At 31.8% G+C, this 72,089-nt stretch overlaps 1 protein-coding gene across 1 annotated transcript; it reads left to right on the top strand.

Moving 5' to 3' along the window:
- The first annotated feature begins 3,906 nt into the window (after positions 1-3,906).
- On the top strand, positions 3,907-40,034 carry LOC127719853 (lysophospholipid acyltransferase 5-like). Its single transcript, XM_052226185.1, has 13 exons — positions 3,907-4,013; positions 11,823-11,930; positions 13,907-14,013; positions 16,757-16,882; positions 22,849-22,956; positions 25,894-25,967; positions 27,246-27,354; positions 28,859-28,945; positions 31,679-31,845; positions 32,249-32,396; positions 34,019-34,177; positions 35,494-35,609; positions 36,754-40,034. Exons 1-13 carry the CDS (start codon positions 3,923-3,925, stop codon positions 36,782-36,784), a joined length of 1,431 nt encoding a protein of 476 aa, XP_052082145.1. The 5' UTR covers positions 3,907-3,922; the 3' UTR covers positions 36,785-40,034.
- Positions 40,035-72,089: the final 32,055 nt, after the last annotated feature.

Below are 72,089 nucleotides of genomic sequence, written 5' to 3' on the forward strand. Positions count from 1 at the left end.
TACCTTTAATATCACTAGTATTGCTGCATCATCAATCGATCTGGTTTTACTTCTTAGACATTTTCAAAATATGAATTCTTATTGAAAATAACATGAAAAATAATAATGTTTACTGATTGTACCACATTTTAGTATTTAATCTATTACTTGATATGTTTTTGTATTTGTTTTACATGTAGATATCCAAATCTAAAACGATGCGCAACAACGAAGTTTTATGTATACGTGTATAGTCATCGAAAGCTGTTGTCTTCTAGTGCGATGAACCATATATCGTCTAACATAACTAAACTATTATCGTAACATGGGATAATTACATGGAACTGAAGGCATTTATTTTGCACAACTGAGTTCTTATGTTTCAAAGACATTATTATGTGTGCGTCAGTATTTTTAAGTAATCATTATAAGCCTATATGTTTTTAAATTTAAATCCAGTTAAACTTTCCAACTGTTGTAACTCAATAATGATTGATATTTATTTATCACTGAGATTACTCTTAAATTAATCAACATAACACTACTAACGGGGACAATATAAACTCTCATCTCATGGTTGTACATAATTAATATCTATTTATTAAAGATCCATTTTGTTATATCTTGTGATCCGTTTATTTGGCAATCGCCAATGGCAGTCAACAGGGTTTAAGAACATCCGTACGGCCTTCAACAATGAGAAAAACCCATACCGCATAGTCAGCTATAAAAGGCCCCGAAATGACAAATGTAAAACAATTCAAACTGTTCCCTTGTGAAAAAAGCACGTTAAGAATCTGTGAATTACAGGCTAGTGAATTACAGGCTCGTAACTTAGGACAGGCACATACATAATGTGGCGGGGTTAAACATGTTAGCGGGAGCCTAACCCTCCCCTAGACTGGGAAAGTGGTGTAACAGTACAACATAAGAAGAAACTATAAAAATCAGTTGAAAAAGGCTTAACTCATCAGATGGATACAAACAGAAATACAGAGTCGACGTGGCAGGGCACTTATATATCCCCACAACAAAAAAACACAAAGTACAGATCTGAGAGTACTCTAAATAATGTGATATGTTGAAGTTGAGGCTGCTGTGTACTGAATCGACAAACTGAACCTGATTCTTAACGTGATTTTTTCACAAGGGAACAGTCCACAGGTAGACAGGTTAGCCTACGTGGACACATTATTCTGACTCCGAGTCGACCAGTCTATGCTCTTTCTCCTAAATGCCGCGTGCCTAGCGGAGAAACAGCAAAGACGTATTTCCAAGTCTTTGGTTTGACCCGACCGGGGTTCGAACCAAAAACTTCCCGGACGCACTCGAGGGGAGCACGCTACAAAAAGACCATGAGGTGGTCAAAGAAAAAATGAATTAGAATCAATTTTGTAAACCATGCGTTACCATTTATTTTGTTACGACCTAAAATGATCTTGATATCAACTAAAAAATTGAAATATTTTGAAAGTTCGTTTTGATGACACCCCTAAAAAATTTCTGGATCCGCCTCTGTTGATCCTTACAAGCATTTAAAAAAAACAAAATAAAGAAAGGGGTAGTATTTTACTTCTATTTACTCGAAGTTATTTTAATTTACTTATGTTATCAAACATTTCTTCTATAAAAGGATATAATAAGCAAGCTGTGTATTGGACTCTGTGTATTGTGTATATCATACGCTAATAGATATAAACAAGTCTAAATTGAAAACAACGTTCAAACCTATGATTGCGTTGGATAAAAACCGCAATATTTTATACGTGTGCATGCAAAACAATTTCTTGGTAGAGGGGTCTAAATACAGCACAAACAATATTTTCCTAAAGACCAAAAAAGTGAAAAAGTATATTTTAACAAAACGCATTTGACTAACAGGTCGAATATCTGATGTTTAGCAGGCACTTAATTCCACTGAAAACATCGGATTTGTTCATTATCTGAAAGTAAGAGTCGTTTTGTGCGCGCCACTATTTGATTGACATATTTAATTCATGAAAAGGACCGTTAAGTTTCATTGGTCAGCATTTAACCTTTGACGTGTGTATAACAAATCCTATCTATAGCTACGCTTTTCGTGCATTAACTACGTTAATTAGTAAAAGGCGTGTCGTATTTATAGCTTATTCAAAAATCATAGTTTCATTCTATTCACACAGAGCGCTTTTTCCATATATTATCCATACACTCTGAAAATTTTCGTAAACCTGTAGCTTAATTGTCGGTATTCCTATGGGAACGAACTGTGCGCCTCTCCTTGCCGACCTCTCCTTGCCGTTCATATGAGTGGGAGTTCCTTCCGACACTTATCAAAAACAAGAAGATCAAAGAAGCGAAATCATTTAATTTTACATTCAGATATATTGATGATGTTCTTTCCATTAACAATCCAACTTTTCAGATTGGGTTCAATTAATATATTCTCCAGAACTAAAAATTAAAGAAACAACAGACACGGCTTCCTCAGCCTCATTTTTAGACTTATACCTCGAATTTGACATAAGTGGTCATCTCAGTACCAGAATCTATGACAAACGACACGATTTTAATTTTGAAATTATAAATTTTCCCCAACTTAGCAGCAATATACCAACTTCACCTGCATATGGAATATACATTTCCCAACTCATTCGGTATCCAAGAGCTTGCAGCTGCTACTCAGACTTTATCAAACGTCACCAGTGTCTGAGCAGAAAGCTGATGAACCAGGATTATGTCAAAGAACGTCTTGTCCTTTTTCTAAAAAAAATAGTTCATCGGAAGATACCAAGACCTTGTTGATAAATATTCTGTATCAACTCCACAAATAATACATGATAGTCTTGAAGTATAGATTCTAAGTTCTGGCGTGGTTTATCATCTTAACTATGTGTTTTGATGTTCTTTTATTTGTCTTTGTATACTTTTAATCTTTACTGTTAGGTCCATTTTTGGTAATATACATTTTTACCAATTATGTCGGTTTGTTTTGCTCACTGTTGTCAATATAATGGAATTCTATGCGACTGTCATAAAAGTGAGAGGTTAAGCTAGCTATAAAACCAGGTTTAATCCACCAGTTTCTACATTAGGAAATGCCTGCACCAAGTCATGAATATGATAGTTGTTTTCCATTCGTTTGATGTGTCACAAGTTGAGTTTTTGATTTTTCCATTTGATAAAGGGCTTTCCGTTTTAAATTTTCCTTGGAGTTCGATATTTTTGTTATTTCACTTTTTAAATGAATCTACGTGTCCAATACGTTTTATTGAATTTTGAAAATATCATGATGAACACTACATTTTGGAAAAACCTGACAAAAAATCCATCGATTTTAATTTGACAAGTTCCCTCCACCTAAAGTTGTAATTGTAGTTCCGGCCAACTTGAAACATGCTGGATAATTTTTCATTTTAGTTGTCAAGGGCGACAGATTGTATTTTCCCATTGATTTTTTTTTATAGATTCAAGAATTTAAGTTACTGATTATGAAAAAAAATAAAATGAGGTTTTATTCTTTAAAACTGAAAACTGTGACTACTTCATATTCAGTTTCAGCTGAAAACAAACATTTCCTATATACATATATATATAAATATATAAATAGCATATACTGTTAAAAGGAAAATATTACGAGGAATAACCATATATCTATATATATGGGCTTAGGAAAGATTAGTATGTTAACTTTCTGCGACTCTTTTCACAAAAAATCTTAAGAGTAAAAATACTCGTAAGTCATACACATTTCAGTATAACTTACGATTAATTTTAATCGTAAGATTTTTTGTGAAAAGAGTCGCTGATTCTTAAAAGATCTTGAAAAAGTGTATTCAATCCCGGATCTGTCACGTTTCCGCTTTCTGCATAAGTTTTAACATTAGTATTTGTACTGGTAATAAAGTACATTGAGCGATAAGAATAAAAGGTAACGAATTCGTGAAACCAGTCAAAATTCAGCATGGCGGTCGTCGAAAAGTTCATCCAGGATGTAGCAGACAATTTAGGGGCTTCAGAAATGGCCATACGGTTTCTGTTATCGTTGTTTGCAGGTAACATTCAAAACAATATTATGAAAGTTTTGTTTTACAAAGTTTACTTTGTAATGTCATAATTACTATTTAAGATAAGATAAGATATCTAAGGTAAATTTTTGGACTGGAGACTTTGTAACAGCCTGACACTTGCGTAATAAGTACTCTTAGCTGCTTAGGTCAACATGCCCTTGACACTTGTTGGAATTTTAAATGGATAATTTAAAATAAGAATTCTTCGTCCTAAATGATGTATTTGTCCCAAGCCACTGATCAGAGGTGAAGAGTTCAATTATCAATATCAGTCTAGTAATCCACCATCTTCCACAAAGGTTCATTTTTCTAGGTGTTTTTGATACAAGACAGATGTTACTAGTAAAAAAGTAGTCTGAGATTGCTCTAGCATCTTTACCACTTTTTATGGGCTTGTTTGGTCCTTTGGACATCAGAGCAAGGCCCATTTACAGTAAGGGCAGAGTCATATTTCTTTAGATGTCCTAATCCATCAAGATTTTAGACTGGTCCAATAGTTGTCAGAGTGTAATTAACACATGCTGTGATATTACCAGTGTAATACATGTACCTGCTGGAGGGTTGTAAATCAATCTGAAGTTGATTGCAGAGTTCACGAAAACTTATTTTGACCCGTCGGTCATGGGACCGACAAAGCATGATTATTTGTCAGTCCTACAAAATTTTAGCCAGTCCTACAAAATCTGTCAATTTTATCCTGAAATAAAATTAATAACATATTTTATCGAAAAATAACTTTATTAATATTAGTTTTATTCTTCGCACCCACAGGCAAATTAACAATGAAGGACCAGTTCAAGTCTTCTGATTGTTCTTATTTAAAGTCATCTTCGAATTCACTATCCATTTCATCATCTGAATCACTTTCTCAGCTGTTACAGTATTTGTTTGCTCCATTGTAGGGTTCAATCGCCGATTGTTTGCCAGGGATGGCTCTATGAACAAATTTAGTAGGCCACGTGTAGATCGCCGCTTTGGTTTGTTTATAATAAATCCGTAAACCAGTACCAGAAATTGGCAGTGGGTACATCTGATAACAGATGTAAACACTTATTGGAAACAGTTGCGGCTCATCTAATAACCGATGTAAAACAGTGCTGAAATATGCACTACAATGGCCATTTTTACATCAGTCATCAGGACCAGCACTAGCCTTCAAAATACTGGTCCAAACCTCATTTTGACCAACAGGACCGACCATTTTCGCGAACTCTTTGATTGATAAATTCTAATCTCAATTGAACAGATATTTTACCATTTACAGAGGATACATTGTAGATACAACGTACATAGGGGGTTTCGTTGGAGGGGTCTGATCCCTGAATCCTGTATCCCTCTTGTTGTTTTGTCAGAATCCCATATCCCGTTTATCATTGCAATAATAGCGCTTGTTATTTCAAGTGTCCAGCCCCGACTTCATTTCCCTTTTTCACACAAAATAATTTGACTTTCACGTGTCACGCTTACAAAAAATTGGCTATTCCCGTGTCACACTTAGACCTCAATGAGACCCACTACATATCGTTTACAGAAAACCTAATGGAAGAATTCAAAAATAGCAAAACATTCAACAAATGACCGAACGACACATTAATTCACGAATGCACTTAGAGCATGAATTAATTATCAGTGTTGTTCGGACACCAGTTGAATCTTACATTTATATTTTCAATACTTGAATTCTATGATTTGTTATTCTTTTTTTTTATATTTTCACTGTCAACTCTTTAATGGAAATAGAGTGGAAAATTCAAGGAGCTATATGGTTTTCTAACACTCATTGTTGTATGATGTCATGGAAGTGAATTATCGACTTTTGATTAATGGGAAATCACAGTATTTCAGTTGAACCAATATAATTAATTGTGTTAATGAAGAGATTAACACTTAATTATAAAATGCACTGTATTTCCCAAATTAAAAAGTTGATAAAATTCTTATTGTAAATTCTTAATAAACAATGATTTACAATGATTTATGAGTACAAAATAATGTTTCATCCCAGGCAAGGGAACTCATCAGGTGGCTTTTGCACTGACTATAGCATTGCAATCATTACATTTTGCACTGGTTTTGTTGTTGTCTCATATTGAATAGAAGTTCTAAATAGGGTATTTAGGTTTCAGTTAGGTGCTTTGGGTCAAGGTGGTTGTACTATGTGTATGTAAATATTGATTAGGTAAAGGTAAAATTTATACTACACAATATATTTTTTGGTTTAAACCATAAATTACAGAAGCCATAAGACATGTAAGAGTAAAGGTCCTTCATACCTTCCATTTCCTGCATGAAGATGATTTTTGTTTCACAGTTAATAGACAGGAAATATTTTATTGTTTAAGTGAGTCTTCAAATATCACTTTTATTACTTTCAACCCATGTTTTGTCATCATTTATTGGGGGCTGTTGTTTTAGTAATTAATTTTTCACACCTAGCAATGCCAGGTGATAGGTAATAAGGGTTTACTCCTGGTTTGCCCACTTTTAATTACACCAATTATTTATTAGTAAAGAAAACAAAAAAGACAAAAGGTTTAATGAGCATACAATTATATAGTCTGTTCCAACTTATGTATATAGTTTATCAGTGTTTCCTATATATATTCAGGTATGTTTATTTTGTAATTCCATTTTCATAAATGTATAGATAAATTATAAATATCATATATTTTTTTCTCTCAATAATTTAACTTACATTGTAAACAATGACACTAGCCTGTTTTAAAAGTAATATAAAGTATATTTAAAAAAAACTAAACAAATTTCATGCATAGGGTTTTGTGGCCGCTGAAGGCCCGAAGAAGCTATAGAAGAAAAATGTATGCAAAATCATGCATTCTGCGCATTTCCCAGAACCTTTCTTGATCAAAAATGCAAGTTCTGTTTTAATTATTTTTTGACAATATTTTGGTCTCAAGGCAAAATATATAGTTTCAGTGTAAGACTTTTAGTCATCAAAAGACCAATATGTAGGATAAAGCAAAAACAAGTAGTTCACATATAGTTTTATGGATGTGGCTGCTATTTTTTTTTAGATAAAAAATCCTTAAAAAAAATAAAAGTTAGGTTAATTTTTTTTTACAAAATTACAAATAGAACATGTAGAAAGCAACACTAAGAGAATAAAGTAAATGTTCCTAAGACAATATACCTAAGTTAAATGAAACCCATTTTCAGACATTTAATTCAAGTAAATTAATATATATACATTATATTATTTAAAGATTTGGGAAATTTTTCCCTAAAAAGAATGAAAAAGACGAATTTTGGAAGAATCTGGTGCCATCTCATACTTTAGAATAGCATTTATAAAATGGCTTAAAAGACCTGCCATTTTCAATACATTTTAAGTCAGTTTATTTATTTTCAAACTACTACAGGACAAACCATTATTTTTTTCTTATTATCAAGGCTGAGTTATTTATTTTCAAACCCCCCCCTACAATATCCAACGGTCGTCACCTAATATATGAATCAAGTTTATAAATGCATTGCATAAGGAAATAAATAGAGCACTATGGTAAAATAACAATCTGTTTTTTTTAAAGAAGAAAATGCTAGCTTGGATGCAGATTACTGTTCAAGTTATTTCATTTGTAAAGCTTGGCTACTGAACAGTTGCATTTTTATTCTATTTGTTAGAATTTATTGTCAAATTCAATACATTTTCCTGATAAAAACTATATTAAAACTTTTGAACATTTTCATTGATTTAATAGCAGAATATATAGTATTTGATGAATTTTTACAGGTAAAATAAAAGGTAAAAAATATGACTATAATTCAGAAATAAACTATAATTGTTAAAACAACAATCCACCCTATGTTTACATATGCATGTAATTAAAAGTGGGCAAACCAGGATGACACCGGTAATAAGACACCTATAACTTAATTTACCTGTAAAAATTATGCATTTTCAATAAAAATATCTTGATTGAAAAATGTCGTTTTTATTAATTTGTCAATTCTTTATATATATCTAAAATATGCAATATCATAACTTATATAAGAACTAAATTAGTAGACCTTGTATAAGTGTTGAAAATGAATAAAACATATCAAGTTCATTCATTTATTTCAGCTGAAACATGCTAAAAGATAAATGTTTGAATATATCTTACTTTGTATCAAGTTTTTACTTCAATAAATAGTAAAAACCACCATGAAAATTTCAATTGACCAGTATTTGCCAGTATTGACCACTTAAGGAGTATTGTCCAGGGCAGTACATGTAAATACCAGTAAATACAGCCAGTAAATACCAGGGTCGGTATTTACCGCCCAACCTTGGTGTATAACAATAAATATATTCTTAAAAAAGTTGAGCATGTTAAGGCTATATTTTCATTGAAGCCAGGAAGTGGAATTGAATCGTATACATTTGTAGGATTGTAGGTATGCTATATTTACATTGTAGCCTGGAGGTGGAATTGAATCTTATAGGATTGTGAGTATGCTATATTTGGTAAACGGACAGAAAGTCACAGGACAAAAAGTCACAGGACATAAAGTCACAAATTTGATAGGACAAAAAGTCACAGGACAAAAAGTCACAAATAATTTGTTGACAATTTTTGTCTAGCCTGCGACTTTTGTCGCAGAAAGCTCGACATAAGGATAGTGATCCGGCGGCGGCGGCGTAAGCTAACTTCTCATTTAAAAGCTTTATATTTTAGAAGGTGGAAGATCTTGATGCTTGATACTTTGTATATGGATGCCTCAAGTTACGAAGTTTCCGTCAGTTACATGTCCAATGTCCCTGACCTCATTTTCATGGTTCAGTGACTACTTGAAAAAAAAGTGAAGATTTTTTGTAATGTTAAATTCTCTCTTATTATAAGTAATGGGTTAACTATATTTGGTATGTGCGTAACTAACAAGGTCCTCATGCCTGTCAGATAGTTTTCATTTGACCTCGACCTCATTTCATGGATCAGTGAACAAGGTTAATTTTTGGTGGTCAAGTCCATATCTCAGATACTATAAGCAATAGGTCTCGTATATTTGGTGTATGGAAGGACCGTAAGGTGTACATGTCCAGCTGGCAGGTGTCATCTTACCTTGACCTCATTTTCATGGTTCAGTGGTTATAGTTAAGTTTTTGTGTTTTGGTCTGTTTTTCTTATACTGTATGCAATAGGTCTACTATATTAGGTGTATGGACTGATTGTAAGGTGTACATGTCTAGCTGGCAGGTGTCATCTGACCTTGACCTCATTTTCATGGTCCAGTGGTTATAGTTAAGTTTTTGTGTTTTGGTCTGTTTTTCTTATACTGTATGCAATAGGTCTACTATATTTGGTGTATGGAATGATTGTAAGGTGTACATGTCTAGCTGGCAGGTGTCATCTGACCTTGACCTCATTTTCATGGTTCAGGTGTCAAAGTTAAGTTTTTGAGTTTTGGTCTTTTTTTCTAATACTGTATGCAATAGGTCTACTATATTTGGTGTATGGAATGATTGTAAGGTGTACATGTCTAGCTGGCAGGTGTCATCTGACCTTGACTTCATTTTCATGGTTCAGTGGTCAAAGTTAAGTTTTTGAGTTTTGGTCTTTTTTTCTAATACTATATGCAATAGTTCAACTATATTCATGATATTTGGTGTATGGAAATATTTTATGATCCAAATGTCAGTCACGCAGATTTTATGTGACCTTGACCTCATTTTCAAGGTTCATTGCTCAGTGTTCAGTTTTTGTGTTTTGGTCTGTTTTTTCTTAAACTATAAGCTAGCAATAGGTCAACTATATTTGTTGTATGGAAGAATTGTTAGCTGTACATGCCTGCCTAGTATGGTTCATCTGACCTTGACCTCATTTTCATGGTTCATTGGTCAATGTTTAGTTTACTTGGTTAATGTTAAGTTTATGTGACAGTTGTAAAAAAGCTTTATATTTAGGACTATCAACATAATATCAATGATTAGTAAAGAAGGCGAGACATTTCAGTGTGTGCACTCTTGTTTTAATATATAAGAGAAAAATCTTGAAATATTTTCTTTTTATTACATATGTTTATTTTTAAGTTTAGGAAATTGTTCATAGGCCTTGATAAATCAAAATTTATTAGATTTTAATCATGCAAAGGATATATTTCTTGGCACAATGAAGCCATTTAAGTACCAAGCCACTTTGACATTTTGTTTTCATAACAATTATTAAATCATTATTGATATTTATTGAATAAATTTTAATTACAAGGTTGCTTTATATATAATACTTCCAAGAAAAAACAAAAAAAATATTTTTAAAATTAGTGTATTCTTGTTCGAAGAAAAATAATCTCAAAACTGAATTGTGACTTTTTGTCCTGTGACTTTTTGTCCTGTGACTTTCTGTCCTACATTCCTATATTTACATTGTAGCCAGGAAGTGGAATTGAATCTTATAGGATTGTAAGTATGCTATATTTACATTGTAGCCTGGAGGTGGAATTGAATCTTTTAGGATTGTAAGTATGCTATATTTACGTTGTAGCCAGGAAGTGGAATTGAATCGTATAGGATTGTAAGTATGCTATATTTACATTGTAGCCAGGAAGTGGAATTGAATCTTATAGGGTTGTAAGTATGCTATATTTACATTGTAGCCTGGAGGTGGAATTGAATCGTATAGGATTGTAAGTATGCTATATTTACGTTGTAGCCAGGAAGTGGAATTGAATCTTATAGGATTGTAAGTATGCTATATTTACGTTGTAGCCAGGAAGTGGAATTGAATCGTATAGGATTGTAAGTATGCTATATTTACATTGAAGCCAGGAAGTGGAATTGAATCGTATAGGATTGTAAGTATGCTATATTTACGTTGTAGCCAGGAAGTGGAATTGAATCTTATAGGATTGTAAGTATGCTCTATTAACATTGTAGCCAGGAAGTGGAATTGAATCTTATAGGATTGTAAGTATGCTATATTAACATTGTAGCCAGGAAGTGGAATTGAATCTTATAGGATTGTAAGTATGCTATACTTTATCACTTTGCTGACTTGACTGGTTCTTTAACAGCAGTTGGAAAAAAAATCGGACCAGTTGAACAGTTTGATTTAATGAACATGATGAAACAAATTGCAATTTGTTCAGAATTTTTAATGAACTGCAATAGGTGGACATCAAAGAAATTGTCAAACTTTTCTCCAGTGCTTTACTGAACAGAAGGACTTCGTATTTAGTCAGCAGGTTGGCAGTGGTAAGTTGAAATGTGGGAGAGCTTTTCTGATCTTTCAGACAACTACAATGTATTTTATTACCTGGCTTTCATGTGTTTTGGTCATGTTGGTTGGAGTGAACTCTTGATGAAGGTACATTTCTGGAGTTTGTTATTTTCATCTATATCCTGTTTTCTGATGCTTTGAAATATTAGTGTGGGTATGCTTAGCTTGACAAGTTGTCATTGACAACACATGTATTCTTGTTATTTTGGAAAAATTCCTGCAAACTATTGTAGACCATGTAATTATTTTCATGAATGAACAAACAAACAAAAATGCTGCAAAATTTTGTTGAGTTTCTTTCAAAATTAAGTTATATGTTTTCTGGTATTTTTATATGACATGAACTGATAAATGTATATATATGCATTGTTTTACATTTGTCAATTCGGGGCCTTTTATAGCTGACTATGCAGTATGGGTTTTACTCATTGTTGAAGGCCGTACAGTGACCTATAGTTGTTAATTTCTGTGTCATTTGATCTCTTGTGGAGAGTTGTCTCATTGGCAATCATTCCACATCTTCTTATTTTTATATGTCATAGTACAAAATGTATATGTATGTTTATATTTTTTTCAGGTTATCCACTAGCTTTCCTGTATAGAAGTTTTATATTTGGTAGATCACCTAACATACAACATATATATTTTACTATCTGTGGACTTTCTCTTTGTTACTTTAACTATGGTATGTATTTAACATGTATAAAAATATGTTAAGTTTGAAAAAGAAAAAAATCAAATTAATTTTCTGTCATTTCATATGTTGCAAAATCCAAGCATTCGGTTTTTTCGAGGTTTGGTCCTTCGATTGGTAATGTTGGGCAGTTAAATCTTCCCTGTGTTCGTATTCTTTTTCATGGTCTTGTGCAATGAATTTAGATGTTTTAAAAGTGTAAAACTTTCATATAAAGACAGACACACACAAAATATATCCAATATACAGTATTCCATTTCAGAAAGTAGTAAGATGCGTTCTAAGTTCCATAAATTAATAACAAAGTACTAAACAATAACACTTCATATACATCAATGAGTCAGCAATTTAATAACATAGAAATAAAAAAAAAATAGCATGAATCTCTTCATACAGGGATCAACATGGACTGACAAGTGTCTAATATTACATATCATTATTCTCCTGACTCTACATACAGGCTTCAACATGGTCTGACAAGTGTCTAATATTACATATCATTATTCTCCTGACTCAACATACAGGCTTCAACATGGACTGACAAGTGTCTAATATTACATATCATTATTCTCCTGACTCTACATACAGGGATCAATATGGTCTGACAAGTGTCTAATATTACATATCATTATTCTCCTGACTCTACATACAGGCTTCAACATGGTCTGACAAGTGTCTAATATTACATATCATTATTATCCTGACTCTACATACAGGGATCAATATGGTCTGACAAGTGTCTAATATTACATATCATTAGTCTCCAGACTCTACATACAGTCTTCAACATGAACTGACAAGTGTCTAATATTCCATATCATTATTCTCCTGACTCTACATACAGGCTTCAACATGGACTGACAAGTGTCCAATATTACATATTTTTATTCTCCTGACTTTACATACAGGGATCAACATGGACTGACAAGTGTCCAATATTACATATCATTATTCTCCTGACTCTACATACAGGCTTCAACATGAACTGACAAGTGTCCAATATTACATATCATTATTCTCCTGACTCGACATACAGGCTTCAACATGAATGACAAGTGTCCAATATTACATATCATTATTCTCCTGACTCTGCATACAGGGATCAACATGGACTGACAAGTGTCCAATATTACATATCATTATTCTCCTGTCTCTACATACAGGGATCAACATGGACTGACAAGTGTCCAATATTACATATCATTATTCTCCTGACTCTACATACAGGCTTCAACATGAACTGACAAGTGTCCAATATTACATATCATTATTCTCCTGACTCGACATACAGGCTTCAACATGAACTGACAAGTGTCCAATATTACATATCATTATTCTCCAGACTCTACATACAGGCTTCAACATGAACTGACAAGTGTCCAATATTACATATCATTATTCTCCTGACTCTACATACAGGGATCAACATGGACTGACAAGTGTCTGATATTACATATCATTATTCTCCTGACTCTACATACAGCCTTACAGGCTTCAACGTGGACTGACAAGTGTCCAATATTACATATCATTATTCTCCTGACTCTACATACAGGGATCAACATGGACTGACAAGTGTCTAATATTACATATCATTATTCTCCTGACTCTACATACAGGCTTCAACATGAACTGACAAGTGTCCAATATTACTTATCATTATTCTCCTGAATTTGATACCTTGTCTAATGCTTGTCTTGTTGCTGTATTTATTGTTAGCCTGTAGGCAATTAAAACAAAAAAATATCACATGAACCATTTTTTACCGTTTCATGCTTACTAATGATACATGTACATTGAACTTTATGCTTAAGAAATATTACACAGGGATTGAATTTATATTGATTTTACCTTAGGTCAGCCCTTAATGCTTAATATTTTACATCAAGCAATAGTAATTCATTCCCTGATCATGTGTTTTTCTGCAGATGCCTTTGATTTATGACCAGATAAAATATCTATTTCAGGTACAGATGCTGTACATTCCATGATCAATATAGCTGTCACATACATTTTACTGCTTGTATGTCCTGGTACAAAGTTTTCAATATTATTTGGATTTATATTTAATTCAGTAAGTATCAGGTACATAGAAGTGCCCTAAACAGTTTATGTAAGAGTAAGACAGGGAGCTCAAGGGGGAGTAAAATTTTCTAAGTAAATGGAAAGATCTTTTTATAGATGATGTTTTGGAATGGTGCATCAGAATTATATTTGTAACTACATACATATATTATGTATGTTCTTTTTAAAATTTCTATTTCTTTATTATCTTTATTTGTTTTAGGTTACTTACATTCCATTAGTTTAAAATATACAGCTTGTATGAATTAATACTTTATTTAAGAAAGTTGCTTATTGGATATTTGTATTTTTTTTTACTTTCAGACAGTCAAGGGTATAACTTAATAAGTTATTAGAGAAAAATAACATACATTTGTTATTGTTGACTAAAAAGCGCAAAACTTACAGTAACTGGGATAACATATGTATGTTACATGTTTCAAAGGGGCAGTATACATCCTTTGTTTTGTTAAAATGTATACAAGTTCTATTGATATTATTATTGTCTATATGCATACAAAACTTTAGAAAGATATAGTTTGCCAATCATGCATATTACATCTATGTTATTACAGGAAAACTATACCTATTATAACAAAACGTTGTTATTACAGCTACTCTACATCACTTCAAAGCCTTAATGCTCAGACATCTATCATGCTTAATCACAGTGTATTTTGATTTATTGTAACAAATTATAATCAGAGCATAAAATGAGATACTTTGCTGGCTTCAAAGTAATTCCCAAGTGTCCCATTCTAAATTATATGCCTGTAAAAACTAAGCCTTGATATTACAGCTAAGTTTATCACTTAAAAGCCTTGTCTCATTGATTTACCATGGTTGATCAAAAATGATTTAATTTAATTGGAAAATGAGTTATCCAGTCTATGTATTAAGTTTTTGTGCAAAGTTTCAAGAATTCCTAGTTCCCAATAAAAAGTAAAATATTAAAGATTTGTTTTAACAAATAACAAACATACATGTATGTTATTATGGATTAAGAACATTTTAGGAATAAAGAGTAGACAACTCATGAAAGCATCAGTAATAACACATGGATGTTATTTTCTCTGAATAACTTATTTTAGTTATACCCTTGACTTGTCAACGTATAATTGTTCCGCCTAACAGAAGTTCCACTGGAAACTTTGTGATGAACAATGTCATAATACATCATAGTACATGTTCCTGTTGGAACAAACATTCTATACCATTTATTCCGTTAGGAACATATCCTGTAATATTTATTCCAGTGGAAAAAATATTCTAGAATATTTTTTCCATTTGGAACTTATATTATGAAGGAACTTCTATTTTGTGACATACTTATATTAATTACCCACACTAAAATTCCAACTTCTATAAGTACAAATGTTTAATGTATCATGTCAGATATTATTTCCCTGAATTGCAATGTTTTTATCATCTTACATCATTACTAAGATCCTGTTCAAAGTTTATTGAGAAAACATCACCAATATTTACATTCTGAATTTAACAGTTCTGTACTGCAAGTCTTGGCAAAAGATTTTATTCTTAGATCCTACTCTTTATGAATAATTGTTTTACATTGTCATTTCGGGGCCTTTTATAGCTGACTGTGCAATATGGGCTTTGCTCATTGTTGAAGGCCGTACGGTTACCTATAGTTGTTAATTTCTGTGTCAATTGGTCTCTTGTGGAGAGTTGTCTCATTGGCAATCATACCACATCTTCTTTTTTTACATTTAGCATATTACAATATTATAATTTGCTATTTAAAACAGAACTGTCATAACTGTAGAAATATATTGTTCTTTGTCATTTTCAGTAATATTTAATTGATAGATATATATTATACAACTGCATGGAGTGTGATAGGATATTTCTTGTCTTGACACAGTTAAATTCAATGTGAGGCTAATTCCAAGTGTTTCTGCAATTGTCATTTCAGAATTTTGTCATTCCAGAATTATGGGACTTCCAGTTTGACCCTCAGATTAAACTAAAGCATGTTTATGTTACATGTCATACACTAGTTCTAGTATGGCGGATCAGATTTCTACAAAACTACATTGTTGTTTATTAGATTTGGGGATTGTAGGCTTGCTTTGATTTTGATAAAAAAAATAAAAAATTTGACTTTATCTTTCCAGAATAAATTGACTTTTAACAGTCATATGTACGGCAAAATATTGCCGTAAGATATCCTCATGCAATAGCCATTTTACTAGTTTCTGATTAGATACCTTTAAATATTCTATTTTATTCTCACAACAATTAAAATATACACGTACATGACGTATGCACAAAACAGGCATATCATGCGCTTTTGGCACAGTTGTTTATAACTATCTTAGCAATGTATAATTCTAGCTAAAAATGTTTTTTTCTTACATGACAGTACATGTATGTATTCTTTGATACTGTTGTGTTTAACTTAATGTAATATTAAAAATACTGTATGGTTGATTATGGTCATCCACATCTGTCCAAATATTTTCAGTAAATTCTTTTAAGACAGCCATGTTTGCTGACAACCTTAATGTACAGGTATTGTTTTTGTTAGCTTTACCTCAAGTGTGTAATTTTATTTTTCAGTAAATTAAGTAGTCATGAACATAGATATATCTGTACAGCTTAGAGTTTATTAAAATCTATTTTGAGATTAAGAAAGCACTGATTTTGATTCCTAGTTTGGTCCTTTATTTGTAGTAATGACACATGTCACTTTAATTTGTAGTAATGACACATGTCACTTTAATTTGTAGTTGTATTTAGTGATAGCATATTATAAATATACAGATCAGACATTGACCTGGACTACACCACAATGTGTTATTTGTCTTCGATTGACCGCTGTTGTTTTTGATGTCTACGATGGTAAAAAGAGTAAGGTAAGATAATTGACAATTGTGCACAAACCTGTAGCCAGGTGTTTTCGATTGACCCCACTCTGAAAACAAAACATACTATTGAATAAGAGATTCGAATTAAAGTCAATATTCAATCATGTCTTGGACATACAGGCTTATAATTTTGTTAAATTAGAAATTGATATGAAAATTTATCATAATGAATGTTGCAATATATCAAAAACATTTAAAATTTGTACCTGTAATATTCTTCAACTGTGTGTACAATTGCATTTGTGTAATATTAAATTATGTGAAAAAGAATTTTCCTTTTCATACAAGCATGACAAAAATACAGAAATATTTGCAATTAAATTTAAAATTAAGAATACGTGATTTGATTACACGGAATTTTTCCCAAAACGTCCACAAAGAGTTTTTTACACCCCAAAAAAAATATTGATTTCATTATTTTCAAATGTGTAACTATTTAATATTAAATACCATGGATGTAGTCAGGGAACTTATGCAAAGGACTGATAGATTTGTCATAGAAACACTTACTAGAAGTCAAGATGAAACAATAATTGACATGTAGTTTAGGAAGCACATACATACTGATAGTAGGGACCTTTTTTTTAAAATGTTCACAGGAGACCTTAAACTGAGATGTGATAATGATAGGAATGTCTACTTTTTGACTCTTAGTCTTAGTGGAGGAAGATTTTTAGTGTACAAGAATTTATAATATCATTTCCATGTAGTATTTATATTCTACCAATACCACATTGTTGCTGCTTTGTGACATGGTACGAGCACAAAACCCTTACACAATACTTAGAGATCAATAGAAATTCTAGTATTAAATCATTATTTTAACTTCAAAATTTTTTTTTCGAAATGTTGTGAATACTTTTCATTCATTTATTGAAATAAGTTTCAGGGTTTTTTCAGATTTATTCCATTTACACAAATTTTTACAAAAGGATGAAAGAACATCTTTAGTTACTTGGTCACACTTAATTTATTTTTGATGGTAGACTATATAATTGTCCTTTTTTCAAAGTGTTTATGACTTCACAGTCTTCTTAGTTTTTTTTAATTTCCTTTTTCAATTTTTGGGGAAAGACGGCTTCAAGCAGTCAATCCCCTATTTGGTTGGCCAGACTTCCAAGCTTCTCACGTCAATCATTTTGTTTTTATAGTTGGGAAAACACCTCAAAATTTCATACTGAATTGATGAGAAGGAGACACACAAATGGAACAGATTGACTTTAAACACTTTTTTTTACACATTTCCCTTCTGTTTCTCGTGAAATTATTGTATCTTGAGCTCTCCCTTACACTATTTACGTTTCTTTTACAATCCGGAAAAATCAGTATTACCAAATATTCTAAATATATCCAACCTAGTGACGTCATGGTTGGAATTCCACACTACGTAGTAGAAGGGATATCCTTTACTCATTATTAAAATCATTCACAGAAATCGTGTACGATTTTAAAAATCGGTATTTGTTTATTTAAACATAATTATGTTTGCTGTAGATGATTCCAGCATCAATGCTTTAATTTGTAGGTCAACTTTCGGGGTAAACAATGGGGATACATGAGATTGGGGAGAGAAACGACAGTTTTCATTCTTTCTGTAACTGTATTGAGAATCTTCTTCCAATACAGGAGCACCCCAATTGATTAGTAATTATCCACCAAAATAAAAGTTAATGTATCTGAACACTTAAAATGTGACATTTATTATAAACAAGGAATTATTTGGATCTGGAATAATTTTGAATTCTGGAAAATTGAGTAATTTATGATGAAAACTAACCCAACTAAATAGGGTTAGCCATGCGCGCATGGCTAAGGGGGGTTAGTTAGTTCATACTGAAATGATAGTGAAATTAAAATTAACCTTAGCCATGCGCGCATGGCTAACCCTATTTAGTTGGGTTAGTTTTCAGCATACATTTCTAATCAATTTTCCAGAATTCATAATTATTCCAGATTCAAATAATTCTTTGTTTATATGATAAGTAGTCTTCCATTTAAACAAAACTTTGTGTACCAGCATAATGGTAAAAAAATTATAAAATTTTCAAATGTTGCTTTTTGTAGTTTAAACATATTTATTCATGAAATTTGCATATATCAAAATGTAGGATCTTGAAACAAGCTGCACACAGCTTATATCAATCTGATTGATTATTTTAAGTACATGTATTCCTGTGATGAGAGTTGTAACTGGGAACTTTATCAATGGAAATTTAAAACTGAATAGACTTTTCAGTCCTCACTTACTTGAGAAAGTTGTAATCAATTAAAAATCTTGAGAGCACTGTCACAAAAATGGAGAATGACCCTAGCCTGCAGTTCAGTGGTACACAAAAAAAAAATTAAAATATATTGTAGAACTTATTAAATGATAGAATTCAATTGAATTTTAGATAATTAACTTTCAACTTTAATCAAATGTTTTGATTTAGAAGGTGCCGATCTCTTCCATTGGTCCAAATTGACTCTATGATGAATTCTTGACTAAGGCAATGAAATTACATTAAACAACAATTAATTTCAATATTGTCAACCTTTCTACATGTTCTAGCTGTTCTTTTGCTCATTCTTTGTATGAAGACTATCAAAAGATACCCCAAAAAAATAGAAACAATGGCCGTCTTTTCCCTCAGAGCTCTTAAGCTCTTTGATTTGTGAATATGTACATAGAAAATTCAGTGTTGATATTTTCATTTGAAGAAGTATTTTTTGTCTTTTACTGATTTAGAACCAAGAATTCATTTTTATACGACCGCAAAAAAATTTTTGTGGTCGTATATTGGTATGACGATGGCGTCGTCGTCGTCGTCGTCCGGCGTCGTCATCGTCCTGCGTCGTCGTCCGAAGACGCATTAGTTTTCGCACTCTAACTTTAGTTTAAGTGAATGGATCTCTATGAAATTTTACCATAAGGTTCAATACCACAAAAGGAAGGTGGGGATTGATTTTGGGGGTTATGGTACCAACAGTTAAGGAATTAGGGGCCAAAAAGGGGCCAAAAATAAGCATTTTCTAGTTTCCAGACAATAACTGTGGAACGGTGTATGGATCTCTCTGAAATTATACTACAAGTTTCCATACCACAAAGGGATGGTTAGGATTTGCTTTGGGGGGTTATTGCTCCAACCGTTTAAGAATAAGGGGCAAAAAAGGGGGAAAAACAAGGTTGTCCTCATTAATGGACAAATACTTTAGTACAAAACATAATTTAAAGCAGTGTAAGGGAGATAAATCAAATACATCATTGAAATTATCTCCCTTACACTGCTTTTAAATTATGTATAAAGTAATGGTTAATGAACAATTAAGATAATTTAAAACAGTGTAAGGGAGGTAATCCAAATACAATGTTTTGGTTACTTCCCTTACACTGCTTTTAAATTATGTTTAAAGAAATGCATATTTATAAAGGAAGACCAGTATGGCGCATTAGATTTGTAAAATCTTTGACCACATTTATTTATTTGTTATGCCGAATCTAACCGTGTATTTAGATTTTTAATTTTGGGTCCAGTTTTCAAATTGGTCTACATTAAGGTCCAAAGGGTCCAAAATTAAACTTTGTTTGATTTTAACAAAAATTGAATATATGGGGTTCTTTGATATGCTGAATCTAAACATGTATTTAGATTTTTTGATTTTTGGCCCAGTTTTCAAGTTGGGTCCAAATTGGGGTCCAAAATTAAACTTTGTTTGATTTCAACAAAAATTGAATATATGGGGTTCTTTGATGTGCTGAATCTAAACATGTATTTAGATTTTAGATTTTTGGCCCAGTTTTCAAGTTGGGTCCAAATTGGGGTCCAAAATTAAACTTTGTTTGATTTCAACAAAAATTGAATATATGGGGTTCTTTGATATGCTGAATCTAACCATGTATTTAGATTTTTTATTTGGGGACCCTGCTATCAAATTGGTTCATATTGAGGTCAAAAGGGTCCAAAATTAAACTTTGTTTGATTTCATCAAAAATTGAATTATTGGGGTTCTTTGATATGCCAAATCTAACCGTGTATTTAGATTTTTAATTTTGGGTCCCGTTTTTTAAATTGGTCTACATTAAGGTCCAAAGGGTCCAAAATTAAACTTAGTTTGATTTTAACAAAAATTGAATTCTTGGGGTTCTTTGATATGCTTAATCTAAACATGTGTTTAGATTTTTGATTATGGGCCCAGTTTTCAAGTTGGTCCAAGTTGGGGTCCAAAATTAAACTTTGTTTGATTTCAACAAAAATTGAATATATGGGGTTCTTTGATGTGCTGAATCTAAACATGTATTTAGATTTTAGATTTTTGGCCCAGTTTTCAAGTTGGTCCAAATTGGGGTCCAAAATTAAACTTTGTTTGATTTCAACAAAAATTGAATATATGGGGTTCTTTGATATGCTGAATCTTACCATGTATTTAGATTTTTTATTTGTGGGCCCGCTATCAAATTGGTTCATATTGAGGTCAAAAGGGTCCAAAATTAAACTTTGTTTGATTTCATCAAAAATTTAATTATTGGGGTTCTTTGATATGTCAAATCTAACCATGTATTTAGATTTTTAATTTTGGGTCCCGTTTTTTAAATTGGTCTACATTAAGGTCCAAAGGGTCCTAAATTAAACTTAGTTTGATTTTAACAAAAATTGAATTTTTGGGGTTCTTTGATATGCTGAATCTAAACATGTGTTTAGATTTTTGATTATGGGCCCAGTTTTCAAGTTTGTCCAAGTTGGGGTCCAAAATTAAACTTTGTTTGATTTCAACAAAAATTGAATATATGGGGTTCTTTGATATGCTGAATCTTTCCATGTATTTAGATTTTTTATTTGTGGGCCCGCTATCAAATTGGTTCATATTGAGGTCAAAAGGGTCCAAAATTAAACTTTGTTTGATTTCATCAAAAATTGAATTATTGGGGTTCTTTGATATGCCAAATCTAACTGTGTTTTTAGATTTTTAATTTTGGGTCCCGTTTTTCAAATTGGTCTACATTAAGGTCCAAAGGGTCCAAAATTAAACTTAGTTTGATTTTAACAAAAATTGAATTCTTGGGGTACTTTGATATGCTTAATCTAAACATGTGTTTAGATTTTTGATTATGGGACCAGTTTTCAAGTTTGTCCAAGTTGGGGTCCAAAATTAAACTTTGTTTGATTTCAACAAAAATTGAATATATGGGGTTCTTTGACATGCTGAATATAACCATGTATTTTGATTTTGGACATTGGACCATAATAGGTAAATTAAAAAAAAATTGAAGTTCTTAGACCACATTCTTTCTGTGTCAGAAACCTATGCTGTGTCAAATATTTAATCACAATCCAAATTCAGAGCTGTATCAAGCTTGAATGTTGTGTCCATACTTGCCCCAACTGTTCAGGGTTCGACCTCTGCGGTCGTATCAAGCTACGCCCAGCGAAGCATTTTATTATTTATTATATCTTAAAATTTTGTCTTATATGTAAAAAAATTGATATAAAACTAAGCCATTGCATGTGAATTTTTAAATTGCTTTTGAATACAACTTTGATTAACTGCAGATATTTCAAATAAAATTTTTTGACCTGCATTTTATTACCAAAGAATTTTGTTAGAATATTTATATTACTGGTACATAGGGTTTTCCACCATGATGTTGATTTCAACATTTGTTAAGCACTGATTAGTATGGAAATGTTCCCTTTATTTTATTTCTTAAGGAGAGCAATGATATAATGTATTACTGTAAATTCAGAAATTATTGCATGCATTTATTATTGCAATTTTTGAAGAATGAAATAAAATGCGAGATTAATTATTGCGATATTTGGAAAATGTGCATACAGATATATGTATCAGATATCAGGATGCAAGTTCTTATTACTGCAATACTCATCCAGTCTCATTATTCGCAATAATATAAACCTCACAATAATTTCTAAATTTACAGTAAGTGACTTATCCTTTAATGTTGCTTAACATTACAGGAAAAACTGTCAGAAGATCAGAAAGAATCAGCCATATCTGAAGTGCCTTCATTATTGGCTATTTGTGGGCAGACATACTACTTTGGTACATTTCTAGCCGGACCACAGGTAAATACTAAGCATTCAATAGATTCAAGTCAGATTTGAGGCTTTGCTATCATGTTAGCTCACCCGACCAGGTGGCTAATATGGTCTTTCTTGTGACTCTGTCCTCATTATGCAGTATCATAAAAGATAAAGAAACAATTGTCTGTTCTGAAACTACATTTTCAGTTAAAACAAAACATAACCACAATCATATCTTAAATAAATTGTCTCCCCTCTTTGTAAATATTGACCAGATTGATACCAGTATATTGTGTACTTACAAATCACACGTTGGTTTATTTTTTATCACTCCTTTTGAGATAAACAAAACATAGATGCATTGAGCACCTATACATACTAGCCATGAATATTTAACAAAAAATATCAAGAAAATCAAATATTTACTTAGATATTCATGATGTGTGTGTGTATGTATATATAAATTACCCCGGTATACTTTTCTAGAAAATGAATCTAGTATCTGTTCTAAAAACATCAATAGCAATTTTTAAGGTTGGAAGTTATCTTTCTTTGACCGTAGACAAAGGAAGATGTATTGCTGTCCAATGCTTATAACACAATGCAATGTTTAATTTTTAATTCTCACTGCAAAATGAATGCCGTCTTCACCCTTCAATGCTCACTAGCACTTTGATTTGACCTACTTTTGATCTAATTATAATCATTAGACTATGCAAAGATTTAGACAATTTTAAGTTTAATAAACATCTGCAGGACAATTTTAAGTTTTCTCTGTATTGTTAGTTTTTTATCGTATATTGGTATGACGTTGGGATCGTCGTCGTCGTCGAAGACACATTTGTTTTCGCAAAATAACTTTAGTTTAAGTGAATGGATCTCTTTGAAATTTTACCATAAGGTTCAATACCACAAAAGGAAGGTTGGGATTGATTTTGGGGGTTATGGTACCAACAGTTAAGGAATTAGGGGCCAAAAATAAGCATTTTTGTAACTTCCAGACAATAACTTGTGTGTTAGTGTATGGATCTCTCTGACACTGTACCACAAGGTTCCATATTACAAAGGGAATGCTGGGATTGATTTTGGGGGTAATTGCCTCAAAATTTTAGGAATAAGTGGCAAAAAAAGGGGCAAAAAACAAGCATTTTTCTAGTTTCATGACAATAACTTGTGTGGAAGTGTATGGATCTTTCTGAAATTGTACTACAAGGTTCCATATCACAAGGGAAAGCTGGGTTTGAGTTTGGGGGTAATTGCCCTAAAATTAGGAATTTGGGGCCAAAAAGGACCCAAAAAACAAGCATTTTTACAGTTTCCAGACAATAACTTGTGTTCAAGTGTATGGATCTCTCTGACATTGTACCACAAGGTTCCATATCACAAATGGAATGCTGGGATTGATTTTGGGGGTATTTGCCTCAAAATTTTAGGAAGTAGGGGCCAAAAAAGGGGCAAAAAACAAGCATTTTTCTAGTTTCATGACAATAACTTGTGTGTAAGTGTATGGATCTCTCTGAAATTGTACTGCAAGGTACCATACCAAAAAGGGAAGGCTGGGATTGAGTTTGGGGGTGATGAATCATTAGGGGGTTCAAAAAATTGGAGGAAGGGGATTTTTTTTTCCTTTTTTTCCTTTTTATTTTTCTTTAAAATTTTCCATTTAAGTTGGTTATTTTTTATTTATATATAAAAGCAAATAATAATGATATGGTTTGATTTCATCAAAAATTGAAATATTGGGGTTCTTTGATATGCTGAATATATCCGTGTATTTAGATTCTTAATTTTTGGTCCCGTTTTCAAATTGGTCTACATTAAGGTCCAAAGGGTCCAAAATTAAACTTAGTTTGATTTTAACAAAAAATGATTTCTTGGGGTTCTTTGATATGCTGAATCTAACCATGTATGTATTTAGATTTTGGGTATTGGACCATAATAGGTGAATTAAAAATGTTTAAGTTCTTAGACCACATTCATTCTGTGTCAGAAACCTATGCTGTGTCAAATATTTAATCACAATCCAAATTCAGAGCTGTATCAAGCTTGAATGTTGTGTCCATACTTGCCCCAACTGTTCAGGGTTCGACCTCTGCGGTCGTATCGAGCTGCGCCCAGCGGAGCATTTTATTATAGGTTAATCTCCAATCACACATTTGTACATCAAGTAAACCATACCCTTTGAAAATCACTAAGCCTCTATGAGTTACTGATAAACTCACTTACCAGCAGATCAATATAAAAAAGAAGATGTGGTATGATTGCCAATGAGACAACTCTCCACAAGAGACCAAATGACACAGAAATTAACGACTATAGGTCACCGTACGGCCTTCAACAATGAGCAAATAGATATAAGAAGATGTGGTATGAGTACCAATGAGACAACTCTCCATCCAAAGCCCATACTGCACAGTCAACTATAAAAGGCCCCGAAATGACAATGTAAAATAATTCAAACGAGAAAACTAACGGCCTAATTTATGTACCGGTACAAAAAATGAACGAAAAACAAATATGTAACACATAAACAAACGACAACCACTGTATTACAGGCTCCTGACTTGGGACAGGCACATACATACAGAATGTGGCGGGGTTAAACATGTTAGCGGGATCCCAACCCTCCCCTAACCTGGGACAGTGGTGTAACAGTACAACACAAGAACGAACAATAAAATCAGTTGAAAGAGGCTTAACTCATCAGATGGAAGTACACTATGATACTTTTAGAGATGACAAGCAATATGGTAGTGATTGAAAGTGATCCAGGCAGATACATGTAGATTTTCACCATCTTTATTCATTACATAACTTCTTACTTGGATTCTACCTACCTCTCTGGATTACTGCAGCAGTCTTCAAGTTGAAAACTTCTTTTGCTGCCTCATAATTAAATATTTTATAATTAGCACCTGTTATTTAACTATGAGCTGTCGCCTAGTAAGCTAAACAATTTATCAGTGTTGTTTTTTTTAGTTTAACATAAAGAGATACCTACAGTTTGTGAATGGAGAATTTGATGATCCACTTCACAAAGGCCCTTCCAGGAGGTAAGTTAATATACATAGGATTTATGTCTCACCTCAACGAAATCATAGAGGTGTTACCTACGAAAGCTGTTTCTGGCATCAACAATTCATAAACATTCATAAAGATTGTGATAAGGTCAGTTTAAGGGAAACTACATTATGTAAGTCAATGATATTTGGTATGCAGTTGTATAAGCATTGCATATCTCTTTTATTAGGTGCAAATTATTTGACCCCACCTCTCAGTGATGGTCTATTGGCTTTGAATAATTTGTTAATATTTCCATTATAGTATCAAAATTTCACACTGGCAAGACATAGCACTGTGTCATCTGTTTATGGTTGTAATTAGTTTAAAGGGATAAAGATGATCCTGATAATGATGATAGATGGCTGTTTAATGCCCAATGGCAAGTTAAATTCATATTCAGGATGAGAACATGTAATGTGATATGAATATGAACACTGCATTGTACTAGACAGACACACTGCAGTAATAGGAATTAAAATATTATAACATTTTATAATATGAATAGTATATGTTTGTCAATAAGACATTAACAGAACAAGACAATAGACAACTAATATGAAAATAAGAAGATGTGGTATAATTGCCAATGAGACAACTATCCACCAGAGACCAAATGATGTAGAAGTTAACAACTATAAGTCACTTTACAGCCTTCAAGAATGAGAAAAACCTTACTGTATAGTTGGCTATAAAAGGCACAGCCATGAAAAAATATGAAACAAATAAAATGAGAAAACAAATGGCCGAATTTATTATAAAACAATTTACAAAAACCAAATATGACAGACTTTATTATATTGATTATTATTGGCCTTAATTCACAGGAGTCTAAAATATATATATAATTATATATATATAAATACAGCCAAAAATTGAGAAAAAACTTAAGAAATTCCTCTCATATAGTATTTACTTGATATTGATAAAATTTCTGATTTTGTTGTGCTTAAACATATTAAAAGAAACATATTAAGCTCTGAAATGCGCTGACTCTAAATAAGTCGTAAAAAAATTCAACATATCTGAATTGAACACACCTTTGAAATGACATAAGAATAAACATAGATGTTGTTGGATTATCTACAGTGGAAGAACTAATGATAAAGTAAATACACAACTACATGTATTTGGAATATAGAATATAAACACAAGCACATGAACATCAGTACTAGGTAAAACTATATCAAAGAATGCCAGTTATTTGAATAGATGTGTAAGATATCAACCTATATACAATGAAAACATATCTCATTACATTCCATTAACAGTGTTGGACCAGGACTGAAGCGGATGAGTATTGGTATACTGTACATAGCTATGTACCAGATTGGTGGACTGCTGTTTAATGAGGAACATATGTTATCTGAGGATTTCATGGTAACTAGAGTAAATTTTATTTATAGTTACGACTTATATCAATTACTATTGTAGAATTTATTATTATACCCCTGCTTTAACAAAGTGGGGGTATACTGTTTTACCTGTGTCTGTCCATCCATCAGTCCGTCCATCTGTCCCATGAATTTTTTTCGTCGCATTTTTCTCAGGAACTACATAACAAGGATTTCTGAAATTTTGTTTCAGGGTTTATATGAGTCAGCTATACCCTGTGATGCGTTTTCAGATTCATCACTCATTAACTTCCTGTTTACCGAACACTTACATCATTTTACACATGACATCCAAGTAGTTGAAAATTTTCGTCACATTTATCTCAGGAACTACATGACAAGGATTTCTGAAATTTGGTTTTAGGGTTTATATGAGTCAGCTATACCGTTTGATGCATAAGATTCATCACTCAACAACTTGTATACAGAAATATTAGGGCAGGGGTATCATCAGTTTGAGTTTCACTTGTTTACATTAATTTCATAGAAAATGATTCACTGAATGATGAAGAAATCTAAAGCCACAATAGAAAATGTTTTGAGAACACATAAAAAAGTTGTGAAAAGTTTTGATGTGGTATTTTGACAATTTACATGTAGAAATTACCTGAAACATAAGGTTTTTTGTCATATAATTGTTTTGTGCTGATGTATGTTTTACCACTTATCATTAAATCTGTAATAGAATGTATTAATGACTACTCAGACACATTATTCTGACTCTAAGCCTATCAGTAGACGATCTAACTCATAAATGCTGCATGCTCTGCGGAGAAGCACCAATTAACAATTTTCAGGTCTTTGGTTTGACCTGGCCTGGGATTTTAACCCTAGATCTCCTGCACTAGAGTCCAGCATGAGACAACAATGGTTGTGTGTTGAAAAAGAGGAATACAAGAACCAGTTTATGATGCTAACCTGAATCTTAATTATTACCAGTTCCTCCTTCCAGCTTCTTGAACAGAAAACACTTTTTACTGTGATTTTGAAGTACTTTGTGCCATTCATCAAAGAAATAATTTTTTTTGTTAATTTGAAGGATTTCAAAAATTAAGTTTTTTGCCAAGAAATGATACATGTAAATATTTTGAGAAAATAAAAATCTACTGGATGTTATCAAAATAAGACAACAAAAAGTGCTTGCTATGTATTCTAGCCACATTTTCAAGATTTTTTATGTTCTGAAGAAAAAGTAAAACTACCTAAAAAAATATGAGAGAAAACCATGCAGTGGTTTGTTTTTTGTGCTGTTTTATTGTATATTGATGATAACAAGATTACAACACAATATTATTTCAGCAGAAGTGATGTATATTTTAATCATATATCAACAAACATAATAATTTTTTTGAGGTGATTATGAAGAAAGGGTGAACTGGATTATCTATTATTTTACATATCAACTGTAAAGGTATTTATTACAACAAAATAAATGTTGTTACTAAAAGACCCATTTTTAGATGTTTACGTTTTTTATTTGTTTATTTCAGAACCATTATTTTATAACCAGATGTGTTTATGTTTTGTTTTATGGAAGAATCCTGTTTTGTCAGTATATAGGATGCTGGCTGATATCAGTAAGTAAAATGACATACTCTTACATTATATAGGATGCTGGCTGATATATCAGTAAGTAAAATTACATACTCTAGCATTATATAGGATGCTGGCTGATATCAGTAGGTAAAATTACATACTCTAGCATTATATAGGATGCTGGCTGATAGCAGTAAGTAAAATTACATACTCTTACATTATATAGGATGCTGGCTGATATCAGTAAGTAAAATTACATACTCTAGCATTAAATAGGATGCTGGCTGATAGCAGTAAGTAAAATTACATACTCTTACATTATATAGGATGCTGGCTGATATCAGTAAGTAAAATTACATACTCTAGCATTGTATAGGATGCTGGCTGATAGCAGTAAGTAAAATTACATACTCTTACATCATATAGGACGCTGGCTGATAGCAGTAAGTAAAATTACATACTCTTACATTATATAGGATGCTGGCTGATATATCAGTAAGTAAAATTACATACTCTAGCATTATATAGGATGCTGGCTGATATCAGTAAGTAAAATTACATACTCTGACATTATATAGGATGCTGGCTGATAGTAGTAAGTAAAATTATATGCTCTTACATTATATAGGATGCTGGCTGATAGCAGTAAGTAAAATTACATACTCTTACACTATATAGGATGCTGGCTGATAGCAGTAAGTAAAATTACACACTCTTACATTATATAGGATGCTGGCTGATAGCAGTAAGTAAAATTACATTCTCTTACATTATATAGGATGCTGGCTGATAGCAGTAAGTAAAATGACATACTCTTACATTATATAGGATGCTGGCTGATAGCAGTAAGTAAAATTACACACTCTTACATTATATAGGATGCTGGCTGATAGCAGTAAGTAAAATGACACACTCTTACATTATATAGGATGCTGGCTGATAGCAGTAAGTAAAATGACACACTCTTACATTATATAGGATGCTGGCTGATAGCAGTAAGTAAAATGACATACTCTTACATTATATAGGATGCTGGCTGATAGCAGTAAGTAAAATTACACACTCTTACATTATATAGGATGCTGGCTGATAGCAGTAAGTAAAATTACACACTCTTACATTATATAGGATGCTGGCTGATAGCAGTAAATAAAATTACATGCTCTTACATTATATAGGATGCTGGCTGATAGCAGTAAGTAAAATTACATACTCTTACATTATATAGGATGCTGGCTGATAGCAGTAAGTAAAATTACACACTCTTACATTATATAGGATGCTGGCTGATAGCAGTAAGTAAAATTACACACTCTTACATTATATAGGATGCTGGCTGATAGCAGTAGGTAAAATGACATACTCTTACATTATATAGGATGCTGGCTGATAACAGTGTAAAGTTACATACTCTTACATTATATAGGATGCTGACTGTTAACAGTAAGTAAAATTACACACTCTTACATTTAATAGGATGCTGACTGTTAACAGTAAGTAAACTTACATACTCTAGCGAGGTTCTCATAAAGATTTGGATAGGCAGTTCAACAATCCTAAGTAGGCAGCAAATCAGTGATACATGTATACAAAACAAAAACTTTTTATCTGCTAGAAATGTTTATAAGAAGAAACCCATGAAAGACACAAGGCTTGTAATTTTGCAATTTAGAAAGCACTGCATACATTTATTTGCAATAAGATTTATCATTGGGACTCAAATCAAAACAGTTTGAAGTCTTTAAAAGAGGGGTGAACCTGGATGAAGGGAGATAATTCTTCATCAGCAATGTGTTTGTAATTACTGAAAATTTGGAAATTATTGTGAGGTTTTTTTATAATTGGGAATAATGTGGCTGGGTGAGTATGGTAATAATAAGAACTCACATTCTGATATCTGATACATATATCTGTATGCAGATTATCCGGAAATTGCAATAATTAAACCTACATTTCTGTCCTTAATAATGGCAATAATAAATGCATGCAAAAATTTTTGAATTTACAGTATCAGTTTCATCTATGCTTTACGTATTTTCTATAGTAACTAGGGCTGTAATGACACACTTATGATAAGATACACATTAATATTGCTATACAAGGGTAATGAAAGGATACATAATCAATACACAGCCTTGAATGAATACATGTAGTCTAATAGCAAACTACCTTTGTTCTGCTCAGTAAACCTGTTGTTCCTTTAGTGTAGCTAAAATATATCCCAGCCATTTTCATAGAGACATTCAGCACAATGGGTGCCACATGTGGAGCAAGATCTCCTTACCCTTCTGGAGCACCTGAGATCACCCCTTGGTTGTGGTGGGGTTCGTGTTGTTCAGTCTTAAGTTTTCTATACTGTTGTTTGTCTTTTTGTTGTTTTTTTTCATGGCATTGTCAGTTTGTTTTCAATTAATGAGTTTGAATATCCCTTTAGTATCTTTCACCTCTCTTTTAATTTGAAACAATTTGTAACACAAGTTTTGACTGACTAGTAGAAAATTATAACACTCAGAATTCATCTGGACCAGAACAAAACCCAAATAGGGATGAAATGAATCGAAAATCGAACAAAGCAAAAATATTGTTATTCTTTGGTGAACCGTTCCACCACTAATAGTTACAAAAGTGTTGCTACAGAAAATTTTTGATATTGCACTTTGATTTTTGTTATGCGGATTAATTATAAGCAAAACGTAATTTATTCACCTCTGCAGTCATCTTGTTTAAACAAAAGAAATTCTGCACAAAATATAAGTTACTATTCTATTATACAGGAAGGAGTATGCATTCTGAATGGACTGTCTTACAATGGAAAAGATGAAAATGGAAACATATTATGGGATGGAATACAAAATGTGAAACTCTTCTCATTGGAAACAGCAACTTCATTCCATGGTTTAATATCTGCCTTTAACATCAATACCAATCTTTGGATGGCAAAGTATGTCTATATGCATAAAGGAAAAAATAGTATTTTTGTAGAAAAAAAAACAGTAGCTGTGTTCGTGTTGGAATGATATATTTATCAGCCTCAATTTAATAATATTATTACATAAGGAAAAATGTGTTACTTAATTACTACACTATATCACTATTTGCTTAAAAATTTTAAATGATTATAACAGAAAAAATTAATAAGAGCACACTGTCCTATTATTCTGATTGATTTATTATGATTTTTCAGCCGATTCCAATCACTAATAGCTAAAAAGAATACTGCAAACCAATAAAGAAAATACAGATTTGCAATGAATCATTTAGCGATAGAATAGCGTGTCACTTATAAGTGTATATGAACATTACCATGTAGTGTGGGGTGAACATGTTTTGTTGTATATTTTTAGATATCTTTTCAAAAGACTTAGATTTATGGGCAGCAAACTATTATCCCAGTCAGTAACCTTATTTTATCTGGCATTGTGGCATGGTCTTAAATCTGGATACTACATGAACTTTTTCCTGGAGTTTTTTATGGTCAACACTGAGAATCAGGTGAGTAATGTTTTAAGGCTCTGCTAACCTTTGGGAGATTCCTATATACAACTTATCACTATTTGTCTGCCATTACTGGCCATAACAGACATTCCCCGTAAAATTTGACATCACAAGAGAAAATTTCTGATGTAACAATACAAAATTGGTTGTTGTATGAGGTCAATAGTTCAAGTGGCACAAAATCTCTGGTAAAGTGTTGCAGATTCCGAAATAGCAATAAGGTCCATTAATCGGGGTTTGTCATGCAAATGTATATACTCTGCATCTTAAGTACTTGTTCAAGTTTATTATGGATACTTTGTAGAAAGTGTGTCAAAAACTCTATACCTTAAATTCCAGGTATTAAACTTAAATTAACTCTAGTCTGCTAACTCTAAGATCATGTTTACCAATCATATCCATTTTCTACCTGGAGTGTCCCTTAGACTGCATATAATTGTTCTTTTCTTGTGTGTATTGGAATAAAGATTGAAATTTCTAGCCTGGAAGTCAAGGTCACAAGCTTAATTCAATATCACTAGAAGTCAAGGACACAAGCTCAATTCAATGAGACAAACCATAGATCTACAAATGCCACAAAAACACAAGATAGCCTTATTGATGAAGATTAGGGAAAGTTCTGTTTGTTACTCGTGATATAGTTCTGCTATAAATCACACAAGCCCGTTTAAAGAAAAATTACAAAAAAGAACATTAGTACTTAAAGCACTTCACTGAAAACCATACACTTAGCAGCACAACCCTCTCTTAAAACCGGTTGGGGAATTAAGGTACTAGAAAAGTGATAAGTTCCTGTACTCCTAGTGACATCTCTTTTGTTGTTCATATCAGGTAAAATTTGGTGATAAGTTTCAGCTACAGGGGCTCTTTTCACAAAAAATATCTTAAGTTGTACTGAAATGTTCAATGTATTTTTACTAATAAGATTTTTTTGTGAAATGAGTCGTAGGGTAGTATAAGTTTAAAAGGCCAAGTTTTTATCATAATTATAATGCACCTAGTATTATCTAAGCACGAAATATGACTAAAAAAGAAATAAAATGAGGAAACTAAATGAATGAATGAATGAATAAGTGAAATTACTATGAAGGCTAAAAAATGTACATAGCTAAAATTCTGATAGAAATTGTAACCTTTTTTGAATTTACAGTACATTTGATATTATACCACTTATATTCAATACAATAATTATAGACTTTCAATTAATCAATACTGTGTATTCGTTTATTTTCATGGATACCAGTTTTTGTCAATTGATGAAAAGTTGTATTTTTTGTGGGTATTTGATTTAATTGATTTGCCAAAGTTTGCATATTAACCTATAAAAAGTGTTCTGGGTTGAATATTTAAATTTGTGGTTTACCTATAACCAGGAAATCCACGAAAATAAGTATACTAGGAATAATGATAACAGTATTTGAATTTATACCACTGATGAATATTGAAATATAAATAAGAAGATGTGGTATGAGTGCCAATGAGACAACTCTCCATCCAAGTCACAATGTATAAAAATTATAGATCAGATTACTTGATGATTAAAAGCAAGAGTTTCTATGAGCTCCTTTCTATTGAGTCTTGTCAGTGTTTATCTTTACATTTCTGTTTCCAAATTCCAGATGACTGCTTTGTCAAAGAAAGTGCCAGCTATACAGAAATTGACTTCACAGCCAAGTTTGCAGCCATTAGTTTGGGTTATAAAGAAGACCTTCATTACTTTCTCTTTAAGTTATGCCTTACTTAGTTTTGGATTGTTAGAATGGAACAAATATTTTAAGGTAATGTTTATCACAGACAAAATATTTATACTTCGATGATTCCTAGTATAAGAACATTTAGTAACAAAGTATAAACAACATGTAATGTTTTGATGAACCTATGTTCTGTTTATATATCTTCACTGATATATAGTCCTTTGCACTAGGGCGACACTTAGGAAAGATCAATCCAATCTGAGTGAAATATAAATACAGATCCTGTTACATATTGCTTTCAAGGATCTAACAACAGGCCATTCTTCTTCCAGGATCCTTTAGTTTTGTCATACACACCTTCATAATTATTGAAATAGAAATTATATTGAATCACAAGAAAGTACGATGGACTGTTCATATCACATCTCCTTATCTTTATATTGTTGTCAGATCATTGTTATCTAAGCGTGGACCTGTAAGGATCTGTATTGTAACCAAAATAGATAAATTAGTCTATCCATATTGGAATTAATGCCACTGATGAATATTAAAATTTACTCAAATTATATTGCTGTCAAATATTAATAGGCAGACATTTTTGAGGATCATAGTCATCATTGTCATGAATTTGTATTTGAAGTTTCAGAGAAAAAAAGTCAAACCATTGTTAGATATCAATAAAGGGAGGTGTGAGGTTTATATCAATGTGGCAGTAACCATTTACAAAAAAATATATTAACCAATGAGGCAGTAACTCAATTACACCAAATATATATATTAACCAAAGAGGCAGTAACTCAATTACACAAAATATATATATTAACCAATGAGGCTGTAACTCAATTACACAAAATATATATATTAACTAAAGAGGCAGTAACTCAATTACACAAAATATATATATTAACCAAAGAGGCAGTAACTCAATTACACAAAATATATATATTAACCAAAGAGGCAGTAACTCAATTACACAAAATATATATATTAACCAATGAGGCAGTAACTCAATTACACAAAATATATATATTAATGAATGAGGCAGTAACTCAATTACATAAATAATGAAAAGACATACAGAAACTGTAAGAGGAAATAAGTTGCCTAAATAAATATAAAATAGTATTGGAGTAACTGCATTTATATTGATGATATCTTGTCCTGCAGAATATTGCATAGCATAATTTTTCAAGTGCAATTGATATTCTATGAGGAGTAATAATTAAAAAACTCATGCAATAACCTTATTCTTGTATGATACATGTGATAACAATATTTAGTTACAAGATCACCATGGTTATCTACATTATTTTCAATGGATATGGCTTTTTATTTATTATATTAGTATCGTTTCTACACAATATCATATATATTTCATGTATAACAAATTTGCCTTACAGGTTTATGGATCCATATATTACATAGGTCATGTGATATTTATGTTAGTACCTTTAGTGGTTTATTTGTTTGCAAAAGTTCCAATTTCTGTGTATACATCACATAGAAGAAAAATGAGGTATGTTCAGAATACTTACTAGTACAAAATAAAAAATATAAAATGTATTTCATATGATCAAAATTATTACTGTAAAGGCAGAAAAAAATGGTTCAATGCATTTGTAAATGTGATTGTTGTTCAAAGGGGAAAAAGTGAGATTAAATAAATGTAATTACTTGAAAATTTAAGGGGATGTAGAGAGGAGAAACAAACTATATTTTCATTTTTGTCTAACCAGTTTCCAATTTATTATAACTCCACTCTTAGAAGAAAGGGCTATATTGCATTCAAATTGACTGTTCCTTCATCCTATCATGTGTCCATCTTTCCGTCTCTTTGTCCAACAATTATTTTCTTTACACTTTTATCAGATACTTCTGACCAGGATGACTTCATGTTTGGTCAGCAGCTTGATATTTTTGTATTGTAATGAGTGGCCACTTTAAGGGTCTGTCACGACAACTACTTTCTGTTTGTCGATACTTTTTTTCATTATGTATAATGAACTTAAAAGTTCTTGTTTCACATTTCTTAAGTTCTACTGAACAGAAAGCTTTCATATTTAGTCAGCACCTACAAACTGAAAAGTTTTAAGTTGTAAGCGCTTTTCAGACCCTGTTTTCCAATAATTTGAATTACGAATAGGTGTATGCTTGGCACAACAACACATTCTTGTTCCTTTCAAATTTCTACTGCTAACAAATAAAAGCAAAAAAAACCACTAAAAAATACTAACTGTAAGCATTTGTGGAAACAAGACAGAGACATTCAAACTGTTTAAGATCACATTATAGCAAAGCATTACTAGACATTTGCATGATGTATTTATTATAACTTCAGAAATTTTTGTGTGCATTCATTATTGTTGTCAATTATGACAATGTTATCATAATTCTTTATAGTGATTTGATTAAATGTATCATACAAATAATGCTATCAATATCTAAAATGTGATTTATTATTTTTAAAAAACCTATTTCATTGCAATTTTTTGCAAAATGAGATAAATTAAAAACATTTGTGAATTTACAGTATTGCTTTATGATATATCACCTTTAATTTACAATAGCTAAACTCTTTGGTTCATCCCTTGCTTGAAATTAAATGGTTGTAATTATCTACAAGTTTCAGACTTAATTAAAACATCTTTTTCTGTTTTCAGCAAAGAATTAAAAGAAGACAAAGTGGACTGATGAATAACTTCAAGTTTGCTAAATTGTATTTACAAGTCTCGATAATTGAAATCAAGTAACCCACCATATCACTTTCTTTATGTAGTAAAGATTATGTTGCAATGTATATTTTATTATTTTATCTGTTATTACTGCTTATATTGATTAAAGTTTAAATTTTCAATATTCTGATTTCCTTTGATTTTGTTGAAAGTAAGAAAAACCCTGAATACCTATAAATTGAAGCTTATTATTTGTGTTCTATTCTGTACATCAATTTTATTATGTGATTTCCATGTTATATATATTTATTAAACTGTTGAATTTAATTTAATTTGAATTGAATTTATTTATTACCATAATATGTTTACCACACGAGAGAAAATATTATTTACATTGGAAGGGATTAAAAACCGCAGCATATCATGAGATTTTTGAGTGGACTTATTTTTGACCTTTTTTTTTTTTTTTTTTTAAATTATGATATAAAACTCTTATTATCAGTTAGATTTTCTTCCCCTTTTCTTTATGTAGACATAAAACCATGTGATATGGAATAAATTTAACCTTCTGATGTGCCATATATAAATGGTAAACAGAATAAAAATTTTAGCCTTTGATTTCAGTTTAATGTATTTATTCATATATGAGGGTTGTAGGCTAAAGGTGTAGATTTATAGAAATTACTTTAAAAATGTATGGTAGATACCCAGGGGCGGATTCAGAGGGGGCGTGGCGGGCGGGCGCCCCTAAAATTTGCAAAGCATGGGTTGTCCTCAGCTTAATAAAGAATATTTTCGATAATTTTGCCTCTAAAAAAATTTAAGTTTGCGCCTCCCTTAAACCTAAAATCCTGGATCCGCCCCTGATAACTAGTCCACTCTTATCATCTGGAACTCATTTGGTTTTAAAATTAAAGATGATCATGAGTCACATTTACTGTGGTCCTAAACATAGCTCCACAAAAATGTATATATTTTTACACCATTTCAGGTGAAATTAGATTAGGTCTGTTTCAAATTGCTCATGGTGGCGGGATGGAATCACTCAAATTGATTAATTGTGACTGGTTGCATTTTCATAACAACATTTTATGAATTAGAAGTAAAAAGAAAATTTTATATTATGAGTGGTTGGGAACAATAAATAAGAGTCTGTCTTGCCCCTGTATGCATTCTGGAACTGCCCTTGTTGGAAATTTCATGGTCTAAAGGTTAATAAAACATCACATTTTTGTACTTTGAATTAGTGGACAACTTTTGCTTGACAACATGACTTTACTAGATTAAATTAGATGAGATTAAATTACTTTTTCACATGGAAACAAGTCATTATCAATTGTACTTTGAACAGATTTACTTTAAACATGTATTTTGTTAATAAGATAAAAAGATTTGAAATCAAAAACCTAATACTAATGTTGAAGGGCTTAACAATGCAAAAAGGATAAAGTATTGCCAAATTTGTACAGGAACAAGGGAGATAGCTTAGTGTATATAATTTGGATACATATGAAATATGATTGCTTTCAAGTGCCTCAGTAATGCACTTCATAGTGAATGTTTCAGAAAGATTAAAAATTACAAAGATTATTTTGACAATAATGTATAGTAAGGTTTTGCTTTTCTTAAAGCATTTATAAATTTTTAATCAAAATATGATGGCATTAATTTGAATATGTGCATTAGTTTCTTATGATATGTTTACATAAATAAAATGAAAGGGTGAAATGATGAAGTATTGAAATCATTAATTTGTTGACATTATTATTGTGCCTTCCAATGTGTGCCTGTTAAGGAGAATGTTGAAGAGATATTATTTGTATGCAGGTTAAGGTATACTTTTTATGTTAAATTAATGTTGCTTTTTCCCATAGGAGTGGAGTTTCATTTTAGGATGAGCCGCAATGGTGTTCAATTGTCAAGCACAATAAATGTTTCACCATTTCAGAATCTATTTCATTCTGGGAAATATTTTCAAAGTGTACACCAAAACGTTGTGATTGGCTAACAGCATCCTAAACAATGGAAAATCAACCAATGAACTGACATTATTTCTGTTATCCAGGTACAAACATGAAAATACCCATAGTTGTTTAGATTCTGAAACGGCTTATTCATTATAATGTTACATACTTAATAGCTAGGATTGTAATTACATCATTGTAGTCTTATTCTATTATGTTACTTTTTTTGAGAAAAAAAGACTGGGGAAAAATATATGAGAAACAAATAGTCCATCTGTTTGCTCTAGAATTACAATATTTTTGCAGTCTCTGGTTAAATTTAAAATTTAAACATGCTCACTAAATATACCAAAGGAACATTCAAACTCATAAGTCGAAAAAAACTGACAACAATGCCTAGGCAAAAAAAGAAAAAGACCAAAAGACAAACAACAGTTTACAAAACACAGCATAGAAAACTAAAGATTGAGCAACACGAACCCAACCAAAAACCTAGGGGGTCACATTGAAAATAAAAAGATAACACTCTAGTGGTGAGATATATCATATCTCACAACATGAGGGTAATCTGTATTTATAACCTTGTCAGTATATTGTGATTGAATATGCAATGTTTTGTATCTAAAATGTCTTGTGTATATAATGTATCATTGTTGAAGTTTTGCAGTTGTTATACTATTTGTTTGCTGTACACATTGTATGGACAGCATTGATGTTTTGTGGTTTATTATTGTTGCATTGTTGAAAAGTGCTGTGGTATTTTATATTTGTTACATAATGATTAGACTTAAAGACCAAACAGCCTAATAAGTTGTACCAGAAACTCTGTCCTGAAATTTTAAATAAGTATTTCATGATTTTGGGAAGAAAATTTGATGAAAAAATATAAGGGTCACACATTTATTTTTCTATAACAGCATACTTTTTTCCCCCCCTAATTGAAAATTGTTTGGCTGTTATTTAGAATTTCATATATTTCATTAATATGGAACTTCAGTCTTCACGATAAACATTTCAATCTACAGGTCTAAAGCTGAATTTTACGAAAATTTAAGTTAGATTTTATTGGCCTGTAGAGATGATTTTTACAGGCCTGACATCATTTTTACAAGCCTGTGGTTGAACCCGAAGACTGAACTTAGAACCATACTTCTTATTCATTCAATTTTAAAAGGAGATTTGTATCTATAAGTTTGACTCATAGAGCTTATATTCCTATGTGTTTTGATCCTAAAGATTATGCTTTATTTAATTCTTCCCAAAATTTATATGCAAGAGTGTAAATCTTTTCAAGTGTTGAAAAATATTTAAAGATGACTTTTTCATAAAATTATTAAAGTGCTTTATGCACTCTTTTAAATGAGACCAAAAAAGTATATGTCACCGACCTTTCAAAAAAAATTATAAGTTTTTTTCATGTTGGTTTTCATTTGTTTTTAAGTGTCTTTCTTTCGAACACTGAATTGTATAATGAACAAAATTCCTTCAATTCCAAAATGATAACTATTTCACAAATATTGCAAATAGAATAGTTGACACTCAGAAAGTGTTCTATTTGTTGAGAATGGTCTAAAGTATTGACCTAGCGAAAAAGGAGCTAAATCAGTTGAAATGCGCAAAATCGTAACCAATAATGTACCATTTTTTGCTGAGTGCAGGAAAATAATCTTTTAGAGATTATATATTTAATTCACATTATGCTAAAACAGAAGGATGTTTGGTCTTTAATTTAATTCAGTGTTTTAAATTGTTTCAGTTAATGTTAACGTTTGATTAAAAGCTATATTTACCTTTAGTTTACTGTGGAATCATTGTGTGCATCAATTCTCTTGGATTGATAACTTAATACGCGTCTGACGTATTAACTTAAAATCCTGGTACCTTTGATAACTATTAATAGGAATAGAATTTCTTATTTTATTTAATGCTTTCATCTGTGGTATTACCAATTTCTACTTACAAGTATTTTAGGAAATTTGTGTATTTTGTTGAATAGACAAATTAAAATAGAAAAATAATAATGAATCCACAGTATTAGATAGTGACTTGTATTGTTCATTATGTTTTAAAGGACCTGACAGAGTAAAATTGATGTCATCATAAGTTTCAATCAAAATTGATCATGTTTCTTTTAAACTTATTTATACTATGTAAAAAATTCAAATTTTATATATATCTTCAAATGTTAAATTGAAAAGTAGATGACTTATTATTATGATGACTATTTGTAATGGTAAATTTTGTATCAGCCATGTTAACCTAAATGTTGTTCACTGTTGGGCACTTGCAATTGAGTAATTATAAACAAAGTCTGAATTCATTCTTTTCTTCCATTGATCCTACAATAGTATAGAATAACTGCTTAAATCTTTTCATATTGGCCTACCTATTGGTTAAAAGAGCAGTTAATGGCATATCATCCATATGTTACTAAAAAATATAAAGAGCCCAATATGAAAACATTCGGCAATTATACCTTAATCAATAAACCTGTACAAAATGTGCAGCATCTGGAAAAAAATTTAAAAAATCATATTTAGACTAACCTGAATTAGACCAAAACAAAAAGGAACCTAATATTAACAAGGTTTTAGTCATATTGGTTCAGTATTTCAATTGTATACTGTATTGGCAGTGTTTATCATATTTTAAGCTAAATCAACTTCAGCCATACTTTTGTTTCTTTTCAGAACATGTTTTGTACATACTGAAATTTCAGTAGATTTTATACTGAAATTTCAGTATTGATCAATTTCAGTATGTACAAAACATGTTCTGAATAGAAACAACAGTATGGCTGTAGGTGATTTGGAATTCAGTGGACCCTAAGATCAATTCTTGGGCATTATTTCCTTTGAAATGTCATTACAAGTCCATATGGATTTAGTATTGCAAAAATTATTCCTTGGTGCTGAGAGCATGAAATTATGTACATGGGTCTTGCTGGATAACTTTTGTTTCATATTGGTCTTTGTAAACATTTATTGTTATTAATCAAATCAGACCATGTAAATATATAGATTAATTTATTGCATTCCAGATTTCTGTATGTATTTTACATTTCTTGTCATATGATAGCATATAACAAAACAGGTGCTTAAAAAACATGTTAACACTTTTAAATGTATTATTATGTGGTAACTGCTCAAAATTTATTTTGATTGTACGAATATTGTTTTAATTTTTATATAGTTAATTAAATGCTCTTACTATCAATAAAAAGGTCTATTCTTGACGAGGGCATCATCAGCTCAGTAGTCAGTGCTTCAGCACCGAAATGATTTATAACATTTGCCATTTTAAAATTATAATTCATGAATTAAGAAATTATTCTAGAACTAAGATTCCTACCCCTTCAGGCAAAGTTGCCCTTAGATGCATTTTGGCTATTCTGTCCTTTTTGGTCATATAGCTCCTAACTTTTCAGCATTTTTAAGCATTTATGATTTTCAAATGTTCGGTTTTGAGGGTTTCAGATGAAAGTAATACAGAAAAGAATTTAAAAGAATTTATAATGAAGTGTTTATTTCATTAACTGTGTGGTTGTTTTAATAGATATAGTCAATTACTTTGATGTTTATACAATGATTACCGACTCATGTTGTGAAATTTGTTTTAAAAGAGTCTCGTTTTGATTAGAAATTACTAAATTGCTTATAAATAAGTTTTTATCAAGAAAGTATTTGAAAATAATAACTTATATACTCTTTTCCAGAAAAATCATTATAAATAAAGGCAACAGTAGTATACTGGTGTTCAAAAGTCATAAATCGATTGAGAGAAAACAAAATGCGGTTTACAAACTTAAACCAAGGGAAACACATCAACTATAAGAGGAAAACAAAGGAACAACAGAAACACTGAAGTGCAACAAAAACAATCGCCAACATACACAGAAACGAACTATTTGAAAACAACTGCCATATTCCTGACTTGGTACAGGACATTTTAAGAAAAATGGTGGGTTGAACCTGGTTTTATGGCTAGCCAAACCTCCCGCTTATATGACAATATTAAAAAATATCGCTAAAATGACAACACTATGTGACAGAAATACAGCAAAAACACATGCAAGAACACTCATCACAGAGAAACGCACTAACAAATAATTTAATAGTCAACACAACATGCAAACCGCAGAACAACAACGAACATCTTCTATTAATGACAGACACCACAGGTAAATTATATATTTATTTGGACTACAAACGATAAGACATAACACATTATCCAACCGAAACCATAACAGAAACATCAAAAATAAATACATGAATGTTGGATGTACAAAATACCGAGACATGTCGTATAGCAATGCAAATACACTCGGTATAACAGTCATATTCGGGAATAGGTCACGTTCGGTACTTAGCAGACAGACGACATAGATGCTAAACCACAATCTAAGACGTGATAGAAATGTCATTAGTTAGTTTAGACACAGACACATCGTATACATCAACCAATTCGTGATGGTGTCCATAAAATTTACAGAGTGTCGTTTTTAATCTTTCCTCCTCATAACTCTGTTGGAGCAGTTTCTGCGTAAGGAGCACACTCCTGTATATAAAGTCAGTGTTGTGTGAACATGCACGAGCATAACATCAGTTGAGATATGTAAACACCATATGACGGAGCAGAGGGTATGTTACTGCTGAGAAATGGGAAATTGATAATTGGGAAGTTGAAATCATCCCGTTTGTCATAGGTTTTAGTGTGAAGTCGTCCATCTGTGTCAATATTGAGGAAAAGATCAAGGTATGAAGCAGTCCTTCTTGTATCAGTAGTATCCTTAATTTCAAGTTCACTGGGATATATGAGATGCAAGTACTGACTGAAATATAGGTTATTCAGTGATCATAGGACATCATCAATATATCTGAAAGTAAAATTAAAGGATTTGCAAGGTACTTTTTCTTTTTGTCTTTTAGAAAGTTCTGAATGAATTCTGCTTCATACGAGTACAAAAACAAGTCGGCCAGAAGGGGTGTACGATTAGTACCCATTGGAATACCGACTGTCTGTTGAAATATCAATCCTCCAAACTCAACAAATATATTTTCGATTAAAAAGTCCCACATTTCGATAATATCATCTTCACTGTATTTTCTGATAGAATCAGTGTGGTTCTTCACAAAATAAGAATTATACTAGTAACCCAAAACAAGAAATTTATATCTACGATTCCCTTTTTAATAGAAAAAGCTCCGTTTAATTAGATGGTGAAGTCGATCTTTCAATTGAGAATGGGGAATAGTAGTGTAAAGCGTAGAAAAATCAAAGGTCCTAATGTTGCTGCAAAATTGCAGAGATTGTGATCTACGATTTAGCAGTAGATCTTTAGAATTTTTGAGAATCCACATCTGATTGACACCACTGGTTGAATACATCTCATGACAATATTTTTGAAGGCCATCTTTTACTGTATAAAGAATAGTAGTCAATTTTTTAGAAAGATGTTTAGTCGAACATCTTGATGATCCAGCTACGTATCGTTCTTTATACGGAGTTTTGTAAAGTTTTGGTATCCAGTATAATGACGGTAGATTTTCTTCGTTTTCTTTAATGTTAATACCAAATGAAAGAAGGACAGATTTGTGATTTTTTTAAATTTCATCCTTTGTAAATGATGTTAAAGAATATGTAGAATTACCAGTTGCTGTTTATTCCAAGCTCTTTTGTGAGACATTGCAAATAATGGTTTTTACATACGAAGACAATATTATTGGAGGCTTTATCTGCTGGAACAACGACATATTTGTCATGCAAAGAGGATAGAGCATCCACAACCTCCGGGTATTTGAAAGGGTGCGAAACACTTGTGCTCATAGTACATCGTAGTTTCTGAATGCGCGTCTGAATGTATGAATAGCTTTGATCCATTCAGACAAAGTGTCTAGTTCTGGTTCGTCTGGTTCGTACTTTACCCATTTTCCAGCATAGTCCTCACCTGCATCCATCAGTAACATAAGGTCCTTTTTCCAGTTGATGGGCTGGGGAATTCTATATTTTGGTCCCTTGGCTAACAACTCTCTTAGTTGTTCATTGGTAAAGATGCCAAGGTAGCCAGTAATAACATGACCAGCTGGACTATAATTGTATTTTGATGATGCACATGAGCAATCCGGAGATTTGGATTTCACATTTTTGAGGTTAAAGGCCCCTGAAACCCTTTCATGGTTAAAAATCTTTGATGCAATAGACTTGGTGTAAGTATAAGAAATTACAGGTGTAGCTTTTTTTTTTGAAGTAATCAGGTACAGTTTTTGATACAGATTTCCGGTGGAAAGTATTGCTAATATTGATAGCATCTAAACCTTTATTGGCGAATTCTACTTTTAAAAAAATACGTTTCCCCTCATTTTTAGAAGTAGTTGTTGCGGGTTTGAATAGTCTATGGTTAGCAATGTCCATGACTATTGCAACTAATCTATACAAAACAGAATAAGAATCAATAACGGAAGTATTTTCGGCCTCTTGAAATAGTAAATAAAGTTTAGATAATGGAATGGAGTGTAATTTAGTTCTGATATTTTGAATGCCTAAAGGTTTTTGAACAGACGATAACAGACTATCAATTGTCACGGTGTGAACAGCAGGTGGTGTATAATTTCTGTGACCATGACTTCTATATCATCGAGCAGAAGTGTTAAATAATTGTAATTTATTAACAGTACTACACCTGGGACTAGACAAAATACCTACACCATCAATTTTGTCATTGCATCCTTAGAGAATGGCTGTTCCCAACTCTCTTATTCAAAAGTCTTCTCTATGTAGACGATATGGTGTACTCAATATGGGGTCATTTGTTGAATGATATATTTTCTCTATAATCCGGACTTTCATTGAAACAATACAATGGTCAGGCTGATTAAAATGTTTAAAGAAAAATTTGTGGTTATTTGGATCATTAACATTAGACCGATGGTCATTCATTCTGAAATTGAGTCTTTGTCGAGTTTCCCCGACGTAGATCAGTGCTCTTATATTGGAAGCAGTACAATTTAAATCCTCATGACTATGTGTATTGTAACTTTTGGTGGTCAAGTTACTTTGAAAGTGGGTATCAGATATTAGTATATCACAGGTTTAACATTTTTTACGGTTACATTTTGAAATAGAACAATATTGTAAGCTATCATTGAAATCTAAAAAACTTCCGATGGTAATTTGATAGCATTCTTGCCTATAATCTTGAAAATTATATTAGATAGACAGAAACTGTTTGAACAAAAATGACAAGCAATACAAGATCTACAAAATGGATAAACAGGAGTGATACCATTAATTGACTTCTGATAGGAGAAATCCTAGAATATTACTGTTTGGTTTTTAATCAATTTAAATGTTTTGTCTATTATTATAGAACTATAAGTATGATATATAGAAATAATTTAGACTAGCAAAAATGATAAGCTTCTTCATGATCACCAAATAGTATTTGAAAACAAGTTTTAATGTTTAGCTCACAGCGCACTAAGTATCTTGAAAACTATAATAGAATGATCGGAACTGTAATTGGCAAACAGTATCAGCAAGACAAGATCTACAAATAGGTCAAAATGGCGCAAACTGTTGGTCGACTCCTTAAATGGGTTATTGATCCTAAATGAGGATTATTACCATTTTTGCATTTTTGCTCATTATCTTGAAATCCATAATAGATAAAAAGACACAAAAAATAGGAAGAAATTATCAGCAGGACAAATTATCAAATTTTTTTCAAAATATATGAAATTGCTAGTCGATTACTTATTGGGGTTATTGCCCATAAACAACGAAAAAATGTGTCTAGAAAAAGGTAACAATAAATATCAATATAATAGCATCTTTTTGATAGGTGACAGTTCAATGATACCAGGAAGAACTAGTTGCTGTCTCGCTGAGCTGATTATCTTTATAACTTTTCATTAAAATACACAACCGATTTATCTTTAAATATGGTCCAATAAAACTCATTTATAAGAGAGAGTATACAATTCTTATTAAGTGTTATAACAACATTTACTAAGAAAATTAATGACAGTATCAGAAAAATAAGGTAATTATTCTTTCTAAGTGTTAATAAATTAGTCTGAGACAATAACTACATAAATGACAAATTATACCAATAAATTTTGTACAAATAGTCTCATGCGTTGATAGTTAAATGTTCTGTATAAGCCTGTTGTTTTATGCTCTAATTTACTTATAAGATTTGCAATAATTAAGTGTTATTTATAATGCATCCTGACATTTGTCTTTATTCGATGAAATAAAAGTAATTGAAATAAAATTGTTCGTCTCTTTTCCTTAGGTATTGTCTGGTCTTCTGATTTTGGTTGCATCCTTGCTGTAGTTGTATTAGAAGGATAACGACATCGTGGCAGCTTTGATAAAAATGAAAAAAATCCAATAATAGTGAATATAAAAAGTAAATCAAAATGGATCTTTTAAAACACGTAATGAGATCACACAGTTAATCAATAGTTTTGTTCATTCTGTAGTAATGGTTTTAAGTTTACATCAGAACAGAAGATTTAATTGACTCTTTCAAATATTCGTCATCTCTAAATGGTATTAGAGTCTAAATATTTCTAGGCAGCACTCTGTTTTTTTTTTTCTTTTTTTGTAATGATATTGGAGAAGACTAAATTTTAGGAGCTGGTAAAGGGGAAAATATGTGGACTGTTTATCATAATATTGGGATTGAAATTGAATTAAAATTGAATTCTGTATATTTAATCATAGAATTTACTTTAAATCATGTTCAGTTTTAGCACATTGACAAGCTTATCAGAAAAGTTATTATTTTAATACGACTGCAATTTTTGTTCATACCTTAAACTGTAAGTCAACATCGTTGAATACACATATATGATTTTAACAAGTTTAAAACCTACTTGATTGCTTAATTGTTGTTAGTTTTTCACCCCTAAAAAGCAGATATTTCGTGCATATTTAGGGCATGAAAAAAAGAACAAAAATACTATATGCAGGATCTTGATGACGGTCCACAGATTTATACTACCACTTGTAGATGCAGTGTTTGATAGTGCTAGAAATTTTGTGTTGCAACATGCCATCTATGCACATCTAATGAGCTCTTAAATGTATAGAGAACATGACATTCTCCCATCGAAAGGCAACAGATACAACGTCCCCATTCTGAACGGATATGTCTGCGCTATTTATGTAAATCCTGCATAGTAAGATGGTCGCTTTTCTTTTGCATACGTTTTTATAGCCAAATAGAAGCTCAGATGATCATAATTATATCTAACTTACTCAATGTCAACCTATGAGATGATAAAACAAATAAGAGTAAAAGAAAAACTATATAGAAACTTTGAGATTGAGCAGTATGAAATCCACAATTAAAATTATTGGGTTCTCCTGAAGGGTAAAGGCTCATCAAGGATACTAGGCTTAAAAATGTTGTACGTTAGACTCGAGCAAACAGAAGACTCATCGATGGAGCTCGAATGAACACAGATTTAAAATCTTGCTCCACTAGTTGCATGCGCCGTGTTCCGTATTACCAAGTAAAATATCATAATGAGTAAAACCGAGGAAAATATGGATTGTTACTATAATGAATGACACACATCTGTGGTTATCTGTGATACAGATATTTTTTTTAAAGTAATGAAATTATGATTTCTTGATAAACAATCACAATTACATTGTTTGAAGTTAACGATGATAAGTCTCGTTACAAAACCAAAACTAAACTCAAAAAGGACAAGGAAGGCAACTAGAATAAAAAAGCCATCGCTATCTTACAATCCATTAATTGTTCCCAAATGCCTAATAGTGTCTGCTATCAATATGCCCTTATATCCAAAAGTTTGTATAAATAAGAAATTTCGGGGAAAATATCAGAGCTAAATTCAATATTGCAATGCTAAGATATACTATTCGTTTTATACTGCAACTGTGCTATTTGCACAGTCAAATTGCATTGGCAGTATAATCGTTTGTGATATCTGTAACATCACTGACCGTATATATTTATCACCCTATTTATGACGTTGAAAATGTGTTACTATAAAGTTTTGTTTTTGACGTGAATAAAGAATACACGTTCGCGAACATTTTTAAATCAATATTTCCTTTGACAGTTGTTAGAGTTGCAGTATAAACTGAATAGCCATAAATTGTCTCGAAATATAATTTCTATTTGTACTCGGCTGGGCACAGTCTCGTATTCTACCACTTTCTAAACCTTGTACAACTAAATTTTATATTATGACACAATGTATAGTTTTTCTTTTTCATTCAGGTATTTCATACACGGGATTCGGTAACTTAATAGCGCACACGGAATATGAGTTGGTAAGTTCTTCAAGAATAAATGTTACTAGATAGAAATACTAAATCAGCTAGCAAACCATTGATTTTATCAAGTCTTAGTTATGAACATAAGTGAGAAAACATAGAGCTACATTTAGACTGAATTCATTAAAAGTATTTACACTGGTATGATTTAACGCTGAATATGTCATAATCACCACAGGCAAGCAATTGCTGAGGATGAAATATGCTGAGTGTCACCAAAATTAACATGTTTGTGAAGAAAGCCAGGGTGTTATGCTTGGGTACATAAATCTTCAAAATACTACTTTAACTAGATATATGTTTATCTTTTGACATTTGCACACCTTTGGTGACATATAATCCACACAATCTAAATCAGATATAAAAAAAAAGTATATAACTTTGCGTTATCATTTTACTGGTTAGCATTGCTTTGAAAGGAACCATATTTTATAATAAAATTATGACAAATCCCGGCTATTACATTCTGTCACTTTTGTTATTTGGAATAGTTTTGCAGAATATTCAAGGTAATAATATTTATGTCACATTGTTTTCAACGGAAATATTTCATTAATTTAAATATTCTAAAATGAATTATACATTTTAAGAGATATATTGCACATTGATCACAATTGCGGTTGCGTGGCATTTTTTTTCTGCCAAATCATGTTCAATATGACGTTATTTTGACACTGGTGGAAAGTTGTCCGACTTAAACACAAAAAGTATAGAATATCAACATACGAAGTAAATATATAAAACCATTATCAGACTTTCTGAATCTAGATTGAGTAAAATATCCGGTTGAGTCACAAAAAGAAACCTTTTAAGATTACAAAAGTGAAAAACTAAAAAGGTTCATAAGGCGTAGTAGATTGTCTGATACAACTTCAATATGCTGAAGAAATCATAATCCGTTTTTCATATACATGTTCGTGTTACTTAAAGAAAATATCTCGAATTAATGAAATTTTATATGCAACTAGCGCATTCATTTTATTACGGAAGCCATAAGGGGACAGATGAAAAATCTAGTAAAATTAATCCGTTATCTTGGTTTCCCAATCCGTGATCTCAGATTCTCAGACAAATAATCCGTGATCTTGGATTAATAATTTCGAGATCACAGATTATTTTCATTTTTTATTTGTCTCTTTATTGCTTTCGTATGGTATCCCTTTTTCATGTCAAGACCTTTATATTTCCCAATAATTTGAAAGCTGAAAATTATTCAAATATTAGTGAATATCGATATAGATTGAATCAGACACACTTTTAAAATATGTCAACTGGACGTCAAATTGGCCGGAAAATATATCAGCTGAAATTCAGGATTGGTCAAAAACCTGTAATAACTGTTTTGCAACCACAAATGTCTGTTTTTTAGATTAAAAAGTTCATATCGATCTTCGGTGATCTATGCATAAATCATTCAAATATGTGTCGAACATGAAAAAAAAATAAAAACCAGATATAAAAACAAGGACGTTTCTCATCCCTTAGCGTTTTCGCACATCAAAACCTGTAATTACTTTCATACACTTCAAAATAAACACGGTGCCAACTATAGATATTGTATCAATAAAACAAAATTGAAATGTAAAATAAAATACCTGTCTTATAAAGGATTTTAAGACATAAATTCGAAATGCAGCTTCACATGGTCTAGCTGAATGTGAAATATTATCAAAATCCAAGAGCTAACCAGTTTACGTATCTTTCATCTTTACCGGCTCAAATCTTTTCCAAGTCAAATAGCCGTGCAGAGGAAAACAATCATAAAACCATGAAACATATGTTGTCTGTTCATGCTAAGCTATTGCCACTACTTGCAAATGTGTTACATGTAACTTCGTTATACTCTGAAATAACTAGGACAATTGGACACCCGATCGGTCTTGGTTTCCCTAATGAGGAATGTTTAACCTTTCCATAGTTTCATTTGGCAATGTGTTGTTTGTTCATCCTTGACTGCTGATTTTGGATCGAAATCGTAGTATTTTTTCGAACGAGAAAAATGAGACTTTGATATACGTTAATGCGACAACAATCATATGTTTGTCTCGCCGCGAACGAGTCGCGGAGACGATACTTAGGTATGCTCCTCATGGCGTCAGTGTCAGCATCAGGGGCGTTAACAATATTGAAGTTTGTGATAATGTAAGTTTAAACGAAACTAATAATGATATGACAAACATATATAGTGGGTATGCAGTTGTATTAGCATTAGCAAATCTATTTCCATGAATTTGCTTGGCCCCGCATTCACAGCAATGGTATAATGATTTTGTAAATTTTGCCTTGATCACATGTTTAAGTTTATGATTAGGTCAGTGTACCTGGGGGACATCTTATGGTTAGTCAATGCTATGGTTTTAGATATGCAATTTTATCATCATTATCATATCTCATACCTAAGAACTAAACTATTAATATCGACTTGTAGTTAGACCAAACGGACATTAATTAAATGCAGTTGTATGGCAAACACTTAAACATAATAGTTAGTACTATAAAATCTAAGGGTAAAAACAACTTTAATTTCGAAGAGAGTAAATGATATTGCCGTAGAAGATTACATTATACATATTTGAGGAAGAACATAATTATAGACATCAACATAATTCATGTTAACTAAGGTACCAAGTTTGCATAACCGAACAACTTTCAAACAAAAAGTTTATTGCATGTCTTGGAATTCAGATTAATATATACATTATACAATTGCAGTTGATGCATATTTCATGTACCCAACACAGACAACGAGAAGCGGAGTAACAGGTTCACAATGCCAGATGGCTACACGAATTGCGTGTAGTTGTATGATGAACTGTGATGAAATGATTCCTATTGGAACGTGTAGGATTGGATATGGCTTCAGATCAAGACGAGGATATCGATGCTGCCCTTTAGCTGTATTGTTTATGTTTTGTTTATAGCTTTGGATTCATTATTGACAACATGAAAAAATCAGATTTGTTTTGTATTAAGTTCTAATGACTTTTACCGTGATTTTTCTTCATATTTTGAATATTATAGTGGTTGTTCTTGTTATGTTTTCGATACAATCATTTCACATATTTGAACAGATACACTGTTAATAGTGTAGCGGTCAGTTTGGAGCGAGTTAACCAAGGGTCAAATGAAATATGTTATTCTCAAAAGTCAGAATAGGATTTCTAAAATCATGCTCCAATATACCTTATTCACAAAACTAAAAAAAGAGTGTTTTTCATATAATTATCGCATTCATTTTGAAAAAAAAAATCTAAGTTTGGTACAAGATTGTATATATTAAAGTATTTACATTTGTGTTTATTGTAATATTGTGCATTGACAAATAAAACATATCCAAAGTAAACTTAAATTGTAGATTTTATAGAATATAACGCCTAATTGACAAACTAGCACCGGCAACTAAGACAACAAGGTATGTTGTTACGTGAATTGAAAAGGTAGATCTATAATTTAAATTGTACAATAAACTTAAAACCTTTGCTTTTAGTTATTGCCATTGAAGGTTTTAGAAGAAATTCAACACCTGGAATGGGCTAAAGTGAAACGAACAACTCACGTTTTTTTCCCCAAATCAATTAAGCTGATAACATACGCTTAGTATGTTATACATGATGAATTCATTCACAAAATATCAAGAAAAGAAAGAGTATTGTAGTAACAACATTAACGGTACCAATTTTTCTGCGCATTTTGACAACAAATGTCTCTTCCGTGATGCTCGAGGCTAAAATATTCGAAAATATTTATAGAGAACATCCTTGAGGAGAGGATTAGTATTACTTTTAACGTATTTTAAGTGAGAAAAACACAGATACACTTTTAAAAGCCTATATATGTAACAAGTAAAAATGTTAATGACTAGGGTTGGTTTAATGTCAAAAGTTTGAAAAAAACAAATTACACAACCTCATACCGAATTGGACTTAATAAGAGAAATCAAAAATGTTTAAGGCCTTTATAATATGAAGGATAAGTAATTTAAGAGTAGTAACACTAAAAATGTATCAACCGAAAATCTAGAAAAAGATATGCAAAAAAGACATTTTACCTTGCAACAGGCCACCTACGGACCACTAAGCAGTTAGAAGGGTTCTTAAACTGTGCAAATAACGTGTCATTCCCGAAAAATAGGGTTTTGTATTGGACGTACCAATTACAATCTGATATGGCTCGTATTTATTCGGAGTTTAACTGTCAGAAGAAAAAATAAAGTTGCATCCATAGGGTATGTCAGAATGATTTCTATATCAGCAAATTGAGCATTTCTTGTTTACTTCCAGTATGTGCGAGCCTCATTGATACGGTATATTTGGTATTGTTTATACTGAACCTGCATGTTTCTTTGTTATCCTTTATACCGGTTGTACAGATTAAAGTTTTTTTCAAAACAAATTTTATTCTGTGTAACATTTGTTAATTTGAGTGCTCTCAAAACTCAACCCTTTCTTTTATTGTGGTCGGGCTAAAATTCACCAAATCCTTTTTTATCATGAAAACTTAAGACTGAGATACATGCACCTTAATAGAAAACTAAAATGATCTCAGGTTCTCTAGCAGGTTAATCAATTCTTGATCAATTTGAGATAAACATCGTATTTGTAATATCCATATTTTATCAGTAGTGACCGGTTATCAGACATCATAAATCATCGGAATGGACAATGTCTTTTATGCATCCATGTGACATTTTAAATTTTCCTCACCAAGTTAAATTTCTAAACATCATACATGACAGAAAATGGAAAACATCCTTTGGAGAATAACTAGTAATGACTATCCACGTCATATGTGTCGAAGTAATCAAAATTCGGTTTAACCGCGAATTTCACAGCACCATTTAAATACTTGTGCATATGAATGTGCATATATATACATTGCATATATAAGATTACGTTTCTTGCCGAATTTAGAAAATCAGTCATATGATGAATTTCCGGCTTTTGACACAATTTTAATTTTGGGAAGATTTTATATAAAAATGTTCAAATCAATTTTGAACAACTTATCGTACACTATATGTATTATGAGTTTTATAATTAAGTAATTTCGGAAGTAAAACATAAATTAGTCATCATATAATTAACTGATAACGTAAAACACATTACAGTCATCACAACAACATTATATGTTTTCATTTGTCTTACTTACTTAATATTTCTGGCTAATTTGCTAAACTATCAAATTTGTCACTTCGCTTAAATAATGATAAGAACGTGTACTCTAAGTTTTCGAGATCAAGTACAAGGTACTTACAATAGGAATGTAGTTATATTGTGCTTATTTGCGTTTTTAAAAAAATGGAATCGAAGTATTGAAGGGTGCATTTATATATTTTATTCGATATGATTAAGGCAAAAGTTCAATATTTTCAAATTCTACTATTGCTATACAAAATAATTACATTCCTGTTGTAAGTACCCTGTACTGAAAGGAATAGATATAGATATCAAACAAAGTTATTGAAAGAGTAGAGTACATAGAATAACAATTTTCAGACAATAAGGTTTATTATATAGATACAAGAAGATGTGGTATGAGTGCCAATGAGACAACTCTCCATCCAAGTCACAATTTGTAAAAGTAAACCGTTACATGTCAAAGTACTGCCTTCAACACGGAGCCTTGGCTCACACCGAACAGCCAATATTATATGACTTTAAATTTTCTGTTTTCTCATTGAATAAAAGCAAAGGAAATCCTCTTTGATAAAACATTATATTTACCGCGGCAAAAATTTCGAGAAGTTAATAAATGATTTAGAACAACGTCCGTGTACCTAATTTTAGATATTCGAAGGCAACGTCAATGACGTCATGTAAATTCCCGTCTTTTTTTCTTTTCGTCTTGTTTTCGATGTACTTTTTTAGTAAACTTTATTGAATATTTCAACTTATGAAAATTAGCAACTGCAAAAGCAGATGATATATTTAATATTAAAATAGGGTGCAGTTTTAAAGTATCCTGAGCAAATACTAGAAAATTAAAGTAGGATAAAAAGTCATCATATGATAAAACAATTGTTGACTTTTGATTTCAGTTGATACAATGATTTATCAACCTCATCAAAAGTCAATAATTTTATATTATCACAGGTCCAGGAATTTAGATTTATATATTCTATGTTCTATTGTAGTTAAGACATATTTTACGTATCAAATTCAGATACAGAATAACAGGTTCAAAATGTCAAAATAATTATGTGTAGTTGTATGATGGACTATGATGACAGAATACTGTTGGAACGTGCATGGTTTTCTTTGCCTTCAGATCAAACTGAGGATACCTTTTCTGTTCTTAGTCTCTATTTCCTATGTTTTGTTAATATACTCAGATGAAGCAGAATTCATCGAAACCTTATCAAAGAAAATATGGGGAAAAAGTTCTTGCCAAGTTAATTTATTCCACTTTCAGGTATATTGAGGATGTCCTGTCATTCAATAATCCACATTTCATCTCATAAATCCCAGTGAAATGTCAATTAGGATATTTACTGAAACCTGATGATCTACTTCACATCTTGATCCTTTTCTCGAAATTGACAAAGATGGACTACTTTGAATTAGAATATTTGACAAATGCGTTGATTTCAATTTTCCATTTCTCATCAGTAGCATACTCTCTCCCCCATCGTATGACATCTATATATCTCAATTCATGTCCACACTACACGGACTTCATTGTCATGAGTCGACCTCAAACCTAAACTGCCCAAACAGAGTTATGAGGGAGAACGACTGAAATTGATACTACATAAGTTTTGCGGTCACCATCACGAACTGGTTGATCGATACGATATCTGTCTGTGTTGACTCACACCCGACATGTTTTCGCAGGTTAAATCTCAAGATGTAAAGCATTTGTGTTACCGATTTTGTGTCATATTCCTGATACTAGTAGTTAGATTTTGACTGAGTGGATTCGCATGGCGGTTGTTATATTCATAGCAGAAGACGTATATCCTGTCAACACATCAATTCTTAATCTTTTTAGAGTTCCTGCAATTCTCTCAGTGTTTGTTTGTAACCTTGAACTGCTTTCCTAATCGAGTTATTTATGAGATTTTAACATCGATAATTTACTGTTTGATACATGTATAACGATAGTGTTTGTTATTATATTGTTACTAATTCTACCTTGTTCCTCGGAGAGTGACTGTACCAAGTCAGAAATATGACAATTGTTTTCCATTTGATCCGTTGGTTGATATTGTCTTATATTATACTTCATGTCAAAATGCCAGATTTTGATTGGTTAATATGAGGTAGACAATTTACTCTATCATATGGCAAATACTCTATTACCCTTCATAGAGACGCTTGATCAAGTGTGCGTTTTAATAAATACGGATGATAGTTATGTACAAGACGTCATAGTTTATTATTTCGAATGTGAAATTTAATAGACAGTAATAACAGAACATTCAGTATAATAAATTAAATAACATATACCCGAGAGGGTGATAGAGCAGATTGTTACCCCTCGAAAAGACATTGTGAACCTTGGCTTCGCCTCAGTTGACAATGTTTTCCCGGGGTAACAATCTGCTCTTTCACCCTCTCAACTATGTGTTATTTATATAATGATTGATCTTGTAATTTTTTATGGACCCTTCTCTTTTTCAATTTACATTTGATTTCGGTATTTTCGTTGATACTTTTTCACATGTGATTACTCCATAGTTCGTTAGAGACGTTGTTTTCACAGTAAACTGAATAATATCCATAAAAGAGAGAACAAAATTTCAAGCTCTTGCCTCCTTTATCTTTTTGAGCAGCTGCACTTAGGTATATTGTAATATTGGGTCTTGCCAAATTCAAAGTAAAAACAAATCTAAAAGCATTTTGTAGAATTGCCATAGTAAATAACATAATGTATATAGTAAGACCAGCATTGGTCGGTTAGTAAATCACAAAGATAGATAAATTATTAAAAATGCGTAGTTGGGGTCTCAATGTCCGAGTGGTCTGAGTAGTCGAACTATGATATCACTAGCCTTTCAACACTGAGGCTGTCTGCTCGAACCTTGAACGTGGAAAGGCGCACTCGACTCCAATCTTAAATGACTAGGATTGCCAGTTTTTCTACAGAAGGTCGGTGGTTCTCTCCGGACATTCCGGCTTCCTCCACCAATAAAAACCAACTGCCACGACATAGCATAATAGTGTTGAAAGCGGCATTAAACACCAAATCAATCAATCAATCAATAAGTTGCACAGTTTACTAAAATCGTTTGAATAAAGTTATGACATACGCATTTTCAGAAAGTTAAAAACACACAAAAAGACCGAAAGTGATAGTGGTGGTTCTTCTCTCAGTTAAGCTAATAACATTCTCTCTGAAGGGTTTTCTATCACTGAATCCAGGTTTACAATGTAACAGATTTGTATAAGATCTTGAATAAAACTACAGTAAGTTAAACTTGAATAAAAAATCGAAAAAGATGAAATTTGTATAGGATGCAACCAACGAATTGAAAAATTTTCTCAAAATTAAAATCATCAAACCTCAAAACCAATGCATAATGTTTTCTTAAAGATGGCAAGTTGTTTAGTGTTAATAACCTTAAGAACATTGAACAGGGTAGATCAAAATGGTAGCACAGTGCAATTACGCCTTTGGGTTATGTGTAATGTCTTCGTTCGTTGATTTATAAACAACATAAATGTGTTTATGCCTGGAAACATGTAAATGACTGTCGAGGCAACAGACTAATGGCTAGGAGTTAACAAGGCAATTACGTGTCTATAACATTAAAACAAAAGTCAGTGACCGATAATACTCCGGCATTAGTATTGACCCAGTGGCATTTCTATATCATTTTGTTTTATGAAGAAGTGGTTAATAATTTGGATGCAGTCTACAACAGCGATGTAAACCATTTGCCATTCTGCATTATAGGTCTCCCGCGATGCAGGGTCGGAAATATAAACTGCCACTGGAAAATGAGTGCAAGTTTGATATAAGCATTTTGCCTTTTGCAACAGGTCACATACGGACCGCTTAGATAGCTGTAACAAACGTTTTCAAATGTACAGAGAGCGTTGCACTCCACGAACATAAGGCATCAGATTGGACGTCCAAATTAAGACCGGGCATGGATTGTATTTATACATTCTGCACAGTCAAATGGACGCCCCACTTTAGAAAGGGTTATTACTATTTCAGAATAGAAGTCTTCAGAGATGGTTTATTTCCAATTGAATTTATACAAGATGGTAGACAGGACGATTTCTATATCAGCAGGTTAGGCAGTGTGTGCTTACTTGCGAAACTCTTTCATACGAAATAATTATTCAGTATTGTTGAACTTGAACTGGTTGTATATAGTTAAGTGGTTTGTTTTTTAGAACGTATTTTCATTGTGTTCTGCTGTGTACCTTAATTTATTTAACGGATAGAGATTACAGCGGGAAAATACAAGTGCTTACAAAACTCCCAAATCTATTGCACGTCCACAGTCACAACGCTTTTGATAAGGGGCGGTTTAGAGCTTAACATATTTGTAGAGGCATTTGTTAATTATTTCAAACTGTATGTTGACCTGTAGATTATATTTCATTATTTTTTATGTCGTTTGATTGTTGTTTCGCTGATGTATATACAATCTTATCTTTTTTTTCAAATTATACACATAACAAACCCAAAACAGATATACACATCTTATCACTCAACTAAAAGGAAATCAGGATAGGCAAGTCATGCTAAATTTGTTCAATAGTCATGACCGGTTTTCAGACATCATACCACAGCGATTTGGTACATGTCTCTTATCTTTCGATGTGGCATTTCCAATTTTCTTTACCAAGTTAAATCTATAAACCTATACATGATAGGATATGAAATACACCCATCAGATCATAACTAATATTCTTTACCAAACTCATATGTGTGTATATATTGTCATGTGGGATAAACGTTAATTGTTAAGCATCCCAACAATACATGTGCACCTTAATGATATAGGTAAACATGTATAACCATAATGACTTGAAAATATTTTTGATGAATTTAACGCAGTGCGTCATCTCCAATACTTTCTTCTATGACCCGAAAGAAGCATGTACATTGCCAAAAACCACTGGCCCAAGAACTGAATTTTGACTGGAATAAATATTTTGCATTTCTTATTTATAAAGGCATATTAAACATTTTTTATAGTGAATTTCCGCTTTCGTCATTAGTTTTATTGAGTGAAAACCTATATTTATCTTGAAAAAATATTTAATTCTAGTTTGAAAAATGTATCAAACACCTTATGTATGAGAAATAGTTCTTCTAGAATTCATTCGGTCGGAAGGAAAACATAACTCAGCCATCATATAAATACTAACGTTAAGTCACATCACTTAATTCAGACATCACAAGAAAATTATACTGTTTCATTTGTCATACTTATTTAATATCCCTTGCTAATTTGCTAAAACATCAAACTTGTCACTTCGTTTCAAGTAGTAGAAATGATGTCATTTATCTTTGAACGTGTTGTATAGACGCATAAATACAAAATATAGATGGGTGAATGAACGAATGATATGAGTATGATGATGGGCCCGCGATAACGACACTATTTGAATGAGTTTTCAGGCACATCAAACTAAAATAATTACTATTCTTATTCCCTTATTCCATCAGAGAAAGAGATACCGCAACATGATGAAATTTTATAGGTAGAACAATGCGTCCTACCCGAGTGCGATAGAAAACTAACGTTGTACTGAACCGGTTGGTTTGATCTAAACGCAATCATAAATGTCTGAAAAAAAGATTTATTACAGTAAAAATGTCAAGGCATTTTCTTAATATTATCGTACTGATCACAAATTTTGACTACAATCAACCAAGTACCGTTCAATCACTTTTCAAGAAATCAAGTACTTACTGTTTAGCACAGGTATTCACAGATCCATGAACTTTTTGTAAATAAACAAAACGAATTTCAACTGACTACAAATCAAGTGTCTGAACAGTACTGACATTGGTGTTAATTAGACTTAAACACTGAAAAATAAAGTCTTGTTCAGTCGTTAAATGGTGGTTGCAGTACTAAGTTGAAGTACTAGCGACGGAAATCGATATTTTACGTTTCCTGGGATGACCTGTCATGATGGAAGCGGCTAGATACATTTTGTTGTTTCAGGTTTTATTTTAGATATATCTGAACCTTCTGATCTCAATTTTGTTCTCGTCAACTTCTTTATTATTTTACTATACTCTTGTTATGTTTTTGCAAACCGTATTTATATTACTTTATTTTCTAATTTATTTTTTTTTATTTTTTGTGTAGTTAAGTTTTTCTGTTTCATTCACTTATAGTCTACATTGCCTTTAAATATCTATAATATGGCCTGGTGCTGTCCAACATAGATATCTTGAATATAAGGATGCAGTAAAGTGTACACCAATATTTAGCAAAAACAGTTATATGTATGCACAGTTCATTTGATTGATTGTAGTTGCTCAAAATTAATCAGGCAAATATTACGTGTATATTCACGACGAGAATTCAACATAATAATATATATTATAATTGAAGTTTAAGTGTCATAGAAAAGTTGTTACACAGTCACGTAACTTATTTTCCTGTTCAAACTGCATGACAATCTTAATGATAAAAAAACTATTTTTACACTTAGTATCAAATCTTTCAGACGTCATATTTTATTACTTGACCTGCTCAAAAACAAGAAACCAGAATTAGCAAATGTTTTTAAAATTCATAAAACACATGTTTTTCTCATGAAATATGTGATGATAAATTATAATATGTGAATATACTGTTTACAGGTTTAAATATTAATTTCTTTTATTTCAATTGTTTATTTGTGAAAACCACAACAAAAAGGCCATCTATTAAATTGTGCATTCGTTTAATTTGCATGTTCACAATAGCTGTTTTGTGTTAAATCTTGAGGCATCAAGTATGGTATGAGCAATATACGAAATTACAAGTTATTGGTTTCCCCCTGTCTCCTTGGAAATGAATCAAGTATTGTTAGAAAAAAAATATAATGTATACTTGGTATCAAATCTTTCAGACGTCATATTTTATTACTTGACCTGCTCAACAACAAGAAACCAGAATTAGCAAATGCTTTTAAAATTAAACATGTTCATAAACACACATGTTTTTCTCATGAAATATGTAATGATTAATTATGATATATGAATATATTGTTTGGGTTCTAACAGGTTTGAATATTAAAGGCTTTTTTTAAACTGTTTATTTGTGAAAACCACAACAAAAGATAAATAATAAAATTATGCAATCGCTCAATTTGCATGATCATAATAGGCTTTTTATTTTAAATCTGGAGGCTTCGGGTAAGGCGGCATGGGCAATACACGAAAGTACAAATGAAATAAGTATTGTCCGTTTTATGCCAGAAAAAGAAAATAATGTATACTAATGATATCAACATCACGAACATAGTTGAAAGGTGAATATCTGCCACATATCTTTACATCATTTTAAAAAACTACCATTATGATTTAACGTAAGATGTATCAACATTACCACAGGCAGATAATAACAAGGATGAAATATACAGCCTGTCACTGAAATTAACATTATACGTAATGACAGTTGTGGTATCATGTCTGGGTATATTAATCTTTGATGTTTAAATTTCTATTTTCATAAGATTCATGTCTAAATTTGTATATTTAAGCACCTTTCGTGACATCTAACCCATTTTCCTCGGGAAAAAATTCTATTATAAAATTCGTTGCATCTTGTCCAAATATCATACTTCTAAGCATCACTTCGAACATTTATTATCTTTCATCTAGATCTCTTTTTCGAAGATATGGAAAACCATGCATATGTGATATGTTTAGTTCTGATTTTTGGAATAGGGCTTCAAAATTTTCGAGGTAAATATAATGCTTTTTGTTAATAATAATATTCTACTTATTTTATCACACACACACATTAATTCATGAATACGAATTTCAGAAATAATTTGCATCAGGTACGCTCGATACCAAACATTTGGAAAGACCAAAATATAAAACGTTTGAGAGCAGAAAAACCAGACGGACATACGTAAAACCCAACTTAGGCCAACTTTATCTGCAGAAGTGAAATTTTCAACTGTAGCTTAATTGATAACGTCTTAAATCTTGTATCTTTTGAAATCCTGGTCTTCTAAATGTTAAGCACATTCTTTTTTAATTTGACGACAGTACCAAAATAAACATTTATAGCAACAAATTAGTTAATCGTGAATCTTTTTGAATAATATTGTATATTGAATATTGTTAAAAATTCAACCAATTCGCATTTGTTTAAATAAATAAAATCGTGGCGCCTTGGACTGTTTCCTGCTCTTTAGTCGGGTTGTTACTTCTTGATTACATTCCCCGTTTCCATTCTCCGTTCCAATCAATTGGCCTAATCTCATTTATTTTTCCTGTGTTTTCCTTTCGTTCCTCGTCGAATTTGTAAGACCCCTTTACGATTGCTTTAACAACATGGTAGAGCCACTTCTTATTTTATATTTCTTGAGATTAACCATCTGGTTGACAAATGAAAATAACACTTTATAAACTCCGTGCGTTCGAATCACATTTACGGATTTATCTCCTCAGGTAACTTCAAACCTTGGAAAGTCATGCATGTATAAATACGTAGAAATGCTAGGCGCCATATGAATCGAACGGCCAATTTCATCTAAGGTTAACCTTCACTGAAGGCTTTGGGGTATTAGTTTCTTAAAATATCGTACTATATCAACGGGGATAATATGTTTTATTATATGACAATAACTTTTCTGTTTTCTCATTGCTAAAAGCACAGGAAATCCTCTTTGATAAAACATTATATTCACCGCGGCAACAATCACGAGAAGTTGATATAAGATTTGGAACAGCGTCAGTGTACCTAAATATAGATATTCCAAGCCAACGTCAATGACTTGTGTTTTCGGTGTTTTTTGTTAGTAAACTTTATTGAATATTTCAGCTTATGAAAATTAGCCACTGCAAAAGCAGATGATAAATTTAGTATAAAAACAGGGGGCAGTTTTAAAAGTATGTTGAGCAAATACTAGAAAATTGGACAAGGATAAAAAGTCATACTAGTATAATAAAACAATTGTTGACTTTTGATTTCTGTTGATACAATAATTTATCAACCCCGGAGATATGACATTCACCCTCGGCCATTGGTCTCGTTGAATATCATATCTCTGGTGTTGATAAATCATTGTATCAATCCCATCCAAAGTCAATAATTGTATTATAATTCATGTCGCTACCGAAGGATTGATCACTGAGCTGTTGACATCCTCGGGGACTAAACGTCCACTAGCAGTGGTATCGATTAACTCTAGAAAATGCCAAAAAATACTATATTAAATTCGTGCATCCGCATCACTTTTCTTGATTAACCTTCATTTTGAACTCATAAAGCCTAAACAATTGAAGTCAAGAATGTTTGAACACATAGACATTTTTGGCGCTACACTTATATAAATTCGATCAATTATGAACAATCCTAATTTATGGATATTTGAAGAATGATATATTTGGTCAATTTAAACTGATCATGAAAATTGGTAAATGCAAACCCGTACATGATTATCATTGGCAGAAAAGTTAAGGTAATTCAAAGATAAATGTAAAGCTTAATTTGTTTGTCAAATATGTTTTTCATAAATTGTTAGTTTTCTCAATTGAATAGTTTCATATTTTTCACGTCGGGGTCTTTTATAGCTAACTATACGATAAGGGTGTTTCTTATTGTTGAAGGCCTATAATTGCTTACATCCACTTCTTTTGAACTTTAGTGGATAGTTGTCTCATAGACAATCATACCACATCTCCTTATTTTGATATTGCGACATAATTTATCGTAAATGTTTATTTGTACAAACACTTCGTTTTCCCATAAATTTTTAAGGTCTTCAGACAACATGAAATACCTTTTGACAGTTTTGCTTATTCTGTTAAGGCTGCTTTATGTTTAATTGCAACTGTAATTTCAAAATAAAGTTTATGTTGTTATCTAAATGTTTATCTGTGAAAATTGCTGATATACTCATTTGTAATAATAACAAAGAACATTTGCGTTATAGATACATTTTTAAGTCACAATATCACTGTTTGTTTTTAACTTAAAATAATGTAACATATTCACATTTACTATAATAACTATTCAAAATCGCTCTCAAAAATCTAAAGGAACAGAAATATATAAGTTCTAGAATTTGTTTTGAATTCAATGGTGAAATATGAAATCGCAAATCGTAATATGTCAGACAGCATTCTTAATCAAACTTGAAGTCCAATACTTCGTGTAGCGACAGTGATTCGCTCTCATCACTATAAAAAACTATTTCAATTAGTCTTTGGGGGGTTAGTTTGTGGCCTATAAAAATTTCTACCCCTATTCGACAAATTCCTATTTTCCGGTGGCGGTCCATATTTCCCGTCCTTTATACGACTAGTCAATTTTTCAAGAGTCTTGCCGTTGGATTTATTGTTAAGTGAGCCTTATATTGGCAAAGAGACTATTCTGAAATCATTAGTCGCAGAGAAACTGACAATGCCATTGGAAATAACAAACAAAAAAAGGTGAAGACAAGCAAGTCAACACAACACTACATAGAAAGCTAAAGGCAAATCAACAAGAAAAGAACAAGGGTGCTCAGGAAGGGTAAGCAGAAAATGCATTTAATATTAGCCACAAGACTTAAGCCATCAACAATCAATTGAGTATTCCGGAGTACCTGGGATAACCTCGGTTTGTTCTGTGGTGGTGTTGTCCAGTCTTAGGTTTCTTTGTAGTGTTTTGTAGACTTGTTTGTCTTTGTGTTGTTTTTCTGTGTTTTTTTCATGGATTGTTAGTTTCTCGTCGACTAATGAGTTTTCAATGTCCAATTGATATCTTCTGTCTCTTTTTTGATTAATCAAATGTTGTTGCTTTCATTGATACTGACAATAGTGTAAACAAAAACATGTTAAATTATGACAGTCTCGCATGAAATTGTTGTCCAAATCAATATTTTATGATAAACAACTAAAATGTTGAATCATGCTATGCAGTGTCAAGCCGTACTGCAATGCATGCATTTCCCAATTAGTAAGAATGTGATCCTAAAGGCATAGACATAAAATATATAGTCAATGTCATTAGCTTGATATTGTGTTACTATATATGTAACTGTCAATCTATATTCGGATGACTGGTATGTTTTGTGGTAACCAGTGGCAAAATACTTTGGACAATATAAATATAAATAACCTTGATAACAAATTTTAAAGTTTACCTTCCCATACATAAGGTAAAAACAACATGCAGTATCGTATATCATATGGTCTGAATTTTCGAAGGACGTCAAAATCCTCAACCAAGTTATAAAACAATAACATGAAAGGAGGGCTAATGCAAAATTCAGAAAAAGTATTGCGTAATAGGTACGCAATTATAAATCAGAACTAGAGAATGCGCAATATGATTTATGATGACGACATCTTATTTTATGGAAATTTCAATGTTGATGATTAACGTAAAAATAATCATCGTATTACTTTCATCTTTCATTAAAGTCAAATAATAATAAACAATATCGAATATTTGATATGACAAATATACATGTATATGTGATTTGATTCACAATTAGACACATCTTATCCAAAGATCAAAAAGCCCAACTAAAAATATTAAAAAACCAAACATTAACGACCCACAAGTTTTTGTTGGTACTGAAAAATAGTCCAAAGCCTTATCTAAACTAGTATATGGACTAAGCATATTCATCATGTTCAGATAATTCCAAACTGTACTATCAGTACTGCGGAATAGTTTAATTAAAATCATACGTTCTAGTTAAACTTATAATAAATCAATTATGAAATTGTACTAGAACTAAAGTTTCTTCTTTCAAAATTGACCTTATAATGCCATGACTGTACCGTGAAGATAAGGCCGATGGTGTTGTACTGCTCACATTCATGCTTGTTTAACCTTTCATACTTTTTAGATTACCTGATGAAGCATTTAGGTTGATCTGGAAACAATTGTTGTGCACATTAAAATCTGTAAAATACGAGTTTATAACAATATAATTTCATCATGTAACAACAAGTTGTTTCCTTCCTGACATCATGGTTTTAGAACTATAAAGTTAAAACAGAAACACTTGTTGCGTGCTTTAAATGTAGTTTCAATGTATAGATATTCCTCGAGAGTGAAACAGAAGAAAACGGAAGCCGCATCTCCTGTCAATTTTGTTTTCTCACTTTTGTGACTCGAAGGTTACATATATATTGGATATTCTGCATTTGCTTCCACACATATTGCTATGGTCCTCAGTGTGTCTGATTAAGAAATTTTCCCGAAATATCCTTGTTCTTAAATTATTGGCAAATAAAAATAACAAGATTCATCGAAAGACAATGGTCAATTTCTTTATGTATTTCTTTTTAAAATGATCTACTTAACTGTAGAAACACAATATATCACATATAACTCTTTTATTTTTTAGCTGATGCACAGTTCACATCATCAATGCATATGATGGGAAATAGAAAGACAAGTCAGGAATGTATGATAGCAAAAAGAATTATGTGTAAATGTATGAGAGACTGTGATGAAATGATGCCCATTGGAACGTGTAAGACTGGTTTTTTCTTCATGTCTCGACCAGGATTCCGTTGCTGCCCAACATCTATATTGTTTATATGTAACATTATCTAAGGCGGAAAAATTCCTAATTACAGATAACAGTGCCAATCTATCGACAAAGACATAAACTCGTGTTGTTTTATTTATTGATGCCAAAATAGTGTCATGACGTGTACCTAAATGTTTGATTTAATCCTGACCAGAACGGTATTCTGACAGCACAAACAGTGCAGCATCCTCATCTAAAAAATATATTATATCACGTAAACATTTGAAATATGTGCCATTTCTTTTTATAGATTTTTTCTGACTGCATACCTATTTGTACTTATTTTTTTTGTATTCAATATGTTTATCTTTTTTTTTGAAGTTATAAGATAACTTTTGTTCTTCAAAAGGATGGATCCTGGAATTTTCTTCAGTTCTTTTGTGAAAAGCAATACGATACTCTTGAGTTTTTTTTCTGCGGCGACAAAACAATTAAACCTATTAGACCAGTTAGACATTTTGATTTGATGAAACAAATGAGTTCTGGAAAACAAACGTTTTACAATTTGAAGGATTTCAAATGCCAAATATACTTGCTTAAACAAAGATTTTGTTTTATGTCGCCAGCAACTTCTTTCGAAAAATGTGTTTTACCTATAAATATACATCATTAACGTTTTTACACTTCTTCGTTTGATTGTCATTGGTCCGACCGTGTCGTCTTTTGGAATCATCGAGAGCGCAAAATATAGTCTGTTTCATATATTGGAATGCAAAATACGTAAAGTACTGAACAAACGTTATATTCGATATATAAGAATTCATGAATAACGGACATCATTATAACTTTATTTCAATTTTGCAATCTTTTGCAATCATCCTAATACAATAGTCTAGGGAATCGAACCTCTATCGTCCAAATGTGGAAATCAGCTATAGATTTAACTTATCTGAAATATTTTCATATTTGATGTCATTAGAGTATGGCAAAATGTTACTTTCTTTGCACCAAATTTATATTCTGCAAGTCAATCTATAAGTGCCTACTAAATGTTAGATTGACTGATTGCTATTTAATATCTAGTTGTAAATGTTAAAAAAAATATACTGCTTAGTTCTAGACCAGGGACTTTCTACACTAACTTAGTATAGACTGTCCCCGGTTCTTGACTGACACTCGAGTTGGATTTAAATCAGTTAACAGTCTGCTGGAAAATATCTCATTACTGGACAGACTGAGCAAAAAAGTCTTTTCTCTTACTCTTAACAGAGAGGCGGAAGATACAAATAAAACCTAATCAAAGATATCAGGCTTATACTATTGTACCCCAGAAGCTCATTTAGTCTACAAGAGACTCACCAATAACGTTTGAATAAAATAGTTAAAAGGCCAAATCAAGTACGAAGTAGAAAAGCATCCGGAATATTCAACTCATTTCTAAATATGAGCAAGAACACGGAGTGATCGCAGTTGCTCCGAAAGGACAAGCAGATCTTGCGTCATGTTGCTCACGTAATTTCAAATTCGATGAGAAGTCTTAAGCGTTCATGTTACATTCACGGAAAACAGGAATGGATTGTAGCTACGTCAATTAGAACATATCCGTGGTCATCAGTGACATAGATATTCCTTAACGGTTAACCAACTCGTGATTGGGTCCGTAAAACTTTCAAATGAATCAACCTTATCACCTTAAAAATGAATTTGGTTCAATAGCTTGGTTCATAAGCCTCAACCCATCATCAATGAAATTATGATAGGAAATGAAGTACTGGAATATTGTTTCAACTTGGAAATATAGTATACATGCGCAATCGCTGAAGTTCGTAAATGTAGTTTTATATAAGAAGAAGTACCAGCTACTATTTTGTAGCCTTTGGCTTGACGTGGCTAGGACTTATTATATACCTTTAACTACAGAGAATAACTCGAAACTATTAATTCAAGCCGTTCGGGGTCTAAAACTGGAACAGTACATCTTTTAAGGTACAATGATGCAAGTCCTGTTCAAACTTTCTAGGAATATGTTAATTCACATTACCGTTGGGTCGAGTGCTAAAAGAGAGAGAGACGATACCAAGAGGGGCAATTTAAAATCTTATGTGTAATAAAAACACCATGGCACACAGAAAAAATGCGAATAGACACATAACAATAATAAAACATTGCACAGAAAAAAAGATTAAGCAACTCGAATTCGACCTAAACCGGATATGAACTCCAGTGCTACGGAAAAGTAACAGTTCCTGCTCCACTGAGGATACCCGCCGTAATAATCAAATTCAATTGTGGTAACGACAATACCCGTGTGACATAGATATTCCATAACGGTCAACAAGCTCGTGTTGTCCCCTTTTGAACTTTTTAAGGGATTACTTCAACTTTACCGCTTAGAACTATAGGTTCAAATACAGCTGAGATTATCTATTTCTGGGTAGGCAAATTTTTAGTATTTCGAAAAATTCAAAGTTTTGTAAAAAGAAAATTTATAATTATGACCAAATCAATGATAATTCATGTTAACATAGAAGTGGCTGGGCTGGTGATACCCTTCGAAAGAAAACCTCCAAAAGTAGTGGCATCGATCTAGTGGTTGTAAATAAATTCATCATTGATACCAGTATTAAAATTTTGTACGACATCTTCATTTTACTCTAAGTTCCATAAAGGTCTATAGTCTGCACCATACTAGTGTTTAGCACAACTGAATTGAAAGTTCCCTCAATGTTTATTAACTTGTTTCATCTATTGTATTATATGATGGGAACATTTTAATACAGGAAGAGAGAAGATCGTTTTGTGGTAAAACTATGTGATGTTTTATTAGTACTAGTAGTTCACCATTTCAACCCGAGCAATATATTATATATTATATAAAACAGATTGATATTGTTGCACTTAACTCTTTATACAACCCATTTTTCTTCTTACTATCGGTGGCATATTGTATTCGCTTGCACTTGTCTTTCATGTTTAAACCTATAGGGGTTCAAATGTTACACACTTTCTTATTTTTCTATCTCAATAACATGTATCTTTATAGCAGTTTCCTAAAGATTCGTTACTATTAGTTTACATTAGATAGTTCTAGTTCTCGCAATGTTTGCTAGTAATAAACACGTACAATGAAAAGCTTGAAATTTGAAAATGCCTGTTCCAAGTCAGGAATATGACAGTTGTTGTCCATTCATTTGATGATGTGTTTTATCATTTGATTTTGCCATTTGATTAGGGACTTTCCGTTTTGAATTTTCCTCGGAGTTCAGTATTTTTGTGATTTTACTTCTTGAATTATAATTTTTGAAAAACATATGTAATTTAGTAAGGCCTTACGCTGGTTGCATATTATATATGAAAATGTTACTTTTCGTATTTGAAATATGATTTTTTGAAGTTGGTACGCAATATCGAAATGTCCCCGCTTCTATATAAACGAGGAGTCAAATTGTGTGTCGCAATGTGTAAGTGTGGTACGATAGCCAAACTATGGTAAAAGTCATATAACTCGAATAAAAATGATCCAATCAGAGCGATGGTATGATATGGTCAACACCAGATGGTGTTTAGCAAACCTACCAATCGAGAAATCTTTTTGTCAAGTAGTGCCAGAAGAGTTGCATTCGCAACGTGTCATTATGGTACAAAAATTAAAAAAGTCCAAATCCCGTTACTACCGTTTCTATCAATTTTTTTCCACAAGGTGTCATTGTTACAATACTTAAACAAATATGGTCAAAGTCACCTAACTCCCGTAAAATTGTCAAATCAAACCCATGATATAGCATGGACAAATAATCATCGCAGTATTAAAATTTTCTGTCAAGCGATATCTGAGTATTGATATGTTTAGGAAGAACGTACGGACGAAACGACGGAGGGAAACAATTATCATATTATATCACCGCTGCGCCACACCTGGGGGACAACACGGTAATAATGTGAAAATAGATTCGATTGCTATTTCCGGCCATCACCTCTATGACATATGTCTCTTTTTTAAATTCAGTATCATGTTTACCGATCTATCTTACATAATTTATTAAAAGAGTATCGAGGTAAACAGAAGTCCTGCTGTTTTTTGTTTAGATAAGATGGTTTGAAAGTTTCTTTTTGAAAAGAAGTTTTAATCTTTTGTGTTGATATATCAGTTTGGATTTATCTGATAGAGAGTATACTCTGTCTAATATCAACAGGTTTTCGGTACTTTGTAAAGAAAGAGCAAACATTAGTTTGATGTCGAAAGTCGGAAAAAATGTTTAATCTCGATTTTTAAAACTCATGAACCCCAAGAATGGAAAAAATCAAGTGTGATGTCAATGTTCTCTACCACACTTTTGCAGGCCAAAATTACGACGTGATAAAAAAGACAGTCCATATAAACCAAATAGAAAAATACAGACCGAGAAACAAGAACCAAACCAAAAACCGACAGTAAACACGTGAACAATTGCACCCGTCGTGTTGTTCATGCAAAGTAAAAAGTAGGTAATAAGACATAGTAAGTGATGTCTTAATCGAGGACATGAATTAAGGTTACGACAAGAGGACATATATATGATCATCTTCGAAGTGCCACATGTGCAGTAGGATCTGCTTACCGTTCCGGAGCACCTGAGATCATCCCCTCTTTTTGGTTGGGTTCTGTTGTTTAGCATTTAGTATTCTATGTCGTGTTTTGAAGACTGTTGTTTATTCTATTTTTTTTTCTCGATTTTTGCCATTATTTTGTCAGTTTGTTGTCAACTCATGCGTTTGAATATTCCTATGGTATCTTTTGGCTCTCTTTTACACAGATATTAGAGAACTGTTAACCAAATTATGATGTTATAAGTAGTATTTTCACAGAGATATCACTGTTGGCTCTCTTTTACACAGATATTAGAGAACTGTTAACCAAATTATGATGTTATAAGTAGTATTTTCACAGAGATATCACTGTTGGCTCTCTTTTACACAGATATTAGAGAACTGTTAACCAAATTATGATGTTATAAGTAGTATTTTCACAGAGATATCACTGTTGGCTCTCTTTTACACAGATATTAGAGAACTGTTAACCAAATTATGATGTTATAAGTAGTATTTTCACAGAGATACCACTGTTGGCTCTCTTTTACACAGATATTAGAGAACTGTTAACCAAATTATGATGTTATAAGTGATATTTTCACAGAGATCCTATTGCTTTTCCTTTACAGTTTCATTTAAAGCAGCCACCCTTTATAAAAGGAATCACGACGGACAACGCAAGTCCTTCAACAGAGAGCTAAATAATCAATGTGCTGGTGGTGCTGGAATGTTATTATTGCAGAAAGCTTATTATTGAAAAATTGACATTTGTCGTAAAATTTGACCTCACTGTCAATATCAAATGCAAATGAAGATATATAACAAACGTAGCTGCTTCTTTAGTTCCCTTTAT

This window comes from Mytilus californianus, unplaced genomic scaffold (genome assembly GCF_021869535.1).
Source record: "Mytilus californianus isolate M0D057914Y unplaced genomic scaffold, xbMytCali1.0.p SCAF_11, whole genome shotgun sequence".
NCBI lineage: Eukaryota > Metazoa > Mollusca > Bivalvia > Mytilida > Mytilidae > Mytilus > Mytilus californianus.

Coding starts and splice junctions, on each gene's coding strand:
- LOC127719853 (XM_052226185.1), top strand. CDS start 3,923: ATGGCGGTCGTCGAAAAGTTCATCCAGGATGTAGCAGACAATTTAGGG. Junction 11,931..13,906: donor TCTTTGTTACTTTAACTATG/GTATGTATTTAA, acceptor TATCTATTTCAG/GTACAGATGCTGTACATTCC. Junction 32,397..34,018: donor TGGTCAACACTGAGAATCAG/GTGAGTAATGTT, acceptor TCCAAATTCCAG/ATGACTGCTTTGTCAAAGAA.